Raw genomic sequence first — 72,089 nt, 5'->3', positions numbered from 1 at the left:
TTACGTTACAAAACTCACTTTTAATGTTTTGTGGCTTGTCCTTTGTTTTGTAAAACCATATTCAATCCTAGTGGTATGTTTACCACCAGGTTTTTCACGAGCAGCTGGACTAGCATTTCACGCCGCCTGTACGACGTTCCATAAGTCTGTTTTATTCTTTGGATGATGCTTTGCAACCTAGACTTTCCCAATTTTCTATAGAATTTCTTAAGGATTTAAATTAGGAGACTGCACTGGCCGAACTGAAATTCATTTGATGTTAAATTTAATTTGTACTTCGATTGAACTATTCTGGCTTACAAACTTTGGTGCACTTTCTCGTTTCACGGAAGTGGGTCGGTGTTTCCCACGCGGTCATGTGCTTTGCCTATTCATTTTATTTGCGAAGTTATTAATTAAGTGTTTCAAACTATAATTATAATTATATACTCACGATGTAATTGTGAAAACAGTATTTGAAAAATTTATATAAACTTAGCTTTAAAAGAAATTGATTTTTATGCAATGACCAATAGCAGAGATTCTTCCTCCTATCGCTTATTGTTGCGGAATCAGACGTGACAATGGTTTTGACTTCTGTCAACTCTGTTACCGGCTTTGGAGGCATCGCTGTACGCAGTGCTGCCACAACGAGGGGTCTCGTCGCCACATTCCCCCGCCTGTAAACCTTGATGCCTGTCCATACGGTCTGGATCAGGTTGACTATTTTTCGCGACGTCCAGTACAGCTAGTTTAACTGCTGGTCTTCGAAGGATTCCCGACGATGTCAGCACCAGCGCCTGACGAACTCTGCCGTCCTTCCCGGGATATACTTGTTTGATTCGTCCTCTCGTCCACTGACTTCTAGTTGTACCTTCGACCACGAGCACCAGGTCACCAACCTTCAAGTCAGCGACGTCGTCGAACCATTTACATCTTCTGGTAATGACAGGGAGGCATTCCTTTTACCACCGCCGCCAAAATTCTTCAGTGATGAACCTGGCCAGTTTCCAACTGGTTCTCAGTGCAGAACCGGATATTATTTCTGTCGATTGCAAGAATTTATGGCCCGCAGAGTTACCCAACAAAAAGTGGTTGGGTGTCAGAGCTTCTTGGTCCGCGTGTTCCAGAGAAATGAATGTAAGCGGTCGACTGTTAATCAGTTGTTCAGCTTCTAGGAGACTCGTCTCTAATGTTTCGTCATCGGGTTTGCGAGGGCTCTCTAATATCACTGCTGTAGCTACTTTCACTGATTTCACTAACCTCTCCCAAGCCCCACCCATGTGGGGTGTAGCTGGGGGAATAAATTTCCATGAGGTAGTGGGTGAAGTAAACTTCTGAGCCAGCGCATTGTTTCTCTCTTCGCGTTACAAATCTAGTGCGTTGCTGGTGCCTTGAAAGCACGTTGCGTTGTCACTCCAGAACTCTTTCGGAGTACCGCGTCGACATATAAAACGCTGTACTGCCATGACACACGAATCAGAACTTAATGAGTGCACTATCTCTAAGTGGATGGCTCTTATAGTGAGGCATGTAAATACGGCCACCCAGCGCTTAACGTTGCACCTGCCCAGTTTGACCAACACTGGCCCGAAATAATCCACTCCTGTGAATGTGAAGGGTTGTGTGAACGCGGTCACTCGCATTTTAGGTAGTTGAGACATCACAGGGGGTCTCGGGACGGCCTTTGCTAGTCGACAGAAAGCACATTTTGAAGTAACTTTTCCCAACAAGCGTCGCAGATTGGAAATTTCGAAGCGTTGGCGAATTTCATTGTAAATTGTCTCCCTGTTGCATGGCGATAGCACCGGTGGTACCAGTCTACAAGTAAGAAAGTTATAATATGGTTTTTGGGAAGAATTACCGGAAATTTCGCTTCGGTTGGCACGAAAGGGGCCGCTCCGATACGTCCGCGACTACGCAGCACCCCGTTATCATCAATATAGGGCCATCGGTTAAAGATAGGACTTGATTTCGTTACAATAGCATGACGGCCCTCGGGTGGACCCTGTGTTTTACTAAGTATGGCCACTTCGTCGGAAGATTCATCGTTTTGCGCTGTTTTCCACAATGCCTCTTCGGCGAGACGCAGCTCATTACTGGTGAGGTGTCCGCGCTCTTTGGGCAGCCCGAGTTTTGCACTACGAGTATTGTAGATAAATCGAACTACGTATGCTGTTGTACGATGCATTGTTTCCCATCGACTGAATTTTTCAAGCTGTTTCTGTTTGAAAAAATGTACTGAATGATAGTGTACAGGCCGTAATTCGGTTTCTGTGGGTTCTATTTGCTACGGTTGAGGCCAATGCTCCTCGGGTTGATAGAGAAATTCAGGTCCCTGAAACCAGGGATTGTCTATCGAGATCTGCGGTCCACCGTTCCACTTAGTAGCCAGATCGGCAGTATTCAATTTCGACGGCACCCAGCGCCACTCCTGTTATTTTGTGGACATTAGAATTTCGCCTACGCGCACGGCAACATATTTATTATAGCGACGATGGTCAGTAGAATGGATCCATGCCAGCACGGTACGAGCGTCACTCCAGCAGTAACGACGAACAGCGGGGATTGTATGATAGTTTATGATGGTGTCTAACAGTCTTGTTCCAAGAACAGCTGCCCGAAGCTCTAGTCTTGGCACCGATAACGCCTTCAACGGGACTACTTTATTTTTTGCTGCGACAAGGGCCACTTGTATGTTTCTGTCTTTTTTGAGTCGAAAGTATATCGAACACGCGAATGCCACCTCACTGGCATCTACAAATAAATGGATCTGCAAATCTTCGGAATGCTTAGCATAAGAGGAGTGGAAATAGCATCTGGGTATCCGCAATTGCTCTAGCTGTGGAAAGCGGTTCAACCTCGAGGATATTCTCCGGAAAACTCATCTGCATTGCGGTTTTTAACATACTGAGCTGATGACGGGGAACAAGTCGAGCCGAACGTAGCCACGTTCATCACGTAGATTGCTGGAATATCTGTCGGATTGTCCCTGAAGAGAAAACGTTGAGATTGGCAATCTTCTGGTCGCACCTTTATTTGGTGGAACATTTCCATCAAATCACCGCATATGGCGACGGGTTGTTGACGAAAGCGACTCAGAACCTTCGCGAGGGATCAGAAGATCCGGTCCCTTTAGGAGCTGGGAATTGAACGATATGTTGTTTACTCTGGCTGCTGCATCCCATATTAAGCGGATCTTCCGGGTTTTCTAGGATTTATAACAACGCCCAAAGGAAGATACCAGATGCGGTTCGTTGGTACCGAGGTAAGTTCCAACAAATTGGCTTCGTGGGCGTACCCCTTACGTAGGTATTCTCCAATTTGGTCTTTAACGCATTTCTCTAAGGTTGGGTCCTGCTTTAGCCTCCGCTCAAGTGACTCCAAGCGACGGAGTGCCATCGGGTAGCTGTCCGGGAAATCGGGACAATTGGTTTTCCACAGCAGTCCGGTTTCAAAATTACACCCTTCCGCCACACGTTTAGTCGTTGTCTCGAGTAGCCATTTTGCGCGTTTATCATCTTCCGACTCTACAATTTCGCCGGGACATTGGACGCCGTTATTTTCCAAAAGAAAGTAATCGCGTAACTGTTCATTCATTTCTCGATCTGAATCAGACACCGGGCTGGTATGAAAATTGACGATCGCTGTTGGTGTGTGGTGGTGTGGAACGCATCCGTATATGCTCCATCCTAATCGGCATTTTGCTGCAATAGGATCTCCTTGCTTTCCTTCTCGTAACTTTAGCGGGACGCACAATTGCAAGTTATCTAATCCTATGAGCAACTTAGGTTGAACAAGTTCGTAATCCTCGAGCGGGAGGCCCCGCAAGTGGGGAAAGCGAAGCGCTAAGTCACGATAGTTTAATGTTTGTGACGGTAGGAGCAGTTTTCGAACCGTGCGAGCGTGAGTGAGTTTGAATTTTGTCGAGCTGCTCTTGCCGGTAATTTCCAACTGTACTCGCTGCGATTCTGATTCGACACGGGTTACGCTTCCTGTCCACTGGAGAGTAAGCAATTCCATTGGACCTTCAATAGCAAGCTGCTTTGCGACGGAGTCCTCTAGCAGGGAATAAGAGGAGCCTTCATCTATAAAGGCATATATTGTTTGGGAAGTGGTATTACCGTGTAGTATAACCGGTACAATCCGAAAAAGGGGCCATTCAGAGCCTCCTAGCGATATGTGACTAGCAGACACAGTTGCATTTTCAATCGACGGAGATGTTGAATGCAAAAGAGTATGATGCTTCTGGCGGCATCCTTCGATAGCACAGCCGGTCCAGGAGCGGCATTGCCATTTACCGTGGTTGTTAAGACATGTTCTACAGAGTTTCTCCAATTGAATTAATTTCCACCGCTCGTCCACACTGGCTGCTCTAAACTGGTGACATTCTGCTACCCGATGACCCGCGCGGCCACACGAGGCGCAGGTTTTTGTTGCAGGCGGTTTATTTCCGCTGTCGGAGGCAGTTTGTTTAGCAGTATGAGTGTACAGCATACCTGATTCTCTCGGTTTTCTTTTTTCATTTTTCTGTGAACTAACCAGCTCTGGTATCTCAAATGATACCTCGCTTGCCGCGGTCACTAGTCCTGACATAAATTCTGCAAATACTTCCAGTGTCGCTGCCGGTGTTCTATTTTTGGCGATTGCCCAATCTAGCCTCATCGTTGCTGGTAGTTTCTCCACTAATTCCTGCATGAGCATAGGATTCGCTAAATGATTATGTTGTTTAGCTGCTTTCAAGTGATCTACAAGATTCTGTACGGCCAGTCCGTATTGCATTAGTGTTTCCAATCGATCGTGTCTGGGTGGTTGCAGTTGTCGAAATTTCGTCATCAGCACCCGTATCAGTAGCTCGGGCCTCCCGAATAGGGTGCGTAAAGTGGTAATCACATGTGGTACGCTTGACGGTAACAGCAGCCGACTCTTGACGGATTCCAGTGCATTTCCCTTTAGACTTCGCTGAAGCCGGACTCAATTTTCCGCTTCCGAATAACCACAGGTGGCGGTAGATTGTTCAAAATTACTTATGAATACCGGCCAGTCTTCTGGGTTTCCATTGAACAAAGGAAGCTCCTTACCAACTACATGCCGCGCTGCAATTCGCGCTTGCGAAGATCCACGACTTAATTGCAGCTGCTGCGGAGTTGCCACTCCAGTGGGAAGTACCGATTCAATGTCTCAGGTGGGGTTGCTAGAGCGCTATCGTTGAACGGTACTGGTGTGACTATTTTGTCACTTTTCAATTCATTAAAAAACTCACTTGCTCCGTTGCATTCTGGTTCCATTTCATTGTTATGTTGATTGTTTCTAAACGATTGTTGCTGGCATTTAAGCCAGTCCCTCACTTTTTTTGTCGGTTCCGCAATCGATTCACTGTAGCTACTATTTTCGGCCAGTTGCCGAATAATTTCCTGACGTTTCTCGAACGACTCTTTTCGAATCTGTTGTTGCATCCGTTTCGCTGCCAATTCTGCCTGCAGTTTACGTTCACGTATCTCCTTCTCAGCTGCAGCGATTTGCGGTTGCTCTTCCAGCTGCCGTTCTGCTTCTTGCAGCTGTCGATTTCTGATCTCTTCTTGTTCCAGTATCTCCTGCTCTTTCAGTTGTCGTTCTTCCTCGACCAGTTTTAGTTTTTCCTCTAGGAGCGCGATACGTATGCTAGAAGATACACTTTCCGGAGGAACGGTGGTTTTCTTTCCTCTCTTAGAACTCGTCTTAGAGGCGACTTTCTGTCCTTTACCCGGATGTGCTTCATCCTAAGGCTTCAAATAGTTATCATTACACGATCTACAGATATACTTGGCACTACGTTGCTTAATACGATCATCCACACCAGTGCAGCGGAAATGTTCCCACAGCTTGCATAGGTTACACTGGACCATGTCATTTTCGGCAGCATCTGGTCGGTCGCAGAACTGGCAGTTATAATCGGTGGTTTCTAAGCGGTCTTCCATCGTTTCCGTAACCTCAAACAAAATTTTTTGAAGATTGTTTGGTTAGAGGGGAAGTGATAATGTCCAAATATTGCTAGCAGACCGTTTTACTTAGGTTCAGCTTCAAACTGAAATTCATTTAATGTTAAATTTAATTTGTACTTCGATTGAACTATTCTGGCTTACAAATTTTGGTGCACTTTCTCGTTTCACGGAAGTGGGTCGGTGTTTCCCACGCGGTTATGTGCTTTGCCTATTCATTTTATTTGCGAAGTTATTAATTAAGTGTTTCAAACAATAATTATAATCATATACTCACGATGTAATTGTGAAAACAGTATTTGAAAAATTTATATAAACTTAGCTTTAAAAGAAATTGATTTTTATGCAATGACCAATAGCAGAGATTCTTCCTCCTATCGCTTATTGTTGCGGAATCAGACGTGACAATGGTTTTGACTTCTGTCAACTCTGTTACCGGCTTCGGAACTCGTTGGTTGGAAATTCAGGGGGACGTTTCCATTTTTGTGGGAAACAGTATCCTCGAATCAAATTGATCGACAAGAGGTGCGCGAGAAAGATGCCTTTACTAAACTTGACAGCAAACAATACGCGGATTCGACCAGAAGGGCTAAGGAATCCGAGATAATAGTTGGAGATAAAGTTTTTTGAGAAAGAAACCTTCTCGTTTCAACGACATGGTGTTATTTTCAGTATTTGATTAAATAGTAGAGTAGTAGAGCATTGTAGGAAAAGGAAGTGGTACAATAATAAAAATTAAAAAAAAGGAAGTCGTGTTGTAATATTATTCCGTGACAATCCTCCCATATTCTTAGTTCAAACACATCGTTGTTACCCGAAAGAATGTCTGAACTGTTTTATTTTCCCCTCCGTTAGAAAACATAATTATTTCCGAATCATTCACGTTCCAAACAAAGAGTTTCCTGAATGTACCGTTTGAGTTATTTTCCCCTTTTCAACTGTTTGAATTGCTTCCCCCTTTTCAACCGTTCCCCTTCGCTGCGTGGGCTGTGATTGGTTGAAGCATTCTAACGTTTGCTATATAAGAATCAGGGATTCCACTAGCGAGCTCGATCATTCTCTGCTAGCTTGTTGAGCAGTACAGTAGTTAATTTTCGCTCCGTTCGTTTTGTACGTTCGTTCGTAAGTTTGTGTGTTCGCGTTGGAAACCGACGTCACGGTGAACCCTAACATGGGTAAATCAAAAACCAGTTCCAGTACGGGTAAACGGCCTCGGCCTGATAATACGCCTGATCCTGCGGCTAAAAAGCTTTTGGCCAACAACAGATTCGCTGTGTTGGAAAACGCCACGGATCCCGAAGTAGTGAAGAAGGAGAAAATCCCGCCTTTCTATGTGAAAGGCTTCCCGGAAGGACTATGTGGAGCAAACGTGTTTTATATCGACAAAGGACTGAAATGCACCATCCGCATGTGCACTGAGGGATACAAACTGATGGTTCCGTCGTTGAATCATTACAAGGCGGTACAAGTGATACTGCAGAAACACGAGGTGGAATATTTCTCCCATGACATCGAAGCAGAAAAACACCTCAAGGTTGTTCTCCGCGGTCTTCCTGACATGGAAGTTGACACCCTGTTGGAGGAAAAGAAGGCAAAAGGACTCAAGCCAATCCAGATCCACAAGATGACGCGGCACAACAAAACTCGGAAGTATCGTGATCAATTATATCTCGTAAACCTGGAGAAAAACTCAACGTGCCTGGCGAACCTGCAGTCCATCCGAGCACTTTTTCACATCATCGTAGCCTGGGAGCGCTACAAACCAGTGCATCGTGACTTCACCCAATGGTCTAACTGCCTGCTGTTTGGACACGGGACTAAAAATTGCCATATGGCGTACCGTTGCATCAAGTGTGGCCAAACGCACGCCCCCGATGCCTGCCAGCTGATGGAGACCGCCGATCCAGTGTGTGCCAACTGTGGGGCTGCCCACAAAGCAACCAGTCGAACGTGCCCGAAACGCGCAGAGTTCATCGAGATTCGTAAGCGGGCCTCCACCAACAATCAACCAGGTCGCCGAAAGGTGCCGCCAAACAACACAAAGGAGTTCCCTGCCATTGGCTCCCGGCACCCCATACCTTTGCTGGCCCCGCTACCGCTGAATTCAACCACAAAACCAGTCACAGCTGCCTCTACGTATGCTGAAGCAACGAGATCCGGTAGCCGTTCACCCCCACCAGGGCTCCAAGGGAACTCGCCCGCAATGACTTTCTCCCAAGCTGCAACTGGCACAACTGAAAACGAACCCATGCTCACCATGGAGCAATACGTTTCACTGGTCGTGGAATGCATCAACACTTTTCGCAATTGCAAAAGTAGAGCTGAACAACTGCAGTCCGCGGTGATGATCGCTTCCAAATATGAACCGTGAAATCATCAAGATTGCTAACTGTAACGCTTGCTCCAATCAGGAACAAGAATTACGAGCTAGTTGACTTCCTCAACGCACACAAAATAGACAGTGCAACCATCACGGAGACGCATCTCAAACCTGAGGTGAACATCTTTCTTCCCGATTTCCGATTTGTACGGCTGGATCGATATTCTTCTGGAGGAGGTGTGGCTATTGCTCTTCGGCGTGAAATAAGCTGTCATCTGCTACCGAGTTTTCAACTTAAGGTCATCGACGGTAACAGCAGCCGACTCTTGACGGATTCCAGTGCATTTCCCTTTAGACTTCGCTGAAGCCGGACTCAATTTTCCGCTTCCGAATAACCACAGGTGGCGGTAGATTGTTCAAAATTACTTATGAATACCGGCCAGTCTTCTGGGTTTCCATTGAACAAAGGAAGCTCCTTACCAACTACATGCCGCGCTGCAATTCGCGCTTGCGAAGATCCACGACTTAATTGCAGCTGCTGCGGAGTTGCCACTCCAGTGGGAAGTACCGATTCAATGTCTCAGGTGGGGTTGCTAGAGCGCTATCGTTGAACGGTACTGGTGTGACTATTTTGTCACTTTTCAATTCATTAAAAAACTCACTTGCTCCGTTGCATTCTGGTTCCATTTCATTGTTATGTTGATTGTTTCTAAACGATTGTTGCTGGCATTTAAGCCAGTCCCTCACTTTTTTTGTCGGTTCCGCAATCGATTCACTGTAGCTACTATTTTCGGCCAGTTGCCGAATAATTTCCTGACGTTTCTCGAACGACTCTTTTCGAATCTGTTGTTGCATCCGTTTCGCTGCCAATTCTGCCTGCAGTTTACGTTCACGTATCTCCTTCTCAGCTGCAGCGATTTGCGGTTGCTCTTCCAGCTGCCGTTCTGCTTCTTGCAGCTGTCGATTTCTGATCTCTTCTTGTTCCAGTATCTCCTGCTCTTTCAGTTGTCGTTCTTCCTCGACCAGTTTTAGTTTTTCCTCTAGGAGCGCGATACGTATGCTAGAAGATACACTTTCCGGAGGAACGGTGGTTTTCTTTCCTCTCTTAGAACTCGTCTTAGAGGCGACTTTCTGTCCTTTACCCGGATGTGCTTCATCCTAAGGCTTCAAATAGTTATCATTACACGATCTACAGATATACTTGGCACTACGTTGCTTAATACGATCATCCACACCAGTGCAGCGGAAATGTTCCCACAGCTTGCATAGGTTACACTGGACCATGTCATTTTCGGCAGCATCTGGTCGGTCGCAGAACTGGCAGTTATAATCGGTGGTTTCTAAGCGGTCTTCCATCGTTTCCGTAACCTCAAACAAAATTTTTTGAAGATTGTTTGGTTAGAGGGGAAGTGATAATGTCCAAATATTGCTAGCAGACCGTTTTACTTAGGTTCAGCTTCAAACTGAAATTCATTTAATGTTAAATTTAATTTGTACTTCGATTGAACTATTCTGGCTTACAAATTTTGGTGCACTTTCTCGTTTCACGGAAGTGGGTCGGTGTTTCCCACGCGGTTATGTGCTTTGCCTATTCATTTTATTTGCGAAGTTATTAATTAAGTGTTTCAAACAATAATTATAATCATATACTCACGATGTAATTGTGAAAACAGTATTTGAAAAATTTATATAAACTTAGCTTTAAAAGAAATTGATTTTTATGCAATGACCAATAGCAGAGATTCTTCCTCCTATCGCTTATTGTTGCGGAATCAGACGTGACAATGGTTTTGACTTCTGTCAACTCTGTTACCGGCTTCGGAACTCGTTGGTTGGAAATTCAGGGGGACGTTTCCATTTTTGTGGGAAACAGTATCCTCGAATCAAATTGATCGACAAGAGGTGCGCGAGAAAGATGCCTTTACTAAACTTGACAGCAAACAATACGCGGATTCGACCAGAAGGGCTAAGGAATCCGAGATAATAGTTGGAGATAAAGTTTTTTGAGAAAGAAACCTTCTCGTTTCAACGACATGGTGTTATTTTCAGTATTTGATTAAATAGTAGAGTAGTAGAGCATTGTAGGAAAAGGAAGTGGTACAATAATAAAAATTAAAAAAAAGGAAGTCGTGTTGTAATATTATTCCGTGACAATCCTCCCATATTCTTAGTTCAAACACATCGTTGTTACCCGAAAGAATGTCTGAACTGTTTTATTTTCCCCTCCGTTAGAAAACATAATTATTTCCGAATCATTCACGTTCCAAACAAAGAGTTTCCTGAATGTACCGTTTGAGTTATTTTCCCCTTTTCAACTGTTTGAATTGCTTCCCCCTTTTCAACCGTTCCCCTTCGCTGCGTGGGCTGTGATTGGTTGAAGCATTCTAACGTTTGCTATATAAGAATCAGGGATTCCACTAGCGAGCTCGATCATTCTCTGCTAGCTTGTTGAGCAGTACAGTAGTTAATTTTCGCTCCGTTCGTTTTGTACGTTCGTTCGTAAGTTTGTGTGTTCGCGTTGGAAACCGACGTCACGGTGAACCCTAACATGGGTAAATCAAAAACCAGTTCCAGTACGGGTAAACGGCCTCGGCCTGATAATACGCCTGATCCTGCGGCTAAAAAGCTTTTGGCCAACAACAGATTCGCTGTGTTGGAAAACGCCACGGATCCCGAAGTAGTGAAGAAGGAGAAAATCCCGCCTTTCTATGTGAAAGGCTTCCCGGAAGGACTATGTGGAGCAAACGTGTTTTATATCGACAAAGGACTGAAATGCACCATCCGCATGTGCACTGAGGGATACAAACTGATGGTTCCGTCGTTGAATCATTACAAGGCGGTACAAGTGATACTGCAGAAACACGAGGTGGAATATTTCTCCCATGACATCGAAGCAGAAAAACACCTCAAGGTTGTTCTCCGCGGTCTTCCTGACATGGAAGTTGACACCCTGTTGGAGGAAAAGAAGGCAAAAGGACTCAAGCCAATCCAGATCCACAAGATGACGCGGCACAACAAAACTCGGAAGTATCGTGATCAATTATATCTCGTAAACCTGGAGAAAAACTCAACGTGCCTGGCGAACCTGCAGTCCATCCGAGCACTTTTTCACATCATCGTAGCCTGGGAGCGCTACAAACCAGTGCATCGTGACTTCACCCAATGGTCTAACTGCCTGCTGTTTGGACACGGGACTAAAAATTGCCATATGGCGTACCGTTGCATCAAGTGTGGCCAAACGCACGCCCCCGATGCCTGCCAGCTGATGGAGACCGCCGATCCAGTGTGTGCCAACTGTGGGGCTGCCCACAAAGCAACCAGTCGAACGTGCCCGAAACGCGCAGAGTTCATCGAGATTCGTAAGCGGGCCTCCACCAACAATCAACCAGGTCGCCGAAAGGTGCCGCCAAACAACACAAAGGAGTTCCCTGCCATTGGCTCCCGGCACCCCATACCTTTGCTGGCCCCGCTACCGCTGAATTCAACCACAAAACCAGTCACAGCTGCCTCTACGTATGCTGAAGCAACGAGATCCGGTAGCCGTTCACCCCCACCAGGGCTCCAAGGGAACTCGCCCGCAATGACTTTCTCCCAAGCTGCAACTGGCACAACTGAAAACGAACCCATGCTCACCATGGAGCAATACGTTTCACTGGTCGTGGAATGCATCAACACTTTTCGCAATTGCAAAAGTAGAGCTGAACAACTGCAGTCCGCGGTGATGATCGCTTCCAAATATGAACCGTGAAATCATCAAGATTGCTAACTGTAACGCTTGCTCCAATCAGGAACAAGAATTACGAGCTAGTTGACTTCCTCAACGCACACAAAATAGACAGTGCAACCATCACGGAGACGCATCTCAAACCTGAGGTGAACATCTTTCTTCCCGATTTCCGATTTGTACGGCTGGATCGATATTCTTCTGGAGGAGGTGTGGCTATTGCTCTTCGGCGTGAAATAAGCTGTCATCTGCTACCGAGTTTTCAACTTAAGGTCATCGAGGCCATGGGATTGGAAGTGACCACTGAAGTCGGTCCCATTACCATCATCCCTACTGTCCCAAGCAAGTCAACGTAAGGGACGGGTCGGCAACGTACCTAAGAAGCGACATCATCAAACTGACTCGGAGGCAGTAGCAGTTCATCATTGCGGGTGACCTCAACGCAAAACACCAAGCCTGGGGCAACAGTCGACGCAACCAAAACGGCCTGATCCTCTTCAACGACCTACAAGTAGGCCACTACAACATCCTAGGTACGGCCGCTCCCACCCGGTTGAGCAGATCCGGAGAACACGCAACCATCGACCTGTTCATTTCCAATATGGGCAACATCACCGACCCGGTTGTTCAAAAAGAACTCAGCTCGGACCACTTCCCAGTGGTAGTCGAAGTTGGATCCTCTGCTAACCGAATCCAAGTCTCTCGACGTAACTACCATCGTGTCGATTGGGCGCGGTTCCAGCGATGTGTGGACAACGCAATAGACTACAGCGTCCAGCTTGAGTCCTCAGAAAACATCGACCAGTGTCTTCAGTCCATCGAAGAGGCGTTATCCCAGGCTCGGGATCTACATGTGCCGGCTTCCAGTCTGGTGAGTAACTCTCTGAACCTAGACAACACAACCAAACGATATATACAATTCCGTAATACTATTAGACGACATTACCAGCGCTCTGGCCTGCCTAACCTGAAGACCAATATCAATCGTCTTAACAAAATCATCAAAGCCAGGTTGGTGGATCTAAGAAACAAACATTTTTCTCAACATCCTCGCTCCCTCCCAGTGCGTGGAAAGCCGTTCTGGAGACTTTCCAAAATTTTGAAAACCAAACCGAGACCTATTCCCCCTCACCCCCAACACCAATCCCCGGTCATTTCCTTCTAACAGCATCTGAAAAAGCCAATGCACTTGGTTAGCATTTTGTCAACTTGTCAAATTTGGGTCATGCCATGGTTAGCCCGCACGAGCATGCCGTCCAGGAAGTAATAACTAGAGTCGCCGATCTTCCCTCAGCCATTCCCGATGAATCTAAAACATCTGCTGATGAGGTGATAGCTGCCATCAAGCGCACCAAGAACATGAAGGCTGCCGGTGTCGATGAGGTCCTCAACCTTGAGTTGAAAAACTTGAGTCAAGATTTTTCGAACACCTGGCAGCGATCTTTAATAAGTTTCTGGAGCTCAGCTACTTTCCATCTCGCTGGAAGTTAGCGAAAGTGATCCCCATCCACAAACCCGGTAAGGACCCAACCAACGCTAAAATCTATCGTCCCATCAGCCTATTATCGTGCATCTTGAAGTTATTCGAAAAGTTGATTCTTAGTCGCTTATTAGAATTCGTAAACCAGAATAACATTTTTCCCCCAGAACAGTTCGGGTTTAAGCAGGGTCACTCCACCGTTCACCAACTGACTAGAGTTACGCAGATCCTAAGGCGGAACAAGTCCGTTAGTAAAACATCTGCCATGGCATTGTTGGACATCGAAAAGGCGTTCGATAATGTCTGGCATGATGGCCTGGTGTTTAAGCTGCAGCCATTCAACTTCCCGATCTTCCTCGTGAATATCATCAAGAATTATCTGTCGAATAGATCATTCCAGGTCTTCCTCAACAACATTCCCTCTGATACGTTCAACGTAGATGCTGGGGTCCCACAGGGTAGCCTTCTTGGTCCCATCCTGTTCAACATATTTACCTCAGATGCTCCTCCCCTTCCGGGTGGTGGCATCCTGTCTATGTTTGCAGACGACACTGCCATTATCTAAAAAGGTCGAGTGATTAGAGCTTTGACGCGTAGACTACAAGAGGGTCTGGATGTTTTGTCCGACTATTTTAACAACTGGAAGATCTGCATAAATGCAGCTAAGACCCAGGCTATTATATTCCCGCATTCAAAATCAACTCGACTTGTTCCATCTGCCGATGTGAGAATCCATCTTAATAACACTTCCATCGAATGGTCGAGTGAGGTTGTCTATCTTGGTCTCTCCCTGGACCAAAAGCTTCTATTTCGTTCACACGTAGAGAAAACTGTTACCAAGTGCAACATGCTGACCAAATCCCTCTATCCTCTCATTAATAGAAAATCCACCCTTTCCCTCACCAACAAGCTTGCCGTTCACAAGCAAATAATAATACCGGTCATAGAGTACGCTTTGCCTGTCTGGGAGGGCTGCGCTAAAACCCACCATCTTAAACTTCAGATTGTTCAGAATAAAATATTACGTATGATCCTAAACACCCCTTCGAGAACACGAAACTCTGAGATCCATCGCCTGGCTGGTGCTTGCATGCGGGAATCGTTCTGGGCTGAGGCGGCCTGAAAACGCCTGAAAAAATTTGGAGCGGAAAAAGACCCGATTTACGTCATCTTAAAGTTTTAGGCTCTAGTGTGATGGTTCATGTACCAAAAGTTAAGCGTCGAAAGTTCGATCCGAAGGCTGTAAAAGGTGTGTTCGTAGGCTATTGCGAGGACACCAAAGGATACAGGTAGGGACAGTGGTAAATCACGATTTCGCGGAAGCCGCGAATTCCGCGAAATCCAGCATCGGCCGCGAAATTAACAAAAAACCGCGAAATGCCGCGAAAACCAGCAACACGGACAAATCTTAAGATTAATGCGCACCTCGATGGTAACGGGAGGCCTTTTTTTACCCAACCAATTTGATGGAATAGTACACAGTACTGCTCTCTTCCAACGAGATTTTGTCAGCCTGGGTTGAACTGTTTTCGGCCGGCTCAGTTACTAGATCCTCTTCGAGCAAAGATTTTGGCGATTGGAGCCCTGCCTGATAGCCCAGAGTTCGCAAAATCGAAGTTTCAAGATGTACCAACTTAGTTCAAGTAGTAAGCATTTTTGCATTTTAAAAAATACGCAACAGTGAGATTGATATTATAATATATTATGCGAAATGCAACGTGAGTCAGAATAACTTGAATAATATGTGCCTGCCGACACCAAAATATGATTGAAGACAATTTAACACAGTAGTCCTCACTGCAAAGAAATCATGAATCGTTCGGTTAAATTACAGTAGGTACCTACATTAAATAAAATAAAACAGTTTTTTATTATATTACTAAGAGCACTTTATTTGGTGTTTTCTAAAGAAAAGAATGCCGCGAAAAAACCGCGAATTTTGAATACCGTCCAAAAACAAAAAGTTGAATTTAATACCTGTTAAATGAAAAGTAGTATGTCTACGAATAATCGACATGACTAACATGATAAAACCAGCTAGCTGGCATCCCGCCATGTTTCGAGGACTAACATCTCAGCGTGTGTGTAAACGAGATAGCATATCACCGCCACTTTTCATACGCATAACATAGCATCTGTCAATGGGGCCCGCAAATTGCGGATCCGCAGTGATGTTAGCTCCTAACGGAGCAAAGCAAATAAGATAGAGATGCCAGCTAGCTGGATAAAACAGTAAGTATAGGGACAACCATAAACAACGTGGACTATTAAGGGGCTTTAGGAGGTTGATCAGAAACTATATCTCATATGAATTATAGAAAAATGTATGGCTGGATCAAATTGATACATCAAGTAATTAGTTATGAGAACGTGGCTTATAAACAGTCTTTATACACATAGTGGCGTCTCCAGGTAGCCTAAAAAGGGAAAGTTTGAAAAGACTTTTCGTTTCAATTATTATGTGTCATTGACAACTGTATATTCCATTGGAGATCTCAAAACCTCTGGAAACGTACCCACAACCCTCCTGCTTTGCTTTAACAGTCATCAGTTTATATAGAATTGGAGTATAAAATTTTGTTACATTCCATAAGTAATATCAATCATTGAAAATTAAAATCTAACAATTGAGAACAGTAAGCTTCTTAAGCTTTTAGTCATTATTTCAAAGAATACCATAGCTAGACAACATACCTTATGCTGTGGGGAAAATAGTAGGGGGGTGGTATCCAAGACACGACCGCATAGTTGACGTAGGACTACAATAGTTTTATATTTGCATTTGAAGCTCTGTTTGATTTGAGTTCGTTTTACTTTTGGCACGGTTCGATTTTGGCACACATGTGCCAACAATGAGCGGTTACGTTTAATAACATTTTGTAGTTTTCTTGATTTGTTTTAACCAATTCAAGCTCAACATCCTCCAAAATATGAATATGTTCCGGCAATGTAGTGTATAGGCAATATAGGCAAAGCAGTACTAGGTCGGCAAGTATCTAGGTCGTCAGCCTGAGTTCATCAAGCGACACCTCAAACGACTTGGAACTGAAACTAGTTCATGGGGTCTGTATTTTGATTATTTATTGGCAGCACTCTCTTTTAGAAGAAAAATTATTCATTTTAACATTGATGAATATTTTTCATTCTAATACAGTCAATTTTCCCTAATACGCGAGAAGGCAACCTTCTATAAAATAATAAATTGAGTACGATTTAGTAGAAAATAAACTTCCTTCTATATCTATTTTATTATATATTGTGAAAGATGGTTCACTCACCGATCACAAAGCGGCAAAGATGTCACTTTTTTTTCCTGCAGTTACAAGCTCATGGAAAAAGTATCGATAACGAATTACAGTTTTCAGTAGAAAATGTATATTCACAGATAATTTAAAATTGACATAAAATTTTATGAGCATGTTAAAATTCAATTTGGGTCAGTATCAATCAGAAAAAAATTAATCAGTTTCAAGATACCAAAGAACAACGAAGATAACATGTTTGAAAGTCATATTTCTGTTATCATCAAAAATAAACAGGGCTAGAGTGATGCACAGTATTAGCACAGACTAACAGACGTAACTCTGGAACCTAGCTCCATCGCCGCAAAAAACGTTCATTTCAAAATTTCAATCGAATAACAGCCATCGCGCGAAAACGTCGTCTGGGGCGCTGTCATGCAATCTCATACATATTTTGTAGTTCCCCATTTGACACATGCAGTAACGCTGGCGCTGATGTCGAAATACATGACGCAGCGCGAACACGACAGCAGATGGTGCTAGTGTTACTAACGTAAAGTACTGCAATCATCCAAACGATGATTTTATTGAAAATTTGTTCGAAGTGTTATGTCTGTTAGTCTGTGGTATTAGCCTCAGCAATTAATTTTTGCATAGTGTTGTTCAATTACAAGTAAGGTTATGGAAAGTAATATTTTCTGGTTGATGCTAATGCAAAACAAAAAAAAATAATTGAAAAATACCCTATATTTAGTTTTTTAATAAATCTGAGAAAAACAGAGTGTAGAGTTAAAAAAAAAACAACTTATTTTATCTGTACAATGCACCAAATTTTTATACCCTGCTATCTGCCTCTACCGACACGTACAGAATTTTGTTGTCTCCGGCGGCGCAATGTATTTTGCGGCACCCGAATAATCATATTAAATTTTGATATTTGCTACTATACAAAACATAAAGAAGAAGATGACAATTCAAACGTAAATTCGATTATGTTCCAGATCGCAAACGATACGCATTAACCCACGCCTCACTGTGCGTCGACAGCGGCAAGGTAGTCTTCACTTGGCTTCGTTGCACACAAATGAATGTCGAGTTCATCTGCACTGATAGACGACGAGTGACCAGCGCTCTATTCATATATTGCTCGGTGCAGTACTGTTGCCTGGCCAGCATGTTTCCCTTCAAGACATCAGTTTTAATAACATTCTTACAGCAGAACGTAAAACCACAGACTAACAGACATAACACTTCGAACAAATTTTCAATAAAATCATCGTTCGGATGATTCCAGTACTTTACGTTAGTAACACTAGCACCATCTGCTGTCGTGTTCGCGCTGCGTCATGTATTTCGACAACAGCGCCAGCGTTACTGCATGTGTCAACTGGGGAATCACAATATATGTATGAGACTGCATGACAGCGCCCCAAACGGCGTTATCGCGTGATGACTGTTAATCGATTGGAAATTTGAAATGATCGTTTTTTGTGGCGATGGAGCCAGATTCCAGTGTTACGTCTGTTAGTCTGTGGTAAAACTGTCTGATAGTGGAGGTGGTTACGAACTTTCCGAAAATGCTTCACCTTCAAGACATCAGAATAGTCTCATTAAAGCAAACATTAGTTGACCTATTGGGACGGGGAGATTCTGTCAAATTGTTTTTGCCACTGCTATACAGGATATCACAGCAGACAGTTTGGGTCCACTCATGAAGTCTGTGCCAGGCGCGCTCGCATGTGATTGGTACATTGTTCGTGAAAATTCGACCTTGAAACATTTATGAAATTTTCACTGTTTAACAATGAAATGATAATGATAACTGAAGAATCACAAAATTGTCCATCATTTTATCAATCCAACGACATATTGATATTTGTGATCCATCGTGTGGTTACATCAGTATTAACGTTTGAAATCTTTCATTCCGACGTTACACCTTGGTTTTAGTTTCCACAGAATGTATCTCGATATGGTGCGGTTAGACGTAGTCCTACGTCAAAAACATACCCTATGTAAACAATGCATATGTTTTGGTGTATACGGATATGATTTTGTCGTGAATGTGAATTCCACACACTGTGCCGTTCAATATAGCTTGGCACAATCTCACCCCAAGAGGGCTCGAAAAGTGTACAGTTTGGAGAAACATTATTTTCTGAGCCGGCACAGGTTCAAGCATAATATTTTCTCAACACATTGGAGACGACGTCCTAACGTACCAACTGAGCAGTAAGTTGATGTGATTTCTTGATCGGGCTGGTTTTCCTGGGACATTTTTGGATAACGTTACTTGCGCATGTTTTTCACCCTGTACTTTGAAACATTCTTTAAGCGAAACAGTTCACTGATATTATTTATATTCCATTTTAAGTTGTGAATAAATATGTCATGTTTCATAAAGTATTGAATTTGAGATATTAGGTTTTGGAAATCTCAAGTAATTTAACATACAAACATTTCCCGTTTTGGCTCAATCTCACCCCCGTGGCTTAATCCCACCCTGGCAGACGGTACTGTCTATTTTGCCACCCGCGAATTTTCAACTTTTTTGCCGCGAGTTACTCTCTCTAGATACAGGGTAAATTACCCGGAAAGCAACAAGTTCGAAATTAGTCGCGACTTGGTGGTAATCAACGAAAATGAGCGAAAGTATAATTCAGAAAATGTTCAGAAGGTCCTACCAGTTGAATTCATGGAACTGTTGACGGAAGAAATCAGAATGCCGACAGAATATCCAAATGGCGTGATCAACTCTGATGATGAAGAATCTAGTGATAAATAATACATCTACTGAAAACTTTGAAGATGCCTGTAGTGACCACGCGTTCCCACCTCAACAAACAAGACCAGTTGAAATAAGTCAACAAGGGTTGAGGCGCAGCGGTCGGGAGCGCACGTATCCAGGCAAGTATGATGATTTTGTGAGTTATAGTTCTTTTGCTGGCGATGTAATTTCCTCCCAGATGCCTGCTTCATCAACGATTGGAAATCTTGAGAATAATTTTCCACAGAGCTACGACGAGGCCATACGGCAAGCTGATAGTGAGCAATGGATAAAAGCAATGAATGAAGAAATGGCGTTATTATATGAAAACCAGAAATGGATAACAACTGATCTACCTGAGGGGCGCAAAGCCATACGAAACAAGGGGGTTTTTGCAATCAAGCGGAAACCTGATGAAAGTCTGCAGCGATACAAGGCGCGACTTGTTGTTAAGGGCTGTTCACAGAAGCCAGGAGTTGACTATGAAGAAGTTTATGCACCTGTGGTGAGATATTCAACCATTCGATATCTAATGGCGCTTGCGACAAAGTTCGACATGGATGTGGACCAGATGGACGTGGTTACTGCATTCCTACAAGGTGAACTAGGTGATGAGCAGATATTCATGGAACAATCTGAGGAATTTATAGTCGCAAATGGAAAGGTTTGATTGCTTAAGAAAGCTTTATGTGGATTAAAAAAATCAAGCCGTGTGTGAAATGCGAAGCTAAATAAAGCACTGGAAGAATTTGGCTTGCAACGATCGCAAGTAGATACCTGCTTATAATGGATGCTGGATGGAAAGAAGATGATTTTCGTGACAATATATGTTGATGATCTGCTTATATTCACCAACGATTGTAAATTAAAAGGAAATTTGAAAAGATTTCTGATGAAAAAAATTCAACATGAAAGATTTAGGTGAGGCCATTGTCTTGGTATTCGTATCAAGAGGAACCGACACGGCGGCAAGCTTTCATTAGACCAGCAACAAAACATCGAAGAAATCGTTCGACGTTTTGGAATGGTTAATGCAAATCCAGTAGCTACTCCAGCTGAATTAAGTTTAAAACTAGGAAAATCAATGGCACCTAAAACTGAACAAGAAAAGATGAAATGAGAAATGTACCGTATAAGGAAGCAGTGGGATGTTTATCGTTTGTGGCACAAACAACTCGACCCTATATAATGTTTGCTGTAAATACTGTAAGTCAATTTTCTTCCAAACCTGGCAAACAGCATTGGGAAGCTGTTAAGCGAGTAATCCGATATCTTAAGGGTACAGCGACAAAGAAATTACAATTCACAAAAGACGAAGCAGGTTAATTGACAGGATATAGCGATGCCGATTGGGGAGGAGATCCCGATAATCGAAGATCGACCACAGGATATGTTTTTACGATGCAGGGAGCAGCCATAGCCTGGAACGTGAAAAGGCAATCAACAGTGGCTCTTTCAATCTGTGAGGCGGAGTATATGGCACTGTCAAGAAGCATTCAAGAAGCCATGTGGTGGAGCAACCTTCGATCAGAATTCACCAACGTGGGGCCGGTTCCAATATTCTGCGACAACCAGTCAGCAATCAGCATCGCAAACAATGGATCCTACAACCCTTGGAGAGTTTGGAGAATGGAGTGGTTAAGGTGAAACGGGACGTGGTCGTGATCAACTCGCATTTTGCAATTTAATTTTCTCTTGATATATGGAGACTACGTACATGAAACTTTGATTAATTGTTTTCACAACTGTTGCATGCCGGAAGTAGCAATTTGAGTGCTGTTTATTTAGTGGAAGCCGATTTTTTTACGATCAAAATACAGAAGTAAAAAGAACTCTAACCTCCAAATGATATAGGAAAAGGCCACAATCCCGTTTCACCTTAAACTCAGTTACACATCTACTAAAAATCAACCGGCAGATGGGTTTACCAAACCAATGACAACACAGAACCAACAGAAGTTTTGTTCCTTTATAGAAATCATGAATTAGGAAGGAGTGATGTATAGTAACCCATGATTATTAGTTACCTGATTACTATTAGTTACCCGATTACTATTAGTTACCCAAGTTATTTGGAATAAATTTTCATTCCTTTGTCAACCTTCAAACAAGAAGCATCGTTTTTAGTTTTACTCTGCAATTGTTTTCAGTATTTTCAGTATTTTGTGAGGGACATGACCCTCGGTTGTAAGATTTTAATCAAAATCCACTCAATTTCAAGTACGCCTACAATAATCTCCGTCAGTAAAAAAAATATTTCAGCCTTTTCGGTTACACGCAATAATACGGTGCAGCATTTTTGAACCGAAAATCAAATAAATTTCTGTAAAAGCTTCAAATTTATATATCGAGTTTTCTCCAGCTTTTTATTTTGAATTCTTCCAGCTTTCCATAAAAAAAAGGTTGGCATCGCAGGTCATCACGCACATTTTGACAATTACATATGAGAGTTCACGTAGGCGCGAAGAGCCTTCAAAATCTCTTTCAACGCGAATAAGCCGAATTTTATGCGTTTTGTTTACCTAAACCAGTGAAAACAATAGAATCTTGATAGGTTAAAATGCTGCCTACAAACAAAAACATCATATCAAGAAGACTGGCATCTCTGGATCGATCCCATACAAATGACAAGCGTCAAATGAAACAGCGCACTCCATCTATTAAAGGTGGAAGTTTTCTATGAAAGTGCTGGTAATTACATCTCTGCGAAGACAGAGTGTGCGTATGTGATGGTCCAGCCTGTGCGTTCGGCTTGCATTCGCATCACCAGCACACACACTAGCATGCGTCAGTTCCACTTTTACTCAAAAGACTGCGCTGCCAAAACTGTCGCTCAATCTCAGGCAGAGTTCCCAGTCTTCTTGATATGATGTTTTTGCTACAAATCATCAATTCTTACTGCAGCGCCAGCTGTCAGCCGAACAGTCATTTTAATCGCCTATAGTACAGATAGGAAAAAGCTTCCTGCAATTCCCATGTACAGATGAGTATGTGGCAGCACTGGTGCCAACTCGCCTACATCTGGTGGTGCTTTCAGTAAGTATTTCAGTAGGAATTTGAACATCGAAGGAGCGTGATGGGTAGCTAGTCAAGAGTAGAGAGTGAAGAACATCGGCCTTTGTCCGCTATTTAGCGTTTGTTTTAAACACCACCACTTTTTCACCATTTTACGGCGACTTGCGCGAGTTAAGCGATCGTTTGATTTGAATTTTGTTGATCAGATCAATCGCAAGTGTCCTAAAGTTAATGGAGGCGAAAAATTAGTCGAAAATTGCAACTGCGAAGAAAAAGTCGCAAAAGGAAGTAAGAGGTCTTTTTCATCACGGCTAGCAAATTGTGAAGAAAAAGTGGAAGCGCTCACGTAAAGGAAAAGTTGGCTCGTGTGAGAGTGTACTAGTGTCAGTGATCTCTCTCTCTCTCCAACGTATCACTTTATTGTGCTAGTGTTTGTGGCATTCAGCCGTTAGTTCGATTGTATTCGGCTTGATTGAAACGGATCGGTGATTCCCTACTCAAATCGGATGCATTCATCTTGAATCCAGGAGATATTTGCTCGTTTCACCAGTTGAAAGGAAAACAGCTGACTTTGATATTCTGGGTTAATATCAAAAAGTCGTAGTAGGGATATTTTTCGTTGGTGGATCTGTGGCACGATCTGCTTACAAAATTGACGGGTTTATCTCAAAACGTGCGTCTATCAAGAGGCCTTTCCGTTTCGTATTTGTAGTTGTGTGCAATCCCAAAGGGAAAAGTACCGAGTGCAAGCAGAAAGGGTGAAGTATATTCTACGAGAAAAAGCAACAAGCAACCAACAATGGTGGAAAGGATTCTGGAAGAAACATCTGATGCGAATATAGGTAAATATTGACCTTATCTGTTAACTGCTTAACATTGAATGTTTACATGAGTGAGGCAGTACCACACATTCCTTTTAATATCTATACGTTATAAACAAGAGAATACTATCAACATGAACCTATCTGAAACTAATATGTGTTTTTTTGCCTCCATTATTTTGGTGCATGGAGACACGTAAGCTTATTTTGGTATATTAAACAAACAAACTGTTAGTGTGCAATCATGTTTTAAACTATGCATTTGTTTTCACTTACTTCTATGCAATTTTGGGGCGATTAAGTTATTTGCAAAAATGTACAAAAAACCTTGATTAAATTTATAATCGTGTTAAGTTCGTTGGAAAAAAATCGTTTTTACAAACATCTTTAAAATACACTAAGGTCGCTTTTTACGCGGCTTTTTTTACACGGATTCCGGAATTTACACGGTTTTTTTACGCGGATTCCGGAATTTACGCGGTTTTTTTACGCGGATTCCGGAATTTACGCGGTTTTTTTTTTTTGCTCGGATTTCGGTTTCCCTTCACTCGGATCGCAGAATTAACGCAGGTTTTTTTTACGTGTTTTTTTACGCGGATTCCGGAATTTACGCGGTTTTTTTTTCACGCGGATTCCGGAATTTACGCGGTTTTTTTTACGCGGCACGTATCCCCCGCGTAAAAAGCGACCTTAGTGTATTAATGTAATTGAGGTTCGCAACGCTCTCTACCACATGAAGTTGCAAGGACGTGGCCAGGACGACAACAATTCTCTGGAGAGATTTGATCCTTGTTTAGTAACAATGAAATCCCATGTTTAATGTTGCTGCTAACGAATGAGCATTATTTATTCTACCAAACTGAGTTTTGTTTCTGGCACCAACTGTTTATGCTATGCCCAATTAATTAGGAACTTCGTTTAATTATTTGTATATGTTTTATAGATATTTTAACTTATCAAATGTGAGAATTTTATACTAAAGTAAACCATATGCAATGCACTATGTGGAAAATATGATTATAATGATATATGTGCGGTATCTGTTTATAAGAAAAACTTAGCGATTTTATTGTTTTCAATATGACGTAGGCTAAGAAACGGATTAATCAAGGGTTCACTAGTCAAAAAAGACAAGCCTCTAACTCCTGCGTTCTATCAGTATGTGCAGTGAACCAGTCAAACTCAAGCAAGTCGTGGAATACAAAAGCCAGTGACCAACTCGATGATGTTCCGAGAACGCCATTGTTGGTGATGGTGATGCTTCGTTACACCAGTGCCAGAATTATGTCTTTTTGGTATTGAATGAATTGATATGTTTCGTCTATGGGATGTTCCAATCAATGCTGTGTGCAACGGACTGAAGCTACAACAACATCACACGCTAGTCTGGGAGCTAATGCGGTCTCGATCAACTAGATTAGTTGAGAGAATTCGTTTTCGATATTGTTTTCGGCACATTTTGCATGTTGTAAAGCCTGTAGTACACTCTTTGACCGAGCGTCAAATATTTGACAGATAAAAAATGGGGAAAGATAATTATTTGTCACTCTCCAATTTTAACATGGGGCAAACATGGGCAAACAACAACCATGATGTCAAATAAATTTGACCATTATGTCAGAAGGTCAAATATTTGACCATTAGACAAAGAGTATACTACAGGCTTAAGATAAGTACAACGATACACAGTGCCCCAGTGCTGAGTCGAGAAAATTTCCAGCTCGAAAAGTTCCTCGACCAGATCGGGAATCGAACCCAATATCACAACCGTGTGGGAGAGCTAGCCGACCGACATCGCTAACCGCAGAACCACGGGGACCACGGTACAGACTGAAGCTACAGAGTCATCCGAACGCAGAGGATCTAATTCACCGTCTTCAGGATAAATTTTCGAGCATTTTTCCGAACAACTTGGTCTCTGTACTAAGAAGCAAGTCTCATTCACTGTAAAACCAGTTTTTCATTAGAAACGTCCAGCCAAAATTGAAGCAGAACTGGACAGAACTTCAAGAACTAAAAATCATCATACCGGTATCATATTCGGAATGCGCCGCTCCAATAGTAGCAGTATTGAAACCAAACGGTCGAGTGCGCAGATTATTCCACAAGACTGAATTCGGCTTTAGAACCACATCATCGTCCGTTATCACTTGCACAAGACATCTTCGCTAAACTACCCAACAAAAAGGTTTTCAGCCAAATCGACATTTCTGATGCTTATCTTTAAGTTGATGTTGAGTCGGCGTCTCGGAAAATGTTGAACATCAACACACACAAGGGTCTTTTCGAGCTCAACCGGCTGTCTCCAGGTGTCTAATCTGCTCCAGGTGCGTTTCTAGAAATCGTCGATAATATGATCGCCGGACTCGAAGGCACTAGTGGTTATTTGGACGACATCATCAAAGCTAGTAACAAAATCAAGGAGCATATCCAGCATCTTGATCAACTGTTCGATCGAATCAAGCAATTGGGATTTATTTTGAATATCCAGAAGAGTAACTTTTTCATGAACGAAATCAAATATCTGGGGTTCATCGTTAACCAACAAGGCATCTGACCAGATCCGGAGAAAATTCGAGCCATAACGCAAAGGCCAGCACCTTTCGATATTCCAACATTACGTTCGTTCCTGGGAGCTGTTAATTATTACAATAAATTTGTTCGAGGCATGCACGAGCTTCGCCGACCAAAGGAAACGGGATGTGAAATGGAACTGGTCCCCGGAGTGTCAGCAATCATTCAACAGATTCAAGCAATTTCTAAAATCAAATCTCACTCACTACGACCCGGCACTCGATATCATTGTTGCGGCTGATGCATCAAAAGATTGTGTGGGCGCAGTTTTGTTTCATCCACCTCCCTGACACGTTCGTAGCCTGTATTTTTGTATACGAGGGAATGAAATGGCATGTTACACTGCTGTGCTTCACTTTGCTATAAACAGCGACATCGATAGATTAGGCAACACTGAACGGGAGTGAAGAGCACGTCAGATGTCTTCCCTTTGCGGCCATTGTTGTTTGGGGCTCGGCATCGAGGGGTTCGTCATAATGGGGGTACTGCTAAACTATAGGTAATGGGATTACGGTGTCAGGGAGGTGGTTTCATCGCTTTCCGGATGGTGCTATAAGGCAGTATGTCACACATCTAGAACCATGACACCAGCAGAGAAGAATTACAGTCAAAAAAAGGAAGCATAATTGCAAGATCGAGTTCAAATCGACCGAGTCATTTGGGTATGCAGATGTGTTATTAGGACTCACTCAGTTATTAAGAATCAACATCGCAAACCAGGTGAAGAGTACGTTATTGCAAGCACTCAGCTGAAACTAGCATCGCATGTATTCAAATTGAATCTCTTTCAAATTTAAATTCCTGTTACACATGAAATGACTTCTAATGAAACCAAAGAGGACAAAACTCTGTAGAAAGTTAGTCAGCAGATTCAGAGCAATTGGTCAGAAATAACAATTCCGGCGGAGGTATAAGTTTCCAAGAGTCGCAGGGAATCATTGTGTAAATCGGGTGAATGCATCATGTTTTTCGACAGAATCGTCATTCCTGAGGTTTTACGACAAGCAGTATTAAGGCAGATGCAGGACATCCCGGAATAGAACGAATGAAAGCCGTTGCACGCAGTTATGTATTTTGGCAAAACATCGATGCTGAAATAGAAAACTACGTTCGCAAATGTTCCCGTTGTGCTGCTGTTGCTAAGTCTCCTGTGAAGACAAACTTTTCTTCATGGCCCATACCGCAGACGCAATGGTCTCGAGTGTACATGGATTATGCTGGATCCATTCAAAGGAAATTCTTTCTGGTGATGGTAGACGCTTCGATTAAGTGGCCGGAGATCTATTGCACAAACTCCTCATCAGCATCTATCACAGTCGATAAACTTCGAGAATCAATAGCTCGTTTTGGACTTCCTTTAACTATTGTAACTGACAATGGGCGCCAATTCGATTCATGTTTGCGTCGTTTTGTGACCAACAAGGGATCGAACATATCAAGATACCGGCTTATGATCCACAACCTAACGGTTGGGATGAACGATTTGTGTCTAAAGCGCGCTTTGAAAAAGATGGAAAGGGAAGCGTCGGAAGAAGCACTTCGAACGTTCCTGGTCACGTATCAATATACGCCAAAGAGAGAACATTTGCTGAGGGCGAGGACGTATATACTAAAATTTACATAAAGAATGTACACTAAGGTCGCTTTTCACGCGGGTTTTTTTTACGCGGATTCCGGAATTTACGCGGTATTTTTTGTTTTGCGCGCATTTCGGTTTCCCTCCACTCGGAATGCAGAATTAACGCTGTTTTTTTCACGCGGATTCCGGAATTTACGCGGTTTTTTTACGCGGCATGTATCCCCCGCGTAAAAAGCGACTTTAGTGTATTACACTGTTGGCAGCGTTTTTCTCGAAACCATGTTTTTTCAACTGGTGGTAAGTTTTTCTCATCATCTACTGAGCCGATTTGGCTGAATTTTATTTTAGTATGTAAAAATGGATTATCTAGCTTGTTACATAGCCGTTTTTCAAAAATTCCCCAAATGGCGGCCATTTTAGTAAAAAATACTTTTCATGAAAAAATCACTATTAAAAAATTCCCAACACATTGACAGCGTGGCCACCCAACCGGGAAAACCGGGAGAACCGGGAAAAAACCTGGAACCGTTTGGAACCTGGAAAAAACCGGGAATTTCACTGAACATTACAAGCCGGGGTGAGATTGTGCCAGTGGGGGTGGGATTGTGCCATACAAGCCCATTTTTCGCCAGCCATCTCATGGCGATCACCATTTCTTAAGTAAGTTTCCTCGAATACTTAACCAAAAAAAGACTAGTCCTGTGACCCGGAAAAGATGGCTGACATATCTTACAGTGCATAAAACAGTTGTTGTTTTTATTCATCTTTCTCTTGGAAGCATTCAAATGGCTCGAATTTTGCCTAGAGCAAATGGTTCACAACGATAATCTCGCGGGAACTGTAGCGGATAGATGTCGCCAAGAAAACTCACAACTATTGAGTATGCATTCGACGAAGACATTGCTGACTTCCTACCTTGATACTTTTTCTAGAGATCTGATAGCTGCTTCAGGCAAGAAACTTCCTAACTTTACTGTGTTTATTAAGAAGATTCTGATTCTATCGCATGGCAATGCCACGTTGGAGCGAGGTTTCTCCGTGAACAAGGAGTGCGTAGTGATGAATTTGGAAAAAGACAGACTTGTAGCGCAGCGCTTGGTGTACGATACAGTACAGGTTGCCGGAGGAGGACACGAAATTGATATTGTCTACGAAATTGACGTGTTTTAAGTGTTATGAAAATACTCTTTTATATATCGAATCTTATCTGGTTGAGGTAAAAACGATTTCTTCAAACTTAATTTGGCCTAGAATTCCTCGGTAATGAGTATTATATGCGTTGTTTATAAGATACTTGTAGACATCTCCTCTCGGAAAGGTGACATCCGTCGCATTTTTCGATTTTTTGCGACTATATCTCTTGATTTCAATAAGGCTGAACACGTCAAGAAGTGACTTAGAGCATATTGAGATGTAAATCGAAAGTCACGCTTTTTTATTCCTTAACTGCATGGAAAACTACAGAATTCAAAAGTACAATTAACCAGAAAAAATATTTGAATGAACCGGGAATTTAATTTCGGGTTTTGAGTGGCCACCCTGCATTGAAAAATTCAGATAATGATATCGAAAACCGGCTATGTAACAAGTTAGATGATTCATTCTTGCATGCTAAATTTTTTTTTCAGTCAAATCGGTGTAGTAGATGCTGAGAAAAATTAACCACCAGTTAAAAACATCTAAACGTCCGAGAAAATATCACGAAAATTTCTTTATTTTTCGACCTGTCAGAGTTCCCCCGTTAATAGCCGTGCGGAAGTAAATTATAGTTGCTGAAGCTTCTATTCTTAAATCGATGTTCTAGCTGACCATCAATTATGATAAGTCGGAAACTTTATCAAAAATCTATTCTTTTTTCATATTTGGCTATTAGTTTTATTAAATTTCATTTGAACATTGTTATTTTCCAAAAATATTGGATGCGGCGATCTTTTTGACAGTCATTTTGGTTATGTTATCAAGGTTAGTGTTTGTATGGTAAAAACTTACCGAAACATCAATAATTTCTGGAAAGTTTAAAATATTAGTTTTTTTGTAATGGTAGTCGTTCTCAAAACTAAATGTTACGAATTATGCATTATCGATTTTTTAAACTCGAAAATAGAAATAAATACATTTTTGCGCAGTATTTTATATTTTTCAAACAATAAAACCTGAGATTATTCATTCATATTTGGATACGTGTGCAGACATATTTTTCCTTTAATCATTATAATCTTTGAAACATAATACTTAGTCTAAATTAGTTCGCGAATTGCGGACAAGCAGAAGCGAACAATATATTCTTGGGAAAATGAAAGCGGTTGCAAGGCAAATTTTCTTTGATTTCCTCTAAACATTCAATAGGATTTTACTTAAAGCTGAATTTTGCTGAAGCTGTTATCTTCTGACTATTATGCTACCAATAATCCATTCTCAGTTTTCATGATTTTGTCTGATGTTATATGTTCACTATTGCGACGTAATTCTTGAACAAAAATAAAAACACCCATCCCTTGTATGAGTTGTATGTATGGGTTAATTTGCCGGGCATCATAAGTGGTGGTCTTGGCTGCTTATAAATGTGTTTACCACTACATCTACAGCATGCGATTTTCGACTCATGATCAGGGATACCAGATGTGCAGATTTATCTGGAAAACGCAGACTTTTGGAATATATGTGCAGGTTTTTATGAGCATGCAGATTCAGCTATTACAGATTTTGTGCAGATGTATGCCCGAAACTTCTCATATGTGCATATGTTTTCTAAATAATGTGCAGGTTTTGCAGACTTTCAACTAATTAAGCTCAATATTTTCAAATGTCGATCAGTTTTATTGATGATTGATTAATAGATTACTTATGAAAATGTTTTCAGTTTTTATTTGAATAATAACACTACTGTAAAGAGTACGCCGTCTATAACAGTAAATAATTTCTTTGTTATTATAGATTCGCGAAATTCTGAGGTTGCCCGTTACAGCAGCGAGGAAATATCGGGAAATGAGTCGAACGAGGCACGGCTGATGACTGAAGCAGAGCGCCAGGCCGATTTCAATCGCCATAAGGAGGAGATGAAACGCAAACGACGCAGGAAGAAACGAGCAAGTTCGTCGATGCAATCGTCATGCTTCCAAGGTAAAACGCCTTACATTTTTGGTTTAATCGCGTGAACACTCGTTTATTTTTTCTTGTTTATTTTTTTTTTTTTGTCTATCAGAATTGTACAAACTGACTGGAGAAGTACTCGGTGAAGGTGCGTATGCCTCGGTACAAACGTGCATAAACATCTACACGGAGCTAGAGTATGCGGTAAAGATTATTGACAAGATTCCAGGGCACGCGCGAGCTCGTGTTTTTCGCGAAGTTGAAACCTTCCACCATTGCCAAGGCCACCCAAATATCTTGCAGTTATTGGAATTTTTCGAGGACGAGGAAAAGTTTTACCTAGTCTTTGAGAAGATTAATGGTGGTCCTTTACTGACACGCATTCAAGAAAATGTGTGTTTCTCGGAGTATGATGCTGCCCAAATTATCAAAGAAATTGCTTCCGGTTTGGATTTCTTACACAAAAAAGGCATTGCCCATCGCGATCTCAAACCTGAAAATATTTTGTGCGTTTATCCCGACAAGCTATGCCCCATCAAAATATGTGATTTCGATCTTGGCTCAGGAATCAAATTCACCACTAACATTTCGTCACCAACAGCTACTCCTCAGCTATTGACACCGGTAAGTTGATGTTTATAACAATAGTGTTAAATTACAAGTTTCGACCAATACTAAGCCATATGCTAATAGATGAGAAAATAAAAGTAAACAATTGTCACGATTAGCATATCTGGGCATGATTAGAGGCCTAAATGCTAACTTGCATTGCAATCGGGAATGTATTTGTTCCAGCCATGACATGCGTGCGTTAGCTAGTCCGTATTTACCAGACGAGTTGAATTTAACTGGATTATGCAGATAACTTTTATGTTACTACAATTTATTCAAACATCATTGATTCATTTTTAGTCTTCATTGCTATTTTCATGCAGTGGTTTTCTGTTGTTCATTTGCGAATCCACCCACGTGCTAGACAGTCAGAATGTGAAACGAGAGTTTTTTTAATCTGTTTTTATTTATTTGCAATACATGCTCAGTGGCGCACCGATATGACAGTCGAAATCAACTGCGCAATTCCTCCGTAGAGTTGTATTAATGTTACTCGGTTGCATGATGTTTATTGTTGTCGTTTATCAGAATTATATTATTTCTATAAGAAATAAGAAATTGTGCTTCAATCTAGTTTTATTCAACCTGGCAAATTTGGTTTTGTCAATTTCGGCTGAGTTGGGCAAACTTATCTGCTGCTCTCAATAAAAAGGAATATACGCTACAAATGATTTTAGTTTCGTTTATGTGTGCTTAGTTTTTATTTTTCAAATATGCAAATATTCTTACTTTAATATATTACAATTTAATTTTGCTTTAAAAATTTTTTTAAACCTTTAACCCCAATCTAATGATGTAATGAAATTTGATGTCCTTTGATGTGCCGTTTGATGGGTTTTGACACGAGAGAAATGAATATTCGATTCTCCTAACTATGCTTAACATGAACGTGGTGAGACAGTTTATGAGACTTATGTTTTAAATACATCTAATCTCGACCGTAAGGGGAACAAGGTTTATGTGCGATACTTCCGCTGAGCAATGTGGCATCCGCATTTTTGACGTGGGACTACGTCTTTGTTTACTATACTGGGATGCATTCTGTAAAATTGGAAATGAAACTGGCAAATGTTGCGTCAGATTTCAAACGTTAATAATAGCACAACCACATGATGGATAACAATAACCAATATGTTGTTGGATAGATGAATACAATTTTGTAATATGCTAGTTATCACTTTAATTTCATTGCTAAGCGGTAAAATTGATAAAAAGTTTCAATAACAAATTTACGCGAATAATGAACCAATTATATGCGAGCATTCCTAGCACAGACGACGTGAATGGACACCATCCGTTCCCTGTGATATTCTCTGTATCAATATCGAAATAAAAATTGACAGAGTCTTCCCGTCCCAATAGGTCAATTTATTTTTGCTTCCATGAGCTTAGACTAATATGATGTCTCGAAGGTAAAAATTCACCTAAAAGTTTGAAACAATACCCATCCTTGAACAATTTCTAAATCTGCGTGTTAGGTTCTGAAGAATCTAATCAAAACTGATGTTTTGAAAGAAAACATGCCGGTAAAAGCAGTGGAGTCAAGAACCGCAGGTCTCTCGTCGTCTATGATTGCAGTGGTACTCTTCTATTCGTACATTTCAGCGGTACTATTCGTATTGCAGTGGTACACTTTTGTTCGTACATTTCTATTCGTGTGCAATTGAGGAAAAACGGCGATGCTGCTGTTAATGGTGATTGAAAGTTTATCTCATAAATATGATTACCATAATTTACTCAACAAGAATTGTAAATTTTTGCAACGGATGTTTATTTAATTTTATCTTCGATATTCACTAAATAACCGTGATTGGATAGTATCGAAAGAGTAAATTCCTGAATATATACATTTATAGAAGAGTAAGAGCCTGCGAATGCTTGTGATTTTTTTGTTTATTCACTAAGATTCATTCAGAATCTCTCTCCACATTTCAAAATTGTTAGATTGTTAGATATTGAATATGTTATATTATTATTCTAAGCTTTTTCATAATAAACATATATTACCTGTCTTCGTAATACAGCGAATGTAGTTGTAGGCAAATGAAAAATATTGTCAAGCAAAAAATAAAAATGTACCTAATTGTGGATTGCTACGATTTTTTGTTGGAACTTGTTAATGATTTTGTTTAGAATATCGTCTTATGTTGCCAATTAATGAACCTTTATAAGGGCTTCCATATTATTTTGAAAGTAAGATCCATATAATAGATTTGATTTAATTAGAGTTAAAAAGAGACAAAACCATTCATTATGATAACGTAAGTATTGTTGGATTTGGTTTTTGAGGATATAGAGTTAATTCTGACTTTGACGCATTATGAGAAATGCTTGGTGCTTCTTCAACAAATACGATATGCTTGTGCCTTGTCAAATACATGTTGTTTGCACGAAAAAATACTGCAGGCATAATATCGTCAGATATAAACGATATTATTTCGAGTGTTGTTGAATATATATCAAAAATTGATTTCCAGGGGAGGCTGAAAATAAAAATACGTACAGTCGCTGAGCAAACACATTGATTCTGTCTGCAGACTCTGTATATTTTGTAACAAAAAAATCACAAGAAGGTTGTATGCAAAGCCACGACCGCAAGGTTGAAGTAGAATACTTTTACAAGAAAGATAACCCGGCTGCTTGCGTGTCAGTCACACACGCAACGATTTTAACCCGTATCTTATTGCGGTTTGTAACATCAAGCGATTTCGTTTGCTCGCTGTTGCTTGTTGCATCATGTTGCAACTTGGCAGCTGGGAAACGACGAAATTCTGTTTATACTGATTGATTGAATCGACTTCATATTAGCTCTGCATAGTCGAACTAACTGCTTTTGTGAATGCGTACTAACAGGGCAGTTAATTATTCAATGTCGGTTATGCTGATCGCGCCTTTGCGCTGCCCCTACAGTGGGGGGTTTACTAAATAAAGTGAAAATTAGACAACTACATTAGAATTTGATTGCATCCCGCACAGAATGTCTGCTTGTGTTGATGCCAGAAAATTATTAACCTTCAATTATTTTTTTATTTGCCTTGAAAAAAGCATTTTGCGGTTCAAAATCGGTTGCTAATTACAACCTTTGAGCTGCCCTAACATTGGTGGAATTAATATACACGGACAACATGCACTGTGGAAGCTATTTCACATTCAGTAAATTAGACGGGTGCGACAAATTTGAATTGCTAGGATGCAACACAGAATGCTTGCTTGCGTTGACAAAAATTATTAACTTTCAATGACTTGTTTATTTGCCTTAAAAAAGGCATTTTGATTTCCGAAATTGGATTTCCTGATGGCAATTATCATGCTGCCCCAACACGGGGGGAATAATGGCTGTCTGGCGACACACGCTGAGAAAAACCGCGCTGCTCCTGAGACGTGGTGACCAACCACAGGGCTAGTGCTGCTGCAAAGGAAGGACGACTGCTGTTGTCGCTGTCTAGAACTATTATGAGCGGCTCCGGCTGAAACAGGCTCTTATATAGGCCAAATAGCATGTTTTCAATTGCAAGGTATATGATTCTGTCGACCGTGCTTGGGAAGCAAGCATATAACGACCAATCAGAGGTCGAATTTTTCGTTTTGACAAGGCTTGACTATTTTCAATAGTACAATAGTGTGAATAATAAAATTACAATTATCTTACTTTGGGAAGAATCTTAGAAGATTTTCCAATCTATTGCTGCAAGAACGAAGGAAATCCATCGAATACTAACCGATTTATTAGCATTTGAAATTGGACATATTTTTCACTTTTTTCGGTTTTAGATTTTCATTTCGCATCCCTTTGTAGCCGAACTTCCTGAGAGAAGTATTCTACTTCAAAAATCCCCTAATTACAGTGTTTAGTCCCACGTCACCATTTCATACAACCCTAGGGCTGTATACCTTTTAGTATTTTGTTTGACATTTGACAGCATTCGTATTTGCTGTTGGTATTCAAACTACGATCTGTCCAAACTATAATCTGTTACACTCGTGTGCAGGGGCGACTCGTGGCTTTTGAACCTTCCTATTCAACACCAAATTCCGAGAATCACAGTTTTAAGAAGTAATTGGGCGTCGTACACACATTACGTAACGCATAAAGGGGGGGAAGGGGGTTAAGTCTGCGTTACTTATTGTTACATAGGGGGGAGAGGGGGTAATTGAGATCGTTACGTAACTGTGATGTTTGCTCAAAACTGCAAATTTGAAGGGGGGGACAGGTTCCAACGTTACGTAATTTTAGGGGGGGGGGGGTCATATCGAACGTTACTTATCGTTACATAGGGGGGGAGAGGGCAGAAAAACTACTACTATTTAAAAATAAAACTAATAAAAAGTACAGTTTAAATATAAATTTGATTTTCAAATTTATTTTTTTATCTGGCGTCTCCAGGTGCAATGCACAGGTTGCACCTATGGACGAGTCGCCCCTGCTCGTGTGATGAAGGGGCAGAAAAATGATAATTCTGGTGCAGCCCGAAAAGCAAAAACGTACAGCTTTAGTGTTAACGTGTAGTTCTGATGTATACCTGATGTATTCTGATAACTACAACGCAAAAACGAATTTGACTAGTGGGCGCTGTGATCTCGCGAAATATCACAAATAATTAATATGTTGTCAAATATGAAGTTTGTGGTGCCAGTCGCTTCATGCAATGACTTATGGTAAGTTCTTTGACAAGAAAAAGTTGTCATAAAGACTTTCATGCGAATACCGCTCAGTTTCGTTTGAAAAGAAAAATACTAATTTATACTGGAAAATCAATTATTTAAATTTTTTATCGCGGATTTCTTTTTCCAGTAAAAATACAACAAATAGCAAACATAAATAGAAAATCAAAAGAAATAATTATCGGTTTCCGTTAGACTCTACTAGAAATTTGGGAAATAAATATTGAAATTCAGTCCGCGCAAATATATACATATTTCGACTGTTACATACAGTCATGCTCAGTGCTTGTGTCGAATGGTATGTCACAGTCGAAATATACCGTAAAACGGGGCGAATAGAAGCAGTCTGCGATATATCTTGCAGTGTACAAAAAATACTATAATGTATAGAATGAATATTAAAGTTTTAAAACATGGGTCTTGCCTCCCTGTATTAAGGGTGTAACGTCCATCTTGATAAAATAAGTAATTCATTGTTTTATTGGAAAAAATGTTGCATGTTTCTATTCACCGCAATGGGGCGAATAGAAACAATCGCCAATAAAATACGGTTTTCCTTGTTCTGATAGAAAATACTAGTTTTAATTTGAAGAAAACAGAACAATTGCATCATCTTTATTGATATGAGAGACAAGAAAACGATATAAAATATCAAAATAGTGAAAATGTTCGGTTTATTACTTCATGTTTGTTATCTTGTGAATGAATATGTTCTATTAGAGTCCTTATTAGGAACAGAAGGACTCGGGGTTGGGTCAAGCATTTCCACCGGTCTAGCATCTTCCGGTGTTTCATCTAGGACACGACATCCGGGAACATTTTGTCTTGGGGGAACTGTAACCTTGATTCATACCCCCTCGGGTCAGTCCATGTCGAGCATCATGCAGCAGACAAATCAAACTTTCATCACGTTTTTGGAAACTACCGTGGTTGTCTACTGGATTGAAGTCTAAAGGTAACATCCGATTTATCACAGAGAAGTTGATTCTGTATTTCGTAACCGCTTGACAAGGAAACAGTTTTTTTGCGTAAAATCTCAACAGCAACAGGCGGAGCGAATACGTTTTTGGACTTTTTTGTTTGTAAGTCCTGACCATGATGGGCTGAAAATGCACAAAACATGTGCCAGACATCATTTTTCATATAAAACATTATAGCATTTCTCAAATCCACATGTTTTGGTACAAAAAATAGCCGCTATGGCTTTGTTTCTATTTGCCCCGTTAATCTGAGAACCGCGAGTTTTCAATGAAACATAGGTTACGTGGTGATGATTACCTTACGGCAATCCTTTAATTCACCGTAAAACTTGAAATGCTTAACAACCGACCCAGTATATCACACGAACAAGTTCTAAGTGAAGAAGAATGGCTTCCACAGACGAAGTTTTTTGGTACTCGGAAACGTTCAGAATTTGAGCCCCCATTTTGCATTTTTTGAGCAAACCGACAGTAGTGTTGCTAACCCAAAAATGGGTTTGCAGGACTTGTTTACTATTGAACTATTCAAGAAAATATTTTTTTGCATGGTTTTTAAAAGTAATCGAAGACTTAAAATCGCATTTTCCAAGTTCGGAAGTTATGTTTCTATTCGACTTACTGTTTCTATTCACCCCGTTTTACGGTATATTTGCGCGGACTGAATTTCAATATTTATTTCCCAAATTTCTAGTAGAGTCTAACGGTAACCGATAATTATTTCTTTTGATGTTATAAATCACTCTGCTAAGACGCTCGGTATAGATTTTCCAAATTTAAATAGCAAACAGTTATATACTGACGCGTTCGATTTTTGAAGTAGAATACTTCTCTCAGGAAGTTCGGCTACATAGGGATGTGAAATGAAAATCTAAAACCGAAAAAAGTGAAAAATATGTCCAATTTCAAATGCTAATAAATCGGTTAGTATTCGATGGATTACCTTCGTTCTTGCAGCAATAGATTGGAAAATCTTCTAAGATTCTTCCCAAAATAAGATAATTGAAATTTTATTATTCACACTATTGTACTATTGAAAATAGTCAAGCCTTATCAAAACGAAAAATTCGACCTCTGATTGGTCGTTATATGCTTGCTTCCCAAGCACGGCCGAAAGGATCATATACCTTGCAATTGAAAACATGCTATTTGGCCTATATAAGAGCCTGTTTCAGCTGGAGCCGCTCATAATAGTTTTAGACAGCGACAACAGCAGCCGTCCCTCTTTAGCAGCAGCACTAGTCCTGTGGTTGGTCACCACGTCTCCGGAGCAGCGTGGTTTTTCTCAGCGTGTGTCGCCAGACAGCCATTATTCCCCCCGTGTTGGGGCAGCATGAAGATTGCCATCAGGAAATCCAACTTTGGAAATCAAAATGCCTTTTTCAAGGCAAATAAACAAGTCATTGAAAGTTAATAATTTTTGTCAACGCAAGCAAGCATTCTGTGTTGCATCCTAGCAACTTAAATCTGTCGCACCCGTCTAATTTACTGAATGTGAAATAGCTTCCACAGTGCATGTTGTCCGTGTATCTTAATTTCCCCAATGTTAGGGCAACTCAAAGGTTGTAATTAGCAACCGATTTTGAACCTCAAAATGCTTTTTTCAAGGCAAATAAACAAATAATTGAAGGTTAATAATTTTCTGGCATCAACACAAGCAGACATTCTGTGCGGGATGCAATCAAATTCTGTTGTAGTTGTCTAATTTTCACTTTATTTAGTAAACCCCCCACTGTAGGGGCAGCGCAAAGGATGCGATCAGCATAACCAACTTTGAATAACAAACTGCCCTGTTAGACCGCATTTACAAAGACAGTTAGTTCGACTATGCAGAGCTAATATGAAGTCGATTCAATCAATCAGCAGTAACAGAATTTCGTCGTCTTCCAGTTGCCAAGTTGCAACATGATGCAACACGCAACAGCGAGCAAACGAAATCGCTTGATGTTACAAACCGCAATAAGATAGGGTTAAAACCGTTGCGTGTGTGAGAGCACCATCGGTGTTTATTCGCTGGATACAAAAATCAAATGCGAATTGTGGAATAATTCGTCTAAAGAACATAAGGAAATGGTAAACCTGAACTGAAAGGCGTGGCCTATTACGTAGCACCCTTCGGCTATAGAAGAGTGTTTCTGGGAAAACTAGCTACATTCATTAGTCGGAAGGTGAACTGGATGGACCGTCCACAACGTTGACAGCAGTAACAGCAGATATCGGCACTCAGCAGTAACAGACCATAGCAGCGGGTTGCGCCTGTGGTTGCCTTCAAATTAAACAAATCACTTGCCCTGTGGTTGGTCATCACGCCTCAGGAGCAGCGCGGTTCTTCTCAGCGTGTGTCGCCAGACTGCCATTATTCCCCCCGTGTTGGGGCAGCATGAAGATTGCCATCAGGAAATCCAATATTGAACATCAAAATGCCTTTTCAAGGCAAATAAACAAGTCATTGAGAGTTAATAATTTTTGTCAACGCAAGCAAGCATTCTGTGTTGCATCCTAGCAATTTAAATTTGTCGCACCCGTCTAATTTACTGAATGTGAAATAGTTTCCACAGTGCATGTTGTCCGTGTATCTTAATTCCCCCAATGTTAGAGAAGCTCAAAGGTTGTAATTAGCAACCGATTTTGAACCGCAACATACTTTTTTCAAGGCAAATAAACAAATAATTGAAGGTTAATAATTTTCTGGCATCAACACAAGCAGACATTCTGTGCGGGATGCAATCAAATTCTGTTGTAGTTGTCTAATTTTCACTTTATTTAGTAAACCCCCCACTGTAGGGGCAGCGCAAAGGATGCGATCAGCATAACCAACTTTGAATAACAAACTGCCCTGTTAGACCGCATTTACAAAGACAGTTAGTTCGACTATGCAGATCTAATATGAAGTCGATTCAATCAATCAGCATAAACAGAATTTCGTCGTCTCCCAGCTGCCAAGTTGCAACATGATGCAACACGCAGCAACGAGCAAACGAAATCGCTTGATGTTACAAACCGCAATAAGATACGGGTTAAAACCGTTGCGTGTGTGAGAGCACCATCGGTGTTTATTCGCTGGATACAAAAATCAAATGCGAATTCGTCTAAAGAACATTAGGAAATGATAAACCTGAACTGAAAGGCGTGGCCTATTACGTAGCACCCTTCGGCTGTAGAAGAGTGTTTCTGAGAAAACTAGCTACATTCATTAGTCGGAGGGTGAACTGGATGGACCGTCTGGGTTGCGCCTGTGGCTGCCTTGAAATTAAACAAATCACTTGCCCTGTGGTCAGACTTGGTTTTCTCCTCCGGGCGACCGAAGAGCAAAGTGTATTTTTCACTTGCACTACGCGGGAATCAAAGGACTCCGCGCGCGCGATTCATTTCCGCTATACCTGACAAGCAACTGCTCACTCCCATGCATTCTGCACGGGAAAAACGAATCGTTTACACTTCAGCAAAAGAGAAAGCCGAAGTTTTACATCTAAAACCGGAGTTTTGCTCCGCAAAGCCGAGCGATGGCACGCGGCGTCCGCCATATAATTGCCATGGCTAGTGCGATTGATTTTTGAAGCCAAGGTAATTTTTCCCCCCAGCGCATTGGACATAACATGTTGTTTGCAAATGCAACTGACTGTATGACGATAAATGTATATATGAAAAATGGGTACTGAACTTTAATTAGCCACTCTAGTTTTTTAGCTTTTTACAGCCTTTTGCAAACGATCGCAGCTTTTCTTTGCCAGTTCTTCACATCTTTTGTTTTGTTTAAGATGTCCTTTTCATGGATTCTCAGGTCAGTGTGACAACTTGGTGGTATGAATAAAAATATAGTGAGAGTAACAAAGGAATAAGCACGTATGGTCCACGTTGTTAGATGCTCATCCAATAGAACAATAGTGAATATTCCTAATTGCTATTTACTTCAAACATTTTTTTTAAATTTCTTTCTACTAATTTCTACAGAAACCAGATAAATCCTGTTTCTAGGATGTCTTATAAAGGCTAAACGAATTAGAACTAAACCTAAAACTAAAACTAACATGTTCTTTTTTGATTACCGCGCGGTTCGATTTGTTGTTTGATGAGCACTCCGTTGCTTTTCAAGTACCGTCAGGCGGGATCAGATTATGAGGTTGTGACTTTTGACCCGTGACTTTTTAGCCATCTCTTCCTGGTCAGAAGACTAGTCTTTCTTGGTTGAATATTGGAGGGAACTTATTCAAAAAAGTTTGGTCTTGTGATCACCATGAGATGACTAACAAACAATGGATTTGTATGGCACAATTTCACGCCACTGGCACAATCTTACTCCGATTTACGGAAGTCATAAATCAGTATCGTTCATGCCTTGTTTCTTTGATCCAGGATACCACAAACTTGAACATGGGTATCCAAAAGTAACGATCTAGTGCCCCGGAGTTCAGCACCACCAAAACCACCAAAACGTACATATTGTCATGATAGTTCATTCCACAAACGCATTGATTACTATGTGTGAGCCTGATTCGCAGTAGATGTGCGTCTAACCCGTAGTGAAAGGATGAGGTCTGCCAGTTTGAAGGCGTACTCTGACGAGAAAATTGCAAAAGCTTATTGTAGGCAATTGTAGGTCTATCATAAAAATCACTATTTGATGTGCCCACCTAATCCAAAGTGTCCACCTTCTCAATAACCGGAATGGAACAATGAAAAAGGATCCACACTAAGGTAATCTAATAAGATATTTCGGATAAAACATTCTGATGTTCCTGTACGTGTACGGAGAGTGCTTCATCGTTTTCATCGACGAAGAGCCTGAATAGAACTGAGACTGTCCGTAAAGATGAAATAATGGCCCGGGGGCAGTTTTTGCGGCGTAAAATCTCTGTAATACTTCTGTTTTCTAGTCATTATGGCACGAAAATCAACTACTCAACACGTGTGACTGACCTTTTTTTTCCAATAAAAAGTAGACAAATCATAGGATATCAGTTTTCTCATTTGGTTTCATTCATCTACACGGTGCACCCGCCGTGTACTCGAGAAATAACACACGCGCACCTCCGAACTAATGCGTGTTCACGGCGTGCGAAAAACAATTCTCTTCGCGCGAATCGAGTAGTCTGCTCCTCGTGCGAGTCGACGGGTACACCTGGTGCAGAGAAATGCCAAGTCTGCCTGTGGTTGATCACCTCGTCTCAGGCCTCTGCCTGAGAACGAACGCCAACGCGAGCGATCGGGCGAGATTTTTGCCGTACATCAGCCGGCACTTCCTCTAATGGAAAAGTTGGATAATTTTGTTCAGAAGAATATTACTGTCGGTAATATTACAGAGATGTGATTGCATTATATCCGATATGGAATTGAACAATTGTTCTTTTGAGGACAAATAACACACTTAATTTGAAGAGTTAATAGCTCTGGGTACCAGTAGCAGTATGGTAACAGCCTCAGCGGTAGGTGCGGCCGCTACTTCTATGAGGCGGATGTTATAAGGAAGTAAATGGAAGCAGCACGGCGAAACAGTTCGGGTGTGCTTAGACGCGCGTCATTTTTCGTGTTGATATTATTCCCCACATAAAACGACGCGCTTTCGTACGATAGCGGCGGTATAAGCGGTAGATGCATTTGTCAACACTTACTCCAGTAAAGCCGAGTCTAATTTTCAATGTGAAAACACCTTTCTATTGTGTTGGCCGTGCGCATTAGGCCTCTGCCAGGTTAAACGCGAAAAGCGGGGCGAACCGATTCGCCCGGCCGTAGGTTAATGTACAGCCGTAAGTAAAGCTGTGTAAAAGTATTCTACTTCAACCTTGCGGTCGTGGCTTTGCACACAACACTCCTGTGATTTTTTTCGATACATTATTATAAATTCAATTGAACATACTATGCATGGAAAAGTGCATATTTTTATGTGCGTTTATGTGTTTTTATGTGCAAAAAAGCAATAGTTTATGGTAAACAGGGGCGACTCGTGGCTTTTGAACCTACCTGTTCAACTGAAAAAACCTGAAAATCACAGTTTGAGGAAGTAATCAAAATTATGTCTGTGGAAAAACATAAGTCATTCTCTTTGTTATTATTTAAAAAAACTAAAATTTCATAGGTATAAAGATGAATTTCGATTTAAAATTTATTGGTTGGCCTGGCGTCCCCGTGTGCAAAATGCGCAGGTTGCACCTATGGACGAGTCGCCCCTGATGGCAAATGAATGCAAACTAACATAAGTAAAAAGCTTACCAAACGAATGAGAATCTAACATCAAAATTGCATTTTCTCACTTTCAATGTTTTTTTTCCCCGTGTGCAATGCACAGGTTGCACCTATGGACGAGTCGCCCCTGATGGCAAATGAATGCAAACTAACATAAGTGAAAAGCTTACCAAACGAATGAGAATCTAACATCAAAATTGCATTTTCTCACTTCCAATGTTTTTTTTATATTGGACGGACAGTTATACTTTCATGGGCAGTGTATTAGAATGGTGAATATGTTGTGTCAAAAAATGAAAGTGCCAGTTCAGTTTGACCTTCAATTTCCACAGTTTCAATTACTTCTGTCTCAAGATGGGGAAGAGTATGATGTTTAATTTGGCTGTGAATTATTATTTTACTTCAGCGCTTTGCTTTCACCAGTGCTTACCTGCTCCTAAGCTTTCCTAATGTAATCACCCAGCTTTGTATGTCTTTGTTAAAATTTGATCCCTTTTTGGGTCCCAAACAACCCCAAACTTACCGGAAGTCGATTGGTTTTGTCTCCGCTTGGCGCATTGCATTTCAAATTAAGGTGGAAGTTTGTTGAACCCATAAATGGCCGACTTTGAGCCACCATGTGGTCGACTTCGAATTTTCAAATGCTTACCACTCAGTAATAGTTAATACTTCACTTGTGAAAACATATCATCATGTTTGTTATGGCAACGAAAACATAAGAAAGTTTTTTCGTAGATAACGCATTAACTATTCACGAGTCTAGTGGCACTGAAAATTGTTGAAGCTGAAGCAAGCCTTGAGTTTTAGCAATTATTATTACATGACAGAAATACAGTTATTCATATTCTAACCACTACCAAAGACAGACGTCTTAACTAACCCTCCAATAGGTTATGGGCTTAGTCAATGCTAGAAAATGACTACGAGTTCAAATAGCACTTCAAGTTCCAACGGAGTTTCCGGATCATCCAACATTCCAGCCATTGAACGTTTGAGAGGACGTGAAAACTGGTCGTCATGGAAGTTTGCTGCGAAAACTTTTCTTCAGCTGGAAGGCCTCTGGGATGCCATCAAGCCGAAGATAAAAGAAAACGGAACCATTGAAGCGTTAGATGAGCGAAAGGATTTACAAGCCCGATTGAAGCTAATCTTGCTCCTTGACCCTACAATCTATGTCCATATCGAAGACGCGGAGTCAGCGCGTACGGCGTACAAACGGATGGGCCATCTTGGTAGCAGAACGTAGTTGCGATCTACGGACCTCTGTGTAGGCTTCCTGATCCAAGCTGATGGAATCATTGGCTCTTCTGATTCGGATTCCAAGGCAGTGTTGCGCTTGTCCAAGATCCTTCATCCGGAAGCAGCTAGAGAGATGTTGCTTTAGTTTGTACTTCCATGCTGGATCGTTGCAGAAGATCATCAGATCGTCGACGTATATTGCAACAATCATCATTTTGCCTCCTTTGTTACCAATATATACACATGGATCGTACTGTATTGGTTTCAGGCCAAAACGTCGAAGAGCCGCATCGAGTTTTTGGTTCCAAACTCGGCTTGACTGCTTCAAGCCGTACAATGCCTTGTTCAGTTTGCACACCATCGTTTTTTGATTATCGTCCGTGAAACATGGAGGCTGCTCCATGTAAATCTCTTCATCGAGATCGCCTTGTAGAAAAGCCGTCACTGCATCCATCTGGTCAATCATAAGGTCGTGTTTGATTGCCAGGGCGAAAAGGTACCGCAGCGAACTATACCGAACGACGGGAGCGTACGTCTCATCGTAGTCTGGCGCAGAGCACTCGACCGGATATTCTATTTGCAGTGAACACTCTTAGCCGGTTCAACAACAATCCCGGGGTCAAACATTGGAACGCAGTGAAGCATGTTCTGCGTTACCTACGTGGAACTTCCGGTATGAAGCTGATCTATAGAAAGGATGCAGATTCTAGCGTGGTCGGTTATTGCGATGCTGACTGGGGAGCGGATCCAGATGAAAGGAAGTCCACAAGTGGCAACATCTTCATGGCACAGGGCGGTGCAATCTCGTGGATGTGCAAGAAGCAATCAACAGTGGCGCTCTCAACGTGTGAAGCCGAATACATGTCCGTTTCGACTGCCGTGCAGGAGGCATCTTGGTGGCGTGGTCTGTCAGCACTTTTCAATAAAAACAACGATGAACCGATTGAGATCCGATGCGACAACCAAAGCTGCATTGCGATTGCGAAAAATGGTGGTTATAACCCGCGCACGAAGCACATTGACATACGCCACCATTTCATAAAAGACGCTCTTCGCCGTGGTGTGGTAAACCTGACGTACATTAGCACAGAGGAGCAAATTGCGGATGGTCTCACCAAACCACTGCAACGAATAAAGTTTGAAGAAAGTTGCAAGTTGATGGGACTCTCTGCGGCTTGAGGAGGAGTGTTGAAGCTGAAGCAAGCCTTGAGTTTTAGCAATTATTATTACATGACAGAAATACAGTTATTCATATTCTAACCACTACCAAAGACAGACGTCTTAACTAACCCTCCAATAAAAATTCGTAGCCGACCACGTGGTGGCTTCTACACACTACCACCTTAATGCGGGATTTTTTTTGTATTTCCTTCTCTAGAGAGTTCTTACTGCTTTAAATATGAACTTCAGCAAAGCACAGTATTTTAGATGCTTAAAAACTTTGCCGAAGACACTGAAGAGCTAGGATGTCCATTAAAAAACTGCTCAAAGTTGAGTATGTCGAATTACAATAAAGATAACTAGTTGTTCTAGTTACCTGAGTTCCAGTTTTTTCATACATTTTGCCCGCGACACCTCTACAACGGTTAGTGCTGGCATGAAATGACTTTTAGCGAATTTCGTCATTCCACTGTGTGCGGGCAAAACTGCCGAGGGGTAATGAAACGTCATCGCCATTTAAGACGCAAGTAATAAGAAGATGCCCGATAATTGTTCACGAACTTAGCACGTGCGGTGGTGGGTTAAAGCTGACAAATTTTACAGTGCGCTTCAGGAAGCACGGCAGGTCAAAACTGGGTCAAAATCAAGCGAATAAAGAAGGGTTTTGACAGCAGTTAGTGCGCTTCCAGGTCAAAACGAGGTGAGCTGGTGGAATAAAGAAATTCGCTATTAGAAGCGGATAAAACTGTGGCTGTTAGCAAAACCGATTTATCGTGCATAATCCACCAGGTAAAAATGAAAACTAGATGGAAGCACCGTGAAAAGATATTGAAAATTAGATGACAGGACCGTACAAGGATATTGCAAAAATTGCTTCACCTTTCGCCACCTTGCCGTACGCCTAGAACATTCACCTACAATTGTTTGTCTAATCTAGTTGAGTGTATAAGTTCGATACGACAGATTATTTTTGACGGAAATCCTGCTGACGCCGGTACACTGGTAGTGTTGGCAGAAGAAATGATTTTCAGCATTTATTTATCGGGTGCTTTTCGGTAATCGGCTGTTTTACAAAAATCGAAAATCGTTATCTTGGATTCCAAAATGGCATTTAAAGTCAATTTTAGGGCTCTGGGTATCCTTCTGGTCCCAGAAGTACCCCTATTTGGGTGTTTTCGACTTCTTTTTTAAACCGGAAGTCATAATTTTAGAATTCAAAATGGTGCCTGTGGTCGATTTTTGGCTTGTGTGCATCATCCCGATTCCGAAAATATTCATATTGCATGGTATTCGGTCATTTTGAGTTGTTTTCCAGAAACCGGAAGTCATCATCTTAGAACTCCAAATGATGTCTTTAGTTGATTTTTGATCTCTGAGAATCATCCCGATTACGGAAATGGTACTAGGTCATTCTAGGCGGTTTTTGCAGAAATTGGAAGTCACCATCTTGGTTTTTGGCTCTGGAGTAAATTTTCGACCCCTTGGCATCGTTCTGGTTCTGGAAATACCCATATTAGATGGTAGAAAGCAAAGCCTTGGTGCTACATTCCGATTCGGAACTTGACCTCCTGTTTGCTATACACAGACTCCGCAGCCAACCGTTAAGTGTACAGGACAATTGCGGGGCTAGCGCTATACGACCCTACTGACACTAACAGTCTCTCCCGAGTCAAGACTCGAACCTACGACGACTGGCTTGTTAGGCCAGCATCGCACCTCGAGACCAGCTTCGCAGTTGTACATATTAGATGGTACAGTAACTGTTCGCTAACTGGGCGACGAGCACTTCTCAGTTATTGAAATCAGCTCGCTAACTGGGATATCATCTCAACGCCGAGGGGGAGTTCGATGGATAACGCTGCTTCGCGAAAATTTCATAAAAGGCTTTCGTTCTCAAGTTGATCACCAAATAGGGAAGCCACAACTACAAACTTATGTCTCAAGTAAAGATTTTAAACTTTAGTTTTATATAGCGAGTACATTTATCAGCTGTCTTATTATGTTTGTATTTTGAATATTTTCGATTAGAAAAACTTAAATTTTTCAATTTTCGTTCCCAATCCACATGCCCCCCGTTCGTTTTGATATTTGACATTTGTTGTCTTTTTAACTGGGAATCCTCCCAGTTAGCGAGCGCCTATTTAAAAAAAGAAGCCCAGCTAAAGCTTACCTTGTTAGCGAATAGTTACTGTATTCAATCATTTTTGACTGTTTCCATCTTGGATTTAAAAATGACAGCTTTCCGGAAAAAATGGTTGAAATATTTGTTTCATACGTATTGGACATCTCCCTCCTTTCCCCCGTCCATAGTACGGTGGAGTTTCAAACTATCATATAAATATTGCTTACTCTCAAAAACCTTCACATATCAAAATTGTGTTTCATTTGTATGGGAGCTCGCTCTTCCGAGGGAGGGTTGTCGAACCACTATGAAAATGTTTCTTGTCCCCAGAATTTACTTGATAAGTTCTCGAGTTGTACATTGTACAGACATTTGTGTTTTTTTTTTTTTTTTGTATAGGAGCCCTCCTTTCCAGAAGGGGGAAGGGTCTCAATCTATACTAATCACCTTTGTTGGCCCCAAAAACGTTCACATACAAATTTTCTCTACGACTGGCCAAATCTACATGGATCAGACAGACAGAACTGCATTTTTCTACGTTTAGATATACAATAACAATTTATTATGTATGTGTAATACATTTTTTGTATTTTTCAGGTTGGAAGTGCAGAATTTATGGCGCCGGAAGTGGTGGATTTGTTTGTGGGAGAGTCAAACTACTACGACAAGCGTTGTGATCTGTGGTCGTTAGGTGTGATTGCTTATATCTTGCTCTGCGGTTATCCTCCGTTTTCTGGTAACTGCGAACAGGATTGTGGTTGGAATAGAGGGGAAAACTGTCGTACTTGTCAGGAATTATTGTTTGAGTCAATTCAAGAAGGTCGATTTAGCTTTCCTGAGAACGATTGGATGGATGTAAGTGAAGAGGCTAAAGACTTGATTCGTGGATTGCTGGTCAAGGAAGCACCCAAACGTCTAAGTGCTGGTGCGGTGCTGAATCACCCATGGATCAAAATTACTGACGAAGGTGACTACATTGACGGTGTGAATTCGGATGCAATCAAGGAAAAACAGCGTCGACGAGTACTAAAGACACCGGGCATTATCCGGCGGTAAGTCTCGAACTCTTTTTGTAAATAATTTTCAAATACATAAGCAGGTATTAATTTTATTTCAGTAATCAATCTGCACGAGAATTATCACATTTTGCCGAATCTGCAATGGCAGTGAAGCGAGTCATTTTGCAGCATTTTTCTATGCGATATGATTATATGAACAAGGAACGTCCGAATATTTATCAGCCATCGGCAGTGAAACTTCAAGACGTAGCAAAATCGTCGGAAAATGATGAAAACCACTGTGAGCAAACGTCCTTGAAAATATCTCCTGATGATAACTTACCTGCTAACGGAGAGCGAGAGAAAAAATTACTGGATTTAGCTTCTACCGAACAACAAAATTGTCTTGTACCTTTTTCGCAAGCAAGTTTCAGCAAAAATCAGGCAAATAGTGGAAGCTACGATGCGGATGATGATGGAAGTTCCTTAACACCCTCTCCATCTACGTCACCATCATCGGTGTCGTCTTCGTCTTTGAAAGATGATCAACAATGTGATACATTGTTTAAGAGTAATACAAAGAGTTCTTCGACATCCAATTTTATGACCGAGGTTCCACCGAATAATATATCCCCATCTCCGATTGCCATTGTCTCCAGCGTAACTACTGAAGCATTTTCTTCCAATATTCCTTCTGTCATCGTAAAACATGGCATAGACAACAAGGAAAACAATTCTACTACCGTTGTTCATCAACAACCAAAGCCTCTGGAAGTTATAAAGGAACAGAACAGTTCTCCGTCCATTACTTCTTGTTCAGTGATAATTCCACCAGAAAAAAATTGGCGATATCGCTGTAATGATAATGATGCACATAAATTCAAGCAACCTTCTTCCATCTTAGGTCCCAGTTACAATAATTCAGTAAAAGCTCGGTATCACCAGCCGCAGCAATATCGCAATTTCAGCTCCTATCATAACTACTACAGCAATCATCATCAGAATAACGGTAACCAGTATCGCGCCAATGGAATTAACGGTGGGGTTTTTTGTGGTGCAGGAGGCGGCAAACCGTCCTATTATCATCGTCAGCTCAAGAGCAATAAAGAAACGGGTAGTATCGAGATTCGCTTGCAACATCCACAGCAGCAATCGTGGCGAAGTCGTCGTAACAACAATCATAATGATGATGATGACGAGTTCGTCGATGGATCACCTTTTCGCCATATTAACGGATACGTTAGCAACAAACATGCTCGGTAAGTCTGGTTCTAAGGGATTGATACATTCTCTCATGATTTTCACTAATCCATCATTGCGTTCTTTGTGTTGTTTGTGCTGACAAATATTGAATTTTGGAATTAATTCCTGAGTCGAATGATTGTATAACAATTTTCCGAGAACCATTATTCGGAACCTGTTTCCCAGAATACATTAAGGTCGCTTTTTACGTGGGTTTTTACGCGGATTCCGGAATTTACGCGTTTTTTTTACGCGAATTCCGGAATTTACGCGGTATGTTTTTTTGCGCGGATTTCGGTTTCTCTTCACTCGGTTTGCAGAATTAATGCAGGTTTCTTTACGCGGATTCCGGAATTTACGCGGGTTTTTTACGCGGATTCCGGAATTTACGAGTTTTTTTTTTACGCGGCACGTATCCAGAGTACCACCTTTAAACACACTTTTTGATATATTTGATATTTTTCCACATTTTGATACCAAGTGTACGGAATAAGGAGCCGCATGGAATTAGGGCGCCTCACGGTATAATTGAAACTGAATTGAATGAGATTAAATCAATTATTAGGAATTTGAAAAATTTGCACCTGGAGATGATGGGATCTTTAACATACAAATCCAGCTGAGGTTTCAAGTTATCGACCAATCAGTTTGCTTTCTTCGATAAATAAACTGTTTGAGAGAATTATTCTTAACAGGATGATGTCACACATTAATGAAAATTCAATTTTTGCATATGAACAGTTTGTATTACGCCATGGGCATTCCAAATTGTTCAGAGTTACTAAGATGATACGAGCTAACAAATCTGAAGGTTATTCGACAGGAGCTGCTCTTTTAGACATAGAAAAAGCATTCGAATTCGATGCACAAAGTCATTGTTCTGCAATGACACAAGCATTTCCGTAAAAGAAAAAAGTCTTCGTGTCATATGCAGTCGATTGCAGAAAAGTTTAGATATTTTTCTTCTTACTTGCAAAAGTGGAAAATCTCTCCCAAAGCTTTTATAACTAAATTGATAATTTTTCCTCATAAATCTCGAGCTTATTTTCTCAAGCCAAACAATAATCACGTTATCAAGATGAATGGAGTTATTTCAAGTTGGTCTGACTTGGGACAAATTTACGATAGATAACTTATTTTCAAAGAGCACATTGATAGTATACAAGCAAAGTGCATCAAATATACGAGATGTTTATATCCTCCCATTAACAGGAATTCTAAACTTTGTTCAAAGAATAAACTTTTGATTTACAAACAAATTTTTAGACCAGCAATGCCTTATGGTATACCGATCTGGTCCAGCTGTTGTATAACAAGAAAGAAAACGCTTTAAAGGATTCAGAATAAAATTCTGAAAATAATTTTGAAACGTCCTCCTTGGTTTGGAACACTCGAATTACATAGACTTACTGGGGTTGAATCATTAGAAGCTATGTCAAATAAAATTATCACCAATTTTCGACAAAAATCGTTGCAATCCTTAATTACTATGATGAGCTCTCATTATAGCCAATAAGTTAGCAATTGGGACAAGTAGGTTTAGATCTCTACGAATGATAAGTCCTGATTGTGAAAGCAAACAAATCCTAACATTTGAAATTACAAATTTCTAGCAGTGCAGAGAAGTCACCATTTGTGGTTGGTCACACAAACTTATTATTTATTAATATTTATCATAAATACTTAAGCTACTAACAAACCCTTTTTTAAAAAAAAAAACAGAAACTCGCGCTTCATTATGCATCTTGTCTTGCTATGTGTGCTATGTGTGGTGTCTTTTGTTTTCTTGAAAGATCTCAATATTTCATCAGATACTTGATAAAAAATCAGATATTGTAATGGTTGTTAAGGTATACTGCCGCTTCAAGCATAACTGTCCCAGAGTCCATAAGGTTTGCATAGAATATGAGACAGTTATGCTCGGAGCGGCAGTATAGTCCCATCAGAAAAACGAGTTACTTCGGAATTGTAACTTTCATACTGCCGCTCTTCGCATGTCGGTCCCACAGCAAAAAAAACTCAAGTGGAGAAAACGTCGATTAAACTATTCAATCAATTTTCGGTTATTTTGTGTCCGCATAGCTTGTCCTAGCAAATATTTGTTATAAATTAGTTAAATTAAGTATATTCAATTCAATTGACTTAAAAATGACAAAAATTATATTTTGCTAATAAGATAACAGCAATGTGACTGACATGCGAATAATTTTCGATCTGATCAGCTTAATATTCGTATAACCGTCTCGTAAAGAAAAGTGTTGTGCCAGGGTATCAGACAACTTCGGCAGGTTTTCTACAGCATTCTAATGCAAAACCGATACCCTACTTTTCCCATTTTTTTGTCATAATCATTAATTATTTATTACCCCTTTTCCTGCGTGTGATGCCATATTGCACCACCAGATATCTATACTTTAATCAATTCAACAACCAGACTTGAACCTATGAACAATGAAACTATTGAATATGGTTAGAGAACAGATCGATCAATATGCAATACAGTTGGTGCATGCAGTTTATAACTAATGAGAGTTTGAAGGTATTTTTTCGAGGTAAAAACTGATTTCTCCGCGAGGAGATGGTTTATAAAACAATGTGTAGAAGAGGGTATGGTTGAATAGGTATGTTTGAAAATTACGTCCACATTTTAAGGAGAAGAGGGAGGTTTCAAACATGTGTGCAAGGCATCAGTGAGACCCCCACGATCAATAAAATGAACGTGACTGTAATGTGAATATTTTCGGCATGGGACAACACAAACGGGGTTTTATTTTTCAAATTTTACGAACAAAGTTTATTATTTTATTTTATTTTTTAAACTTGAGATGATTTTAAACACATTTCCACAAAAAAATCAAAATCATCAAAAATCGATATGGGACGAATATGCGAAGAGCGGCAGCATAGTGATTTGCTATATTTACCATAATAACTTGGAAATCTTTCACTTCGAATTGTATAATTATTTTTTGTTTTCAAATCTTTCAGGCTCAAATCAGCCATATCAGATGAACCGAGTTACATTCATGGCACTTTTCCCAACAATCCTAATCACCATCAGTACAATCGTGGAGGAGTTAACATCAGTCGGGTCAACGCCGACGGCCACTACAATCCGCAACAGCAAAAGCATGTTAGTAAGAAGTTAGTCTCAGAAATAAGAACTGGGAGGATTGATGATAGTTGCGCTAACGGCGTTGGGCAAGTAGTTATAGTATCAGTGGAAGAAGCACGGCGCAAGCCTACACAAAATAGAAATACTTTGAACTGTGATCCAATAACAAATAATACTACTAATAAGCATAAGCATTATCTTACGAACTCAAATACAATTGTTACCGCGCTAAAGCGAGAGACAATGAACGGTTATCAATCGATGATCGGGACAATTGGTCATTTACGCATTAGCGATATGTACGATGAGTATGGCAGCAAGGGAAACAATACGAACGGTTTGACAGTGGGTCTCTCGCCTCCGAATGAGTCTCTACTAATGCAGCGAAGACTCTCGCTCAAATCGCGTAGCATTTGCAGTTCAGCGGCAGCACCGCTGGATTCTGCACTAGAAAAGCAACCACAACATCACGATTATCAACATTATCATCATCAATCTCCGCAGCAGCGCCGCAAATATAATCAGCAGCAACAAGATTGCCAAACGCCAAAAACTATAATCACAACAACAAGTGGTTGAATTGGAGCAGTCAGCGAAGAATAATCAAGTCCTGTTTTTATTCATTTTTATGAAAATTATCTTTGTTTTTTTTTTCATTTTCTGCACAACACTCTTTGTCATTACGAACGATACTATATAACCCCGTTAAGCATGGGATTGACACGCGACTGCATAGCTCTGAGCTACTACTATCCGACGCGATTCATTTATGCATCTTTGAAAATGTAAACTTTACTTTTATCATTTTTAAATATCTTTAATTATAAAGGTAGTACTGTTTTGAGAAAAAATATCTGTCAAAGAAAATTGTTTAGAATTAGCACTCAATCTCGCTAGATAGCTTACATATGATCGCAAAAGAGAAGAACAATAAAAGGATATATTTTGTAACAATTGCAAATTGGAGTTCAGGTGTACTCAGGCAAGGTACAGGTAATGAAAAGACAAATTATTTTACATCACATTTTAATGTTTGCCATATTTGGTTTCAACCGAAGAATTATAGAGCTGAGATGCAATTAACAGCCATTATTCATGTTGTGGGTAATTATCAACAATGTTTCTCTTTGATAAGCTTGGACAAAAGAGTTAAAAGAGGCAAAAAATCGGTTGTTCATAGAATGATTTAGAATGAAAAAATTTAAAAATGATGAATCGATAATGATTTTAATGGGTCCTCAAATGCTTATCTTAAAATCGAACCGATTATGAAAATTTGCTACAATGCATCAAACAATCATATTAAAGTATGCATTCAGTGCAGTGCCCTCTAACTATGCAGTGTTGAATTAATTGTCTATTTTGTTTTTTTTTTTTTTTTTTTTCAAGAAAGAAGGAATGGCATAGTAGTAGAATACTAACCCAACAAGTTTAACCGTGTTTGAATATCAAACTTCACGTGACATATAATTTCCAATGGAGAATTCAATACGCTTCAAAGTTCGCAACCTTGTACCGAATTCGTTTTTGCGGTGTAGTTACACCAGAACTACATTTTTGCATTGTAGCTGTTCGTTTTTACTTTCCGGGCTCCATCAGAACTACCCCCTTCTGCCTCGTGTAGCACGAGTGGTATAAAGTGTAGTTTAAAAACGCCAACAACAAATATAAATGCTGTCAAAATCCATACGAAAAAAACGCTGAACGTAGCTTCGTTTACTTATTCTTTTTCATATATACAATTTTACAAATAAAGATATGGGCCCTTATTCTTGTTCACGACCGTATCACATTCACACGAAGGCATATGAGAATGAGATTGGCATCCTTGTTTTTGTTCGAAAATGGGAACAGCATCATTCAGTTCGTTCAAATTGGTCGTACGGAAACGAAAGTAATTCGCGTTTTTACTACTGGTTCTTATCTGGAACTCTTTGGCTCCAGTACACAAGTCGCGAATCGAAATGCGATTAAGATTTTTCCTCTTTTTATAAACTAGTCTGACTAATTGAAAACATGATTAAATAAAATTTGATCCCTTAGTTGAATCCGAACTAACAGTAGCGGATAAAGGCTTAATACATCTAGCCAAACATTGATTCTGCTATTTCGGTCATTCGTGTTTCTGAAATTTGTGTTTCGGCCATTCGGTCTCTCTAAGGTGAAGTGATCAGACGTCCCGCGTTTCAACAAAATGTCCCACGGGTCTTTGAAATTTCAGCAGTTTTATTTAAATTGAACCACCAGATGCAACATATTCTTGGAACAGCGTATCGCTTATCTGGTCACATAACTCTAAGGCATAGCCTCCTATAAAAAGCAGTGTCCTTGGGCATGAGTTATTTAACTTAGCATTTTTGAGACATAAATATATACAGGTGCATTATCATCATTTCCCATCTATTATCACAAAATATAAGATTGATTCCTGATTGGGTTGTTACTAGTTAAAACAAATAGAAGCATGATAGAATAAGATTTACCAAAAAATCGTATTCATATATCGCTTGTTCACTACAGTGGTGCATTTTATTCAAATGATTCTGTTTAATATATAATTTTCTGGAGTACTACATGATGATAGTTATTATTGAACGAGCTATTTTATCGCTCAAACATTTGCTGTGGTTTTTGGTTTTACGCTCAAGTAAGCAAAACGTCAAATTAGTTCTGGATACTATTTTATTTAGTTAAGCTATGTATCATGGGTTGTTGCAAAACCTTCATTGTTCTTAAAAAGCATATAGACATATATTTTTGTGACGAGGCAGCGATAAAATGGTAATAATTATCTATTTACAGTAATTAAAAAGTTGTAGTATCTTTATTAGAAAAAAAACCATTTGCTTTCTCTATGCACAGTTGTAGTATACAATTCCTACTTTTGTGCGATTCTACAAGCTATCTAAAAATTCAAAGTTCATACAACCAAGTAATGCTCTGTAACCACAAATCAGTCGGAGGGCGCATTACACAAAAGACTAGATTGGATTGCATTGTAGAAAAACTGCACCCAATTCTCATATCCATCTTTTCGTATTAGCTCAGCGATTTTTTGTAACTCAAAAGATTGGTGGATGGCGACAAATAGTTACGGATGTAGCCTGGGAAGTACTAATTGTCTCTTTAAATCGGGAAACCATAATACCTGAAATAACCCTTTCCGACCGGGCCCATATAGTTGCGTAGGTAGAAGGTGACTTAAACAAAACCTTCTCTCTCGCTTTTTGAATGTCCTATTCAGCCTATTCATTGTTTTACTGCTCGCAACGCTAGTGTCAGCATCGCAGCTACTATGAAAAATAAAAAACCCGAGCAAGCAAGTGTTTTTAAACAGGAATTGCTTCGATTTAGGTTTTGATATCCGTCATTTTTTACCTACACAATTGTGTGGACTCGGTCGGAAAGGGATAAATCACATTATTCTCACATGTTCAGGATATTAAATGAATATAAAAAATCAGTCGAGATTTCTGACTTCTGAAAAATACAAATTTTGGCTCCAGGTGACATATATTCAGTTTGTATAAAAAACTCCCGGAGACAGTCGACATTTTATGTGCCTGAACGAAAAAAATATCTTTCAGTTGGAACTGATCAAATTTAAAAAAAAACTTCTGGAAACACTTCATCAAATCTTCGTTGATGATAGAACACTACGTCGGATTTGTTATTATATAGCGTCCATTCCATTCGATGCAAAGCATGTTGATTACCCATTATGGCATTATAGTATTTACACGTTAAACATGGTATTCTGTAATCTGTTCAATCAAGAATTTCTAATTTTGTTCCCAACATATAAGTTTACTATTAAAAACAGAGACAAGTAAAATTACCAACATCCGAATGATTTATTTGCTTATTTGAAAATTGTGGAATCGAAACAACCTAAGCAATATTTAGTAGTACGTTGGTCTCTTAGCATAAAGGTTTTAGATATGTTTCTCGTTTCAAATGATAAAAGAAGTCTTGCTAAGAACGTTAGTAAAAATAGCAAAAACATAAACAAAGGAAACAGATAAGACTGGACTCAAAATTTCTTTTTACTTTTCCCAACTGCTTACGAACATTAGGAGACACATACAAAAGAGTAAGCGTTCTAGAAATAAATGCTATCTTGTGTCTAATTTGTACCTAAAAAGCTCCCATTTACCAATCTAAGATCAAATAAGAGGTCTATTACAGACCCCTAAAAGCTGCAAATTTGGTGAGCTCATGTATTGCCTGCTATAACGTACCAGTCATATTGTCAAAAGTGCGAGTTTTTGATATATCGTATGTTGTGATACCTTATGGCGGTCTAGTTGAATCGTTACTATACTGTCTAATTTCTTCTTTATTTTTTGATTTTTTTAGTTTGAATGGAAATGTCACAAAATGAGCTTTTCATGTTATATTCATACCGACTAAATTTTTACCAAATAATAAAAATATGGCTCCATTTATTTTAGCCGCCGTAGCAGACCAAATTTAATTTGAGAATGACGAATAATCATTTATAAAAAAAATATCATGTGTCTGTGGAAACAGGTTGTTTTCATTTAAGTTGAAAAATGTCTGTAAAGGTTGATATTCTATTTTGAGCAGTGCAGAAGTTTTCACTATATAATATTCTGTTTTACACTATGTCGAATATCTTGGCTTAATACACAACGAACCGTCATAATTGTGGAGTTTGGAGCATGACGAACCTTACTCTCCAAACTAAATGTACAATTATAAACAATCGACTAATAATCACTCCTTTTTATGAACGGAATGGATTGCATGCATGAAATGAAGGAGTATCAAGAAATAAGTGAACATATTATTTCCAAGTTATATTTTTATACAAAAAATGATGGAACAGCAAAATTTATACTAAGCAATTACAAAAATGATAAAAAATTATGAAAACTGGTTATAAATAATATATATATATATATATATATATATATATATATATATATATATATATATATATTTTTTTTTATATATATAAATATATATATATAAATATATATATATATATATATATATATATATATATATATATATATATATATATATATATATATATATATATATATATATATATATATATATATATATATATATATATCTATATATATATATGTATATATATATATATATATATATATATATATATATATATATATATATATATATATATATATATATATATATATGTATATATATATATATATATATATATATATATATATATATATATATATATATATATATATATATATATATATATATATATATATATATATATATATATATATATATATATCTATATGTATATATATATATATACATATAGATATATATATATATATATATATATATATATATATATATATATATATATATATATATATATATATATATATATATATATATATATATATATATATATCTATATGTATATATATATATATATACATATAGATATATATATATATATATATATATATATATATATATATATATATATATATATATATATATATATATATATATATATATATATATATATATATATATATATATATATATATATATATATACATATATATACCAAATGCATTGGTAACGTAACTCAAAATTCTATTTCCCTTTTCTAAAGTAAATCGAGATTTGGAAATAAATAAGGAGTCTCCTGTGAAAACGCTATTTTATGTTTGCTTCACCGCAGCAAACATAAAAAAGCATTTTCACAGGTGTCGCATTAACTGTTACCGAGTCTTGTGCTTCTGAAATCTGGATTTAATACTGTTTGGCCATAAACAGAGAACATTTGTGCATTGTTGCCATTTTTTTTTTCACTACTGTGTTAGGATAATGCGATAAGCAGAAACCTAATTAAAGAACGATACGGGTGTATCGTCCATGTCAAAATCAAAATTTCTGAGCAGCGCTTCATTTTCAAGAATGTTGGATCATGCATCCTTTCAGAATTTCCAATCGTTCAACCATGAGTACGAAGCTAAACATTTCAGAATTTCTTTCGATACGATTTTAACACGAAACAAACGAGGAAGCTTTGAAACCATATGAATGCAAAGGAAACCCTGTTAAAGAAGGAAATATGACTTTTCGAAATAAAATTTGTATATTGTTTGCAAATCATGAAAACAATTTTAGTCTGTATTCGTCTATTTCCGAAATTTCATAATAATTTATCAAACATGTACATAAATAAGTAAGGTTGGGCAATATGGATCACCCAAGGCACATTTTCAATATCTCGTAACTGAAGTTAGTTTTAGTCTACTTTTTATGTGATTATATTGATGTTATGTATATTTTATGAAATTATGCTAAAAAATAACAAAAATCAAATGTTGGTTCGCTCTTACAGAATTTTTAAAAAGGTTATTTTTTGCACTGTATAAAAAAGCGGAACAAGATGGATCATCTGAAGATAGGCTGACTGACCACATTTTGTCAAGGAGAAAACGAGACAAAAGGGTTTAAATACGGAACACATGGGAAGAATAATATTTAAAACAGTTGATTAGCTGAAGCATACAAACAATTAATCATTGCTTTTGAAAACCTGCCTTATTCTGTGCAATATTTAGCATTTGATGGAATTTTACATTGTGATTTTTGGCGATAAGATCGTAAAATTTATGATTTTGAAGGTCATTGAGAAGGTACTTTCCAGTGGCGCGGTACCACAGGTGAGGAAGAAGAAGACATTTGTCAGTATTAGTAGCTAAAAAAAGGTAAACAGAAGCACGTGTTTGGTTTGTGACGTAGATCTCGGTTAGGGATACCATCCGTCCTGATTTAGCAGGACATGTCCTGATTTTGAGACCCTTTTTTGACGTCCTGATTTATTTTTCAGTTTCTGGCATTTGTCCGGATTTTCATAAGATTTTCAATTTCGTAGTGTGATAAAAATATGCAGAATATTGTAAAATCAATTTTTTTGATTCTAAAACATAACGGTCACTACGGACGATTTTGTTTTTGGTTGAATCTTAGTGAAGTGACGAGAGAAATCTTTTAGGTATTGTAACCGTTTAACATTTGGCTTTACTCTGGAAGGTCGAAAATTATTTTTTCCCAATGTTAAGAGTAAAGTAAGGTGTTCGGCTATTGGTTAAAGTTTGTTTGAAGATTTATTTTGCATGTTGTGGTTGCAAATATAGTGTATTACATTGTTGGCAGCTGGGAACGTGGATGTCCTCACTAAATCGGTCGTAAGTTTTTCTCAGCATGTACTGAACCGATTTGGCTGATTTTTGTAGCATGTAAGAATGGATTAGGTATCTAACTTGTTACATAGCCGTTTTTGAAATTTCAAAAAATTCCAGTTAGTCCCCTCTAAACGGTTAGTTTAAGGTGGAAGTGTGTTGAACCCATAAATGGCCGACTTCGAGCCACCACGTGGTCAACTTCGAATTTTCAAATGCTTACCACTCAGTAATAGTTGATACGTCACTTGTGAAAACATATCATCATGTTTGTTATGGCGACGAAAACATAAGAAAGTGTTTTCGTAGATAACGCATTAACTATTCCCGAGTCTAGTGGTACTGAAAATTCGTAGCTGACCACGTGGTGGCTTCTACACACTACCACCTTAATTTGAAACAGTTTACATGTGCTGATCATCTGCATATAAATTCAATAATAATATAATATTGGATCGTTTGAGAAGTATGTTGAACAAGTGAAGTAGTATTTTGGTGTTTTTGAGGTGCAAATCACATTTAACGAGGTAAATTAATTTAAACTTCGAAGAACAGCTTAGCTCAAATTTGTACCGAAAAAAAGGTGTCCTGATTTCTAACTTCGACTAGATGGTATCCCTAATCTCGGTCAACGAGGAAATGCCATTTGAAACGGTATTCTGCATTGTTTAACGACGCAGGTACACTGGATTCTTTATTACGCGATTGATACGTCCGCACGAAAAAAGTATCGTATTTTTGAACAAATCGTGAAAAAAAAAGATCGCTTCGTTTTGATAAAATTCTGGCGGATAATTAAAAAAAACGTGTATAATAAAATCACGTAAAAAATAATCGCGTGAAAAAAGAACTCAGGTAGGCGTTTTCAGCGTGAAACTTTCGAAGCTTGTGAAAAAATCTACCAAACATTGTTTTGGAGTTCTATATCATCACTGTGAACAAAAAAAGAAGCCCTTTAAACCCGAGACTTAAACCAGGCAACTGGGTATAGATTTGCATCCACTTTGGGAACCACTTGCTGATTGGTTGAAATTGAACACTCCGAGTGCGTTAAAATTCATCAGGCTTGCTGGAGTTAACTTTTCGGTACGGTGAGTAGAAAAAATAAAAGTGCTAACAGTTCGGTGGTCCGACAACAAGTGTTTATTCTATTCTTTTACACACAAGAATGTACCGATCGCCCGTCGCGTCACTGCTGCTCCGCTCTATGTCGTCGTCACACTCCTGTGTGGTGCAAAGCACTTAACTTGCCCCTCCTAAGTGCTGAGACTCCGTACGAAGCACCTCTGCCAGTGTCGGTTCTCGAAATGATCGCTGCGTGGGCCGTTGGTCTAACGAAGAGAGTTCGGCCTTAGAAGAATTTTCAGGTTTCATTGGTCGCTCATCAATTCGTGGTCTTCTGTAAAGAAAGCGAAAGAGCTATTCCGAGGACTATAGGGAAGATTGAAAGTCCTCCAAAGATTGATATATGTGGCCATTGAAGACTGGTTGCCTTTAGGTTGAATAATTCTATTTCCTTCCTGGTCTGCAGATGTAAATCATGTAAGTGTTGTAAACTCAGGTTTACGATTTCTTCGCCTTTTTCTATGGAGATGCCATATAGCGGAAGGTGAATTGGTCCACCTTTAATGTTCTGTATCCCATTGGAATAGGTTTGATTGTTAATTGTTACTTGACAGTTTGTGTATGTTATTAGGTAAGTCCCAGAGAGGTTTCTCTCTGATATACCACAATCGGTTCGCAACGTAAAGCTTCCCAACAAATTTGTGATGAGATGCTGATCATCAATTGATATAATGGTTTCGGTCGGGTTGCTTAGGTAGTCGCAGCGAGACGGTTTGCCTTCTAAAAGGTTGGGAACACATTGTGACTCGTCCAGTGTGACCTTTTTAGTATCAAATATTATGGGCTGCAGATCGTCCATTACGTAGTACTGATTTTTGTGATTCAGGTAATTGTTGTTATGAATGAGTATTTGTTGACTATTGAACCAGGTAGGCAATATTAAAATTTTCCTAAAAATTCTTTGATCGAGTTTGGGCAGCTTGATGAGAAGGGCAATTTCCCGGTCGTTGGTAGCTACAGATGCAGTAGCATACGTCAGTGCCTCGGCGATGTTCCAAAGGTTACATTTTCGTTCTTTAAATCTTTAATTAACAAATTGGTTTCATCCTGACTCAATATCTTTTCATTCAGAATACCTATTTTAGCTAACATAATGGTTTCTGATATCTGATTCAGTTTCTGGTTGAGAAATTTCAAATTTAAAAAGATATTCACAGAGTATAATTCAGAAGATTTAGTATTGAATAAAGTAATGGCTTCTTTAGTCCTAAATATTATTTCTTTCATTTGTACGGAAATTTCTCTATTGATTTTGATCTGTTGATTGTTGTTACTAATTAGGCTATTAATTGAATTGTTAATAATTTTTAAATCATCTGCATCGGGGCTACCTGCTACAAATTTCCAAATAGTGCCTAGCGTATTCCATCTTTTCTTTCTTCTAATTGGTAATTAATTCCTTAGACCTGTCTCTATTACACTAATGTCCACGGTTCATACAATTTTTTTAGAATTTATATGAACAGTAGTCCACGGAGGGGGAGGGTGGGGGAGTCAAAATCGTTAAAAAATCTGTCCACGTGGTATGTTGATGGCCCCTTTCATCTTTATGTGATGAAAACCAGATGCTAGGTCAAGTGTCGTGAAATATTTTTGATTTTTAAGTTGATGATTTCTGGCATAGGGTAACGGTCGGAGATCGTTTTTTCATTGACTTGTCAGCTGTAAATTTGGTTTGTGGAAAACTGTGTCATTTGCCTCAAGTACCCTTTTTAGTTTATTGCTTTCCTGCTGTGAAAGATAAGAGGTCCTGAACAAGCAGTTATTTGTTTCATTTTCGTTTGCTTTTCGCTATCGTTGTTATTACAATTTTGTTGTGCTTGGTTATTGCTGTCAGGGTCATATTTCTGTACCGATATGCTATTGGAGGTCCGCTGTTGCGCAACGTAAAACTCGAGTGGTATGGTGAATGTTTGTTTATCGTATTGTAATGTTAGCGTTTTCTTTGCCATGTCAATGATTACGCCAAGTGTGTTTAATATTCTTGAGCCGATAATGCCCTCGAAAAACGTGTGGAACGTGTGCACAATGAATTGGTCGACGTAGTCAATTTTTGGTTGGAAAAAATTTATGTCTATAGCCAAGGAAGCGTTAAAGTTTCCGTTGGCACTTGAGATATTTTTAGCTGCAAATTTATATGGTCTAGAATGTTTGAAACTAAAACCGAGTTTTAAACTAATTAGGTTAATGTTGGCACCAGTATCGATCAGAAATGGAAAATCGCCAATGGTAGTCTTTGAATTTATGTACGGCATTCCCACTCTGGGCTCCATTCTAAAAAATGTGCGGAATCTTTCACTTCATCATCGTTATTAGTTTGTTCGTTTTTTTGTGTTTCTGGTGGTGTGTCGTGTTCTTCGATATCTTCCAATGTTTGATCATAATAATATTCATAGCCATAATAATTGTCGTGGGTGTGTAGTCATTGCAATATTCCTGAGGCTCGTAATCGTCGATAGCATGCGCTTGCCTTTTGTACTGATGTTGTTGTGAGGATGATGGATGCGGCCGTTTGTCTGTGGCCATCGGTTGTGGATTTATATGTTGATTCTGAGCGAAATTATTAGAGCAAGGAGGAAGATTTGGTCGATTAGCGTAATCGATATGTCGAGACCTAAAATTGGGTCAACATCCATAGGCTCAGGTCTAGAAGGACCTGGGATTTGGTAAAAATTTCTTGACCCAAAGTGAGCCGATTGTTGCCGAAATGGTTCGGGATTTCGGTAAAAATACCTTGGTGCCGCTTGAGGAGGAAGGCTTCTCGACTCGAGGGGGACTCGAGGTGCGACCGGTGGGGGATTCACGGGTCGTCTGGGTGAGTTTTTAAACAGATCAAGTTCTCGTGGTTTCGGTAGAGGGTGATTAAATTGTTCATTTCTGAATGGAGCATCACGAGCGTTCATATTATAATAGTCCAAACAATATTGTACGCTTGACTCAAATTTTCTTTATTTGCAGATTTTAAATGTACGCTTCGTGGTCTTTCTAACCCACGAGTAAAACTGTCTAGCGCTTTTTTTTTGAAATAATTAATATGAGATTCGGCCGCTTCGTACATGTTTTCATCGGTTTGCACTTGAACAACAATAGTCGAAAGCAGTTCATTAACTTTACTGAAATATGTGGCAAGGCTTTCGTTGGGTCCTTTCTTAATGTTGGTTAATTCTGTGTCTAGCGTCTGGATGTCCCGTTTGTCACGGTAATATAGCAGTAATGTGTTTTTTATGCTTGGCCAGTTATAAAGTATATTGTTGGAGTTCAAGACGTCACTTGCCTCTCCGACTACTTTTCGGCGCATACTTCGTTGAAGCAAACCGTATTCTACACTATTTTGTGGGAGATCCTTATGAAGGTCAAAAATACCTTCTACATCGGTTACCCAACTAATAAGGTCCGTCGGTTTACCGTCAAATTTTGGCAAGTCCCGAACGAAGTCGCTCAGTTTGCCAACGTTCGTAAAGTTGTTGATAGCAGCTATTTCAGCCGCGGTCAGTACTTCAGCCATGGTTTTAGTAATACTTTTTTTTTACTATTTAAAGTAGTTAACACTTTTGCACTTTTTGTTTGAACTGATATAAGAATAGAAGATTCAAATTTTCAAAATTGGTTTACACTTTTACACTTTTGAAAAGATACAAAAAATGAAAGATTTAATTTTTTTCAAAATTATCTAAATTATTAAACCCTTTTGCACTTGTTGAAATGATAGAAAATAAAATTAATAACCACATCGGCTCCATTCGTAGTCGATCGCTCTTCTTGGGGTACCGGTGGGCAGGTGGGTCGAAGTTCTCCTGTTTGCTTCTGCTACTAAGGCCTCTATCACCGATCGGAAATATCCAGTGTCCCGCCGTCAGCTTGGTAAATCTCGGTTGATTAGTGCTTTTGTACTTTTAGAAGGGGCACTATCACTTTGATCAACTTATTCTATTCCACAAGTGGCGGTCCCTATTCGGGCGCCAGTTAACTTTTCGGTACTGTGAGTAGAAATAATAAAAGTGCTAACAGTTCGGTGGTCCGACAACAAGTGTTTATTCTATTCTTTTACACACAAGAATGTACCGATCGCCCGTCGCGTCACTGCTGCTCCGCTCCATGTCGTCGTCACACTCCTGTGTGGTGCAAAGCACTTAACTCTGGCAGTGTTGCTGAACAACATTGTTCGTTGTTTTGATTTATGTTTTTTTATGATGTCACCTGTTATAATCTAAAATACTTTCAAGTGAACATTAAAAAAAGTACAAATACGGACGTAGTAAGAGATCCGACTTGGATCATCACTAATATCAATTACCAAAAAATCCAAAAGTGCGAAAGGAGTTATTACGGTTTTGCGTGAAGCATAAGAACAGCATACTGCTGCTCAATGCCGGGAGTAAATAGTGTAGTGTGAGCTTATTTCTACTTTTGAATCCGTTCTGGATTAAGTTTGGAACATGGCATATTGCTTGTGCGGAGAGTACAATTCAGATGGGTCAATGAATGAATCATAACACTTTAGATTTTAAGTATATTAAAGATGCAGATTCTCCGGTAACCCCCAGACGGTAAAACTATCGCATGCAGGAGGAATTGTGCATAATGCTGATAAATAGCAATAAAACATTCAAGTATTTTCCGAGTGAATGGAATCACTTACGAAAAATACAACAGGGATCATCGAGGTGGATGAGGAAGAAGAGTAAGAAGCCAGATGTCGCTCCTTAGTGTTTGCGTTGACATTAATTTGATAGAAAATGTATGGGGTAATTTTCGAATTGCCGCAAACGCAGTCGCAACGTATCCATTGTGTTTAGGCCAAAAGAAAATATATTATAAAGCGAACACGTAAAAACCTAGGTAAAAAATAGCAATACTCAGAGGGAGAGATATGCGAAGAGAGTGTTGTGAGCCAAACGAACATGTCAAAATTCGAGCCAAACGAACAAGAAAGGTAACACATTGAAAGGTATTGCAATAAGGTTCAATAAAGAATATATTTATTTTTACAAGTTTTTCATGTTTTAATGCTAAAACATGATTTGAGAAAGCTCCAAAGTTGCAGACATCTCATCGACATCTCTGACAATTGTGAGAGTGAATTGTGTTGTTGATTTTGGCTCTACTTCTCGAGCTGTTTTTGTTATGTTTTTGGGCAATAAAAGTCATTTACGCTTGCTATAAGTTTCGTCGATAAGTGTCTGTGCATAGTCCAACGACTGTTAACTATTTGTGAAGTACTCAGTGCCGTAGAAGCAACTTTTCAGTTTCGCGGACCAGCGCTTTGTTTACTGCTGCTGCCTACCTATACCTACGCACGATTTTTTTTTTCACTCGAAACGCTATCTATCAGCAACCATCGGAAGCAGTGTCAACTTTCTACCAAGTTTCGTGCTGGATTATAGCATATTACATAAACTCAGGCGTAATATCTCTCGTATCTGAGAACCTACCGTTCGAAATGTGTCATATTTGCCATTCGTGCAACAGTGAAATCACGGAGGGGCAAGTTATTTGTCAAGGATTTTGCAACGCTGTTTTCCATCCAAGATGCACTGGTATTTCGGCTGAAGCGTTTGGAGAGGTGATGAAAAATTGCCAAATATTTTGGCTGTGTCGAGATTGCACTACCTTGATGAAAGACATCCGTTACCGCAACTCTGTTCGTGCTGCTCAAGAGCTCGGGCAAGAGCATGCTTTGAACTCGCATAGTGACATAATGCGTGGTCTAAAATCTGAAATCCTGAGTGAGCTGAAAAATGAAATAAGAACCAATTTTGCCACACTTATAAATTCAAGCTCTCTTACACCGAAGAACACTCAACTTAGTGGTATAGAACCACGGCTCATAAGAAGCCGGCGGCTTTTTAGTGCGACCAATGATATTAAAACTAATCGCAACCGTCCGATTCTACATGGCACCGGAAGTACTCCCTCGCCGTCTTTGGAAATAGCAACCGTACCAGCAGTTCAACAAAAATTTTGGCTGCACGTATCGCGGGTTGCACGTGATGTTTCTGCTGATCAAATGTGTGCTTACGTTAAAAAACGCCTAGGAACAAACGACATCCAGGTTAGTGATGGGAAATATCGCCCAAAACGGACATCGATAACAATCGATAATTCCGGGGCTTCTATCGATATTATCGATAAGTATCGATAATTTGACAGCTAACGTTTGCGGTAAAAAAAAAGTTTTCAGATGGTGATGAAAAAAAAACTATGACAGATAGTTGAGTTGGATAAATTTCCCATGGAAGGTTACCATGTTAGCTTCCTCACAAAAAAATATTACGTCCTTGCGTGCAGTCTTCCGGCAGTTAACCGGAACATTCGCCATGGCGGACGAAAACATGCGTGTAGCCATGTTTTTTAGCTCTTTCTTCGTTTTTTTTATTAATTCCTCCTCCGTTTTCGCGACAAAATTTTTGGAATAGATCTTGCGCTTCGCGTTTGCCCAGAAATTCTCGATGGGAAGCAGGTGGGGGACAATGGGCAGATTCGCCGACTCCGGTACCACATCCTCCAACGATCGCTTCGAGTAGTTGATCGACGTCAAATCTTGCCAGGACACCGTATCTTCGCGCTTATGGTATTTCTTGATGAACGACGCAACTTCTGTCAGGCACTTCGTACTATAAATTTCCCCGTTCACGGCCAGCCCGGAGCGAAAGAAGAGCAACTTTGACATCCCTTTCTCGCTGATTGTCAGCCACAACCGCACCTTCTTGGGGAACTTGGTCTGTGAAATAAACTTTACCTCGGTGCTCACTTCCTTCGTGGGGGAGGTAAAATACGAAGAGCCCTGCTAGTCGTTGCCATCCAGGGTGAGATAGGTCTAGTCGTCCAATACCACTCCCGCGTCGCGATTCGCCGGGAAAATCGACTTGACCATCTTATCCAACCGCTGACGCTGCGTCATTGCCTGCAGCTCCGAGACCAGTGGACGGGACTGCCGCTTCCTGCATGTATGTCCACGTCTCCAGATGCTTTTTCACTGTTTTAGAGCATGCACCAACCTCTCGGCCAAGTGCACGCTGCGATTAAGCCACTTTTCCCTCGGTCTTCCTCTTCAGCACCGTTTGAAGCTTCTTGTCGCTCAGGGTCGTTGGCCGTCCGGAACCGGGCTTTCTTTCGATGCTCTGATCGTTGTCCAATAGTGTCAAGATGTTGTAGATGCCAGAACCGGCATACCCGGCGTCCACAAAGTGCCGCACGATGTCCGTTTTTGACGCGGCGGGGTACCATTCTATGAACGCGCACACTTCTGAACGGAGTAGCTTCACTTTTTTCGCCATCACAGTTAGAGTTTGACTGATAGAGCTGTCAAATTTTTTTCGCTAACTCATGGGTTACTATGAGTGATGATGCATGAGTAGTTTCGTCAGTGCTATTAAAGGTAAACCCATGAAATATTGGCAATTTTTGCCTATTTTTTTACCGCAAACGTTATTCGACAAATGCAATTTTGCTATATAAATTTGTTAAAAACAGGAACAGTGAGGGCCCAAACAGAATGGATACGTTTGCGTTGCGTTGACGTCAATGTGACAGTGAATGTATGAGCTAACTGTCAAATTGCCGCAAACGCATCCGCAACGTATCCATTGTGTTAAGGCCTTGAATGACAAATCTTACGATACTACAAATGAAAATTCAAACAACCGGACGAGTTAAACAGTTTGTTTTGGAAAGTCTTCGGGTTTTACGCCGGGAGTGCTTTCTACGGAGTAGTTTCAAGCCGAAGTTCACTTTGAAGGTTGTATAATAAGGGAAATAATTGAAGCAGGCAAAATTCTGTCAATTTTTAAACGTCCAAAACTTCACGAAAAATGAATCAATTCTGACAAAACAGGTTTCATTTTACTGGAAAACTGCCCTAGTTTCCCAGTTTTACTAGAAAACTGGACGTGACCAAGGGTCACTGGAAATGTTTCGGATTTCCGGAGTGTGTGCCAAAGTGTACATTTTTGCAACGCGTAGAACTTTTTCTGACATTCTGTTTCACTTAGGTTTATATGTTGTCAATAAATCAGAATTTGTTTCGGGTTCATTGGTAGCCAAAGATTGAAAATTCGCCAAGGAATCATTGAAGTATGAATTTATTAAGTATGGGTGTTGATTTTGGCGGTTTTTTTTTCTGTTGAGTACTAGTTTTCTTTGAGCTTGCAGCACTCTAGCAGAATTCAATCGAACATTGTGGGTGTGTAGGTCTTATTAAACCAAGCAACTTTGCGAATTTGCGTTTGAAAATTTATCTGGATTAACATTTAAAAAGGTCAGATTATTTTCACGCGGATTTTCTCTGAAAGGTTATTTATGCAGATTTTCAAATTAACGTGGTTTTTTACGCGAACTTTTGAATTAAAGCGGCTTATCAAGAATAACATGGTTTTTTTCACGAGGCATGTAACCCCCGCGTAAGAAAACCTAACTGTATTTGAACCTTTTTCTTATGAATCAATATATCTTTGTTAAAATTATCTGAGCTTTCCTTCAAAAATATAAAAAATGAGTTAAAGACCCTACTCTGAAAAAAATATTATTTTAAAAACAAAAAATGATTTTAGAAAATATCGGTGATCTCAGATTTTTTTAAATGAAGTATTTTAGATAGACAATTTAGTTGCCTAAAACGTTCTATGCGTTGCAAAAATGTACACTTTGACACACACTCTTGAAATCCGAAACACTTTCGGTGTAGGTTGGTCACACCAAGTTCCCAAGTAATACTAAAATAATACTGTTTTCCAGTGAAATGAAACCGGTTATCAAAATTGATTCATTTTTCGTAAAGTTCTGGCCATTTAAACTTAGAGAGAATTTTATTTATCCCAATTATTTTGTCTATCCCATGTATAAATCAAGATACTTTTTTGGCGCAACAATTTCGTTGATTTGGATTTTTAGTGGAACTAAACATTGTCTGTTGGGTAACAGATACTTTAAACTTAAACAATTCCAAGTTAAACTAAACAATTACCAGAGAATTGCCAATAGACTGCCGCTATGCATGTCCATCATATTATAAGAGTTGGCAAGCCAAAGAAAATGCATTTTATTACAATTTCGTATCATTGCTTTTGATGAGATGGTGCAAAAAGTTTGGATATTTTTTTTAAAGTTCTCCAGTGCTGAGTTGTCGAATTCACCTGTTCTTAGGAAACTAAAAACTATAAATACCTTTTTAGTCACCATTATTTCTCAGAAACTCAGTGACACCCGGGGCGAACCTTTACACCACCCCCAACAATGCTAAATCTTGTCGAATAGCAGCACCCAACAAATAGCTAGCGGCAAAAGCAACTCTTGGGGTAGGGTAGGTTCTTTTGGGTCTCCTCCAGTAACCAGCCGCACTGACTTGTGCTCACCCTTATAATATCGATAATTATCGTTAACGTCAAAAAATTAACGATAATATCGATGACCAGCATTTATCGATATTATCGATAGGTATCGATAAGTTTCCCATCACTAATCCAGGTTACTCGGCTAGTCGCCAAAGGAAGAGATATAAGCAGTCTATCTTTCATCTCTTTCAAAATTGGTATGGACACGAACTTGAAATCAAAAGCACTCTCTACCTCGACCTGGCCGAAAGGCATCGTTTATCGTGAATTCTCAGACAATAGAGTGTCCGAAAATTTTTGGCGGCCGGTGATGCAACCAGCAGCGAACGACCCCCTGTGCACCCCAACGGACGCGGACATGATAGCGACGGATTAATCGATGACTGGACACTGGGACGCATATTTATTGCAAGCAATTTGGAAACCCCTTATCCCCCCGTCACAGTCGAGCCATGCCAGCCAGCGTTCAGCAGTCGTCCCGGTCCTGTGTTTGGAGTGGGAGAGAGGGTTCTCCGAAATGTAAACCCAGGCAAGTATGCAGACTTTCTGAGCGCTTCGTACCCTGAATCGTTTACTGTTTCTAGACCTCCTCGCCTACAACAACTGAGCCTTTTTTCTTCCTGTCTGACACCCGGACATGATTTTGCCGCCAGCACTGTCGAAGCCGTTGCCGTCCCCAACGCAGCTGAGGAACTCCAGCCAGCGACCCGCAGTCGCTCCTGTCCTACCGTAACGCTCACCGCCGATGCTTCATCCGAACTAAAAATATACTACCAGAATACCAACGGCCTCAGGACAAAAATTGATCAACTGTTTCTATCATCCACTGAGTTAGACTACGACGTGTACGTGTTCACGGAGACTAATTTGGACGATCGCATTCAATCTTGTCAGCTCTTCAACAACGATTTTTGCGTTTATCGTGTTGATCGTTGTGCCTCTAACAGTCAGCGTCAATCGGGCGGAGGCGTGCTCATCTGTGATGCTTCATATTGATGCTGTCTCTGAAATCAGCAGAAAGTTTAGCGATATAGGAAAACTCGTCTTGCTGGGTGACTTTAACCAACCGCGCCTAGCTTGGAAGAGTTCTGGTAGCGGGTATGCCTTTGTTGATCCTGTACAGTCACAGCTTTCCTTGGCCAGCCAATCCCTTCTCGATAACATGGCGTTCCTCAGACTACGGCAGCATAATTTAATACGAAACAACTTAGATCGTGTTTTAGATCTCGTATTCTCCAGCGACTCCGTTATAAAGGATGACGCCGTCTCTTTAGCTGTTGAGGAAGTTGTACCAATTGATCCTTATCACCCACCTCTTTGCTTCACTGTTCTTTGTGAGCCTACTGTTTCTTTCCACCAAGATATCGATCTAACTGAACGTGACTTTCGTCGTGGCGACTACGACACTCTAAACGAATTGCTGTCCGAGGTTGATTGGTCTGAGGTGATTCAAAATTCTGACGTTGACTGTGCAGTTAGCTGTTTCAATCGTACTATTCAGAATTGCATCTTTCAAGCTGTACCGCTAAAAAGGCCGCCGA

The 72,089-nt window shown here is 39.9% G+C and overlaps 1 protein-coding gene across 1 annotated transcript; it reads left to right on the top strand.

Annotated features, from left to right (window-relative positions):
* Positions 1 to 22,543: 22,543 nt before the first annotated feature.
* Positions 22,544 to 54,288, top strand: LOC129723819 (probable serine/threonine-protein kinase fhkE). The gene is made up of 6 exons (XM_055678275.1): positions 22,544 to 23,347; positions 30,414 to 30,599; positions 30,682 to 31,193; positions 48,120 to 48,574; positions 48,640 to 49,779; positions 52,751 to 54,288. Exons 1-6 carry the CDS (start codon positions 23,305 to 23,307, stop codon positions 53,454 to 53,456), a joined length of 3,042 nt encoding a protein of 1,013 aa, XP_055534250.1. The 5' UTR covers positions 22,544 to 23,304; the 3' UTR covers positions 53,457 to 54,288.
* The last annotated feature ends 17,801 nt before the right edge of the window (positions 54,289 to 72,089 follow it).

This window comes from Wyeomyia smithii, chromosome 1 (genome assembly GCF_029784165.1).
Source record: "Wyeomyia smithii strain HCP4-BCI-WySm-NY-G18 chromosome 1, ASM2978416v1, whole genome shotgun sequence".
In the NCBI taxonomy this organism is placed as follows: Eukaryota; Metazoa; Arthropoda; class Insecta; order Diptera; family Culicidae; genus Wyeomyia; species Wyeomyia smithii.
The sequence above is the reverse complement of the archived record's forward strand: the minus strand, read 5'-3'. Positions and strand labels throughout refer to the sequence as shown.

What these genes read in the sequence shown, in the direction of transcription:
- LOC129723819 (XM_055678275.1), top strand. Translation starts at nt 23,305, where the DNA reads ATGGTGGAAAGGATTCTGGAAGAAACATCTGATGCGAATATAG. An exon ending in CTCCTCAGCTATTGACACCG is followed by an intron (nt 31,194 to 48,119) that starts GTAAGTTGATGT and finishes TGTATTTTTCAG; the next exon opens with GTTGGAAGTGCAGAATTTAT. An exon ending in ACACCGGGCATTATCCGGCG is followed by an intron (nt 48,575 to 48,639) that starts GTAAGTCTCGAA and finishes ATTTTATTTCAG; the next exon opens with TAATCAATCTGCACGAGAAT.